This window comes from Lolium perenne, chromosome 7 (assembly GCF_019359855.2).
Source record: "Lolium perenne isolate Kyuss_39 chromosome 7, Kyuss_2.0, whole genome shotgun sequence".
NCBI classification, from domain to species: domain Eukaryota; kingdom Viridiplantae; phylum Streptophyta; class Magnoliopsida; order Poales; family Poaceae; genus Lolium; species Lolium perenne.
The window spans coordinates 133,060,456-133,132,544 of record NC_067250.2 but is presented as its reverse complement, the minus strand read 5'-3'; the positions used below and the strand labels follow the sequence as shown (position 1 = coordinate 133,132,544).

The following is a 72,089-nucleotide window of genomic DNA, read 5'->3' as shown; positions in this document are numbered from 1 at the left end:
GTTTATACCCATGCCATAACTTGTATGGTGTCATTTCAACGGATCATGACGATGCTCTATTTAGTGTAAAAGCGGTAGTCTCTAAAGCATAATCCACAAAAATATAATGGCATCAATATTTTATCTCATCATTGACCCAACAAGGTTTGGATACATCTCTCGGATACTATATCATCACTATGATACTCCAAGAAAAGTGAGTTGTAGAACAATTTCATAACTCTCTTAGATGTTCGCTAAAACTAGTAATTCAAATATTTCCACTATGATCCAATCATAGATATTTGACTTTTCTATGATGATTTCCACTTCATGCTGAAATTTATTTGAATCTATTCAAATGTTTCAAACTTCTTCCTTATTGAATATATTCACATATATATACTCAATTCATTGTTGAAAGTTTTCATGAAGTAGAAGAATCTCCCGCACACAACTATGCCCAGTGAACCACATACATCATCATGTATTTTTCACTAAGTTAGTTGCCCGTTCAACTTTTGGCCTATGAACGGTATTTTAATCATTCTCTTTAGAAAAGATTTGCAAGCGCCAAATGATTCAAAAATCAAATGACTCCAAAAATCCATTTGCATGGAGTTCCTTCATGCGTTCCTTTCTAACATGACCTAAATGGCGGTTCCACAAATAAGTGGAATTCAAATCATTTGCCTTATGGCATTTTAGCGTCAGTTTTATGTATGTGTGTTTCACCATTAAGATTTATAATAACTTATCCATCGTACATGGAGTAATGTCATAATTTGAACAACTCATTGTTTTCATTTGACCAGAGCAAAATAACAATTATTAAGTTCTTTATTATAAATTCTAAGGGCTAGATAGAATGCCAACGACGAACATAATAACACTTTATTTTGTTCCAGACGTGTATTCCTATCATATTCCTTGTCAGTCACTTAGGCCATTGTATTCTTGTATTGCGTTGTTTTGTATGACACTTCATACCAACCAATGTAGTACTAATACCCAAGAATTTCATAGTGTGACTTAACTAGGAATACAACCATAACATGTATATCATTTATATACACCTGAGCTAGACCTTCTAGTCTTTTCTTTTCTTTTTGCCAAAATATCTTTTGCAGTTTCTCTTTTAGCTTTCCACATTATTCAGAGAAACACTTTAACATTATTAACTTCTAGATTTGTTGGTCAAATACCAATAACCTTGAGGTTCTTACTTTAAGTTTGATCATCATATGACAAGTGTTTCAGATTTCACTATTAGTAACTTTGTAATATGATGAACAATTTCACTCATAATTTTATCCATTATATCATGACGACTTTCCGAGACCATGTCTGTACATGCTAGGCTCGTAAAGTTTTAACCTTGGTATTCGCATGTGCAAATCTGGCTTGCACCCGTTGTATGCACACGTAGAATCTATCACACCCGATCATCACGTGATGCTTCGAAACGACGAGTCTTAGCAACGGTGCATACTAAGGATGATAACTTCATGGATATGCGAATATTATTAGTGCCCCAATAGTTGGAGGATTGTGACGCCTGGCGTCTTCAACCTTCATACATTCCCATAAAACTTATGAGTTTATGTAGTCTCACCAAATTATATTCTATCATCTTGCAATAAGGTCTTAGATATCACATATATCTCATACCTTGATTATTTCTGAAAACTAAATTTTCAGCTCCTTACTTTTCAAACAGATTTGAACTTCAAGTTTCAAGGAGACAAGATAACTTTAGGTACTAATTGAAACCATAGCTCTTTGAATCAACAATGTGAGGTTTACTAAAAGTTTGCAATAGGACTTAATCAATTCTTGATTCATTAACAATACGGTACCAATCCGTAAAGTTTCTTATCAGATTTTAACAGTATTTCTATCTCAATTACAAGACTAACGCATGGTAGAAAAACGGATGCCAATACTACAAAATTAATTCAAAATACTACTCAGACTATGTTTAAGATAATTAGTTCATGTTTTAATCTAATTACTAATGAACTCCCACTTAATACAACATCCCTCATAGTTGTTAAGTGGTACACGATCCAAATCTACTACACCAAAACCGATCATCACGTGAGATGATGTAGCTTCAATGGTGAACATCAACATGTTGATCATATCATCCATATGACTCGTATTCAACCTTTCGGTTTCCGTTGTCCCGAGGCCATGTCTGTACATGCTAGGCTCGTCAAGCAAACCCAAGTATTCCGCGTGTGCAACATGGCTTACACCCGTTGTATGTGAACGTTGAGTCTATCACATCCGATCATCACGAGATGCTTCGAAACGACGAACTGTGCAACGGTGCATACGAGGGGAGAACACTTTATTATCTTGATATTAATGTGAGGGATCATCTTATAATGCTACCGTCGCGATCTAAGCAAAATAAGATGCATAAAGGATTAACATCACATGCAGTTCATATGTGATATGATATGGCCCTTTTGTCTTTGCGCCTTTGATCTTCATCTCCAAAGCACGGACATGATCTCCATCATCAACGAGCATGATTTCTATCATCGTCGGTGTAGCGTCAAGGTTCATGGCGCCGTCTTCATGGTGGTTCACCTCATGTAGCAACTATTACAACTACTTTGAAATACTACTCAACATGAAATTTAAAGACAACCATAAGGCTCCTGCCGGTTGCCACAATACAATAATGATCATCTCATACATATTCATCATCACATTATGACCATATCACATCACCAAACCCTGCAAAAACAAGTTAGACGTCTCTAATTTGGTTTGCATATTTTACGTGGTTTAGGGTTTTCGAGAGAGATCTAATCTACCTACGAACATGAACCACAACGTTGATACTAATGTTTTCAATAGAAGAGTAAATTGAATCTTTACTATAGTAGGAGAGACAGACACCCGCAAAGCCTCTTATGCAATACAAGTTGCATGTCGAACGAGGAACAAGTCTCATGAACGCGGTCATGTAAAGTTAGTCCGAGCCGCTTCATCCCACTATGCCACAAAGATGCAAAGTACTCAAACTAAAGATAACAAGAGCATCAACGCCCACAAACCATTGTGTTCTACTCGTGCAACCATCTATGCATAGACACGGCTCTGATACCACTGTAGGATAACGTTGCATAGAAAACAAAAATTTTCCTACGGCGAACACGCAATCCAAGCCAAGATGCAATCTAGAAGACGGTAGCAACGAGGGGGTATCGAGTCTCACCCTTGAAGAGATTCCAAAGCCTACAAGATGAGGCTCTTGTTGCTGCGGTAGATGATCACTTGCCGCTTGCAAAAGCGCGTAGAAGATCTTGATCACGATCGGTTCCGGCGCCACGAACGGGCAGCACCTCCGTACTCGGTCACACGTTCGGTTGTTGATGAAGACGACGTCCACCTCCCCGTTCCAGTGGGCAGCGGAAGTAGTAGCTCCTCTTGAATCCGACAGCACGACGGCGTGGTGTCGGTGGCGGTGAAGAAGTCCGGCGGAGCTTCGCTAAGCTACGCGGGCTATATGGAGGAGAGGGGGGCGGCTAGGGTTTGGGAGGGGGTGGCCGGCCACTCAAGGGGGGCGGCCAGCTTATGGTCTTGGGGTGGCCGGCCCCCTCCCTTGGCCCCTCATTATATAGGTGGATCCCCAAGTGTTGGTGTCCAAGTCTTCGAATAAGACCCGAACAAAAAACCTTCCATAAGAGGGGGAAACCTAGCCCAACTAGGACTCCCACCCAAAGGTGGGATTTCCACCTCCCATGTGGGGGGTGGCCGGCCCCCTATGGGGGAGTCCACTTGGGACTCCTCCCCACCTAGGGCTGGCCGGCCATGGAGGTGGAGTCCCATGTGGACTCCACCTTCCTTGGTGGTTTCTTCCGGACTTTTCTAGAACCTTCTAGAACCTTCCATAGAACCTTCCGCGACATTTTATTTCACATAAAATGACATCCTATATATGAATCTTATTCTCCGGACCATTCCGGAACTCCTCGTGATGTCCGGGATCTCATCCGGGACTCCGAACAAATATTCGAACTCCATTCCATATTCAAGTACTACCATTTCAACATCCAACTTTAAGTGTGTCACCCTACGGTTCGAGAACTATGCGGACATGGTTGAGTACTCACTCCGACCAATAACCAATAGCGGGATCTGGAGATCCATAATGGCTCCCACATATTCAACGATGACTTTAGTGATCGAATGAACCATTCACATATATTACCAATTCCCTTTGTCTCGCGATATTTTACTTGTCTGAGGTTTGATCTTTGGTATCACTCTATACCTTGTTCAACCTCGTCTCCTGACAAGTACTCTTTACTCGTACCGTGGTATGTGGTCTCTTATGAACTCATTCATATGCTTGCAAGACATTAGACGACATTCCACCGAGAGGGCCCAGAGTATATCTATCCGTCATCGGGATGGACAAATCCCACTATTGATCCATATGCCTCAACTCATACTTTCTGGATACTTAATCCCACCTTTATAGCCACCCATTTACGCAGTGGTGTTTGGTGTAATCAAAGTACCTTTCCGGTATAAGTGATTTACATGATCTCATGGTCATAAGGACTAGGTAACTATGTATCGAAAGCTTATAGCAAATAACTTAATGACGAGATCTTATGCTACGCTTAAATGGGTGTGTCCATTACATCATTCATATAATGATATAACCTTGTTATTAATAACATCCGATGTTCATGATTATGAAACTAATCATCTATTAATCAACAAGCTAGTTAAGAGGCATACTAGGGACTTCTTTGTTGTCTACATATCACACATGTACTAATGTTTCGGTTAATACAATTATAGCATGATATATAAACATTTATCATAAACATAAAGATATAAATAATAACCACTTTATTATTGCCTCTTGGGCATATCTCCTTCAAGAAGGAGGGAGGCGCCGGGGTCCTTATCCCCTCGCCAAGGGCGGCGAGCCGCTGGGCGCATCGCATCGGCCGATCGACGGCTCGGGCGGCGACAGGCAGCAGCCTGTGTGGCTGAAGGTAGAAGACAAGGGGGTTTTCTCAAATAACCCCCTGGACTATAGGGTTTTACTGGAAACTCGAAAACAAGGCTGGTTTTGCAACATTTGGTATTGAAACAAGTTTATAAGGTTACAAATAAATACCTAGGGATAACCCTAAGATATTTTGGACATCATTTGAAAATAGAGGAAGGTTTGCATAACATTAGGGTTTTCCAAAATTTCACTTCAATGCAATTTTCTTAGGAAAACATCATGATGCAAATGATGCACAAACAAACCTAATCTTGGTTTAGCAAAAAAGGGATGTTACACTGATCTACTGGTTAGGGTTAGGTGTAGGGTTAGGGATAGGGTCTAGGGTTTAGGGGAGCTACTTTTGCACCATTACACCTTGCACCACACTTTCATACATATCATAGGTCCACATGCAAGATTTGGTGGGGTTCCGGTGCTCCGGCGGTCGTTCTCCCCCTCCTCCCCCCTAAACAGCGGAACGTGTGCCCCGGCGGGTCTACCCCCCTAGATTTCTCCGCGCGAGGGTGCACCAATGTAACTTTTCATTCTTTTAGGTTTGTTTAGTACCTTTTAATGTTATTGATAATTTAAATGGAGAAAAAAAGCTTTTCCGTGCATAAGGACACGATCATCACTGACTACTGCATGCCTGGCATGATAGGATACGATCTGCTGAGGAGGGTCAAGGTAAAGAGATTTGCATAGCCTTTATTCTTGCTCTGCTAATTTGAGCATGCATTCATTCATTTCATAGCATGGTGCATTCATTCATTTCATAGCATGGTACATAAAAAATAAAATAAAAAATCGTTGCCGTGCGCAGGCGCACGGCAAAGAAGCCTGCCGCACGGCAAAGGCCGCCCTGCGCACGGCAAAGGCGCTTTGCCGCACGGCAAAGAACGCCGCACGGGAACGTGTGCGGATAAGGTACCTGGTCGGGGCGCGCCTGAGCCACAAACGCGCCCTCTATCCACCGAGCCGCCTCGCCCTTCTCTGCGTCCACCGCGCCGCCTCGCCCGCATCCACGCCGCCGCTGCCGCTAGCCACTGCCGCCCCTCCCCCGCCGCTGCCGCCAGCCACGCACACCGCCGCCCCTCCCCCGCCGCTGCCGCCAGCCACGCACACCGCCGCCCCTCCCCCGCCATAGTCGCTAGCTGCTGCTTCCCCGCCCCCACCCCCACCGCCGCTGCTGCTGCTCCCCTCACTAGCCCCTCACTCGGCAATGCTGGTCGCCATGGCTACCGCGGCCGAGCTAGGGAGCTAGGGCCCGTTGCCGCCCCTGCCGCCTCCTCCAATTCCGGCGGGATACGGGAGGTCCTCCACCCTGCTGCCTCGACCCGAAGGCCTGCTGACCCGAAACGACGGCCTGCTGCCCATTCCCAGTGCCAATCTGCCCATCTCTGCAGCAAGGTGTGCTTGTGTGATCCCGACTCGACGGGTTGTTTGTGTGTTACATTGAAATGAAAGCTGCTAGATCTAGATAAATTTGGAAATGTGTGGGCTATTTGTGTGATATTTTGACATGAGCCGGTATTTTATTCATATCATGCATGAAGTTAAAATACTTTGCCTTATGCCTTTAGATGGATCAAGATAAGACACGTAAAGCACATTGAGATGCATTTATTTTGTGAAATTTGCATACACGAGCGTACGGAAAAATTTAGGTCTCGGTAGGTTAAAATTAGGGCCATTTAGCAAATAGGAATTTGAGGCAGAATTTAGTCTTGACTTGAATGACTAATTTATTTTTCTCGCTATGCAGACGATGTTTTGAGGTGGACACAGGGGCCGGCGTTGTCGGGGTGCTTGAGGAGCGTTGCTCAAGGGGACCATTTTACCGGAGGGGATTTTGCCGGAGGGTTGTTGATCTTCTTCGCCGGCTGTCGATCACGCTTCGAGGCTGAGAATCCGTTCGCCTCTCTTGTACCTAGGTTTTTTTTTTGCGTCTAGATCACCAAGTCTGTCGCGATACCTAGGCGTCTCTTCCCGACCGTAAAGGTTACGCGGATAAATATGCATTAGTGGTCTCACATATTATGAACCGTAACTCTTACGACATTTATCGGGACAGCCGGCGGATGCGTAGTTGGGTAGTTCTCCTTGCTCTACCCCGGTCCGAGATAGGATTTCGGTAGCGCCTCCCCGTTGTTCTCCGGATGCACACCCCTCTCGGCTTTTTTTCGAGACGTGTATCGGGAGAGGAGCGGGGAGGTGCTGCCGGAATTCTGTCTCGGATCGGGGTAGAGCTGGGAGAACGTACTCAATCTACGGATCCGGCGGCTGCTAGGAGCCCACCTAGTAGAGTTTCAGGTTGATGCACGCGTAAAAAAAATAAAGATATGATGCATTTATTTCCTATTTGATATATAAATGCTATGTTCGTCTGTTTTGTTGCTGATTAGAGGATGGATAATCGTGGCTGGATGTACGATGGCAGAATCAGTCAGTGGGACTATACTGATGAATGGGGAGAAAAGACCGAGCAGTTTGTGGATAGGGCGTTTGCCATCCCTAGCAGACCTATAAGAGTTTGGTGCCCTTGTAGTAAGTGCGCTAACCAAAAGGCACAGGACAAGGAAACTATGAGTATGCACCTGATCAAGTTTGGGTTCACACCGTCCTACAGGATTTGGACTTACCATGGAGAAAAGGCAAAGAAACGTGCTAGGAAGGAGGTGCGGAAGATTCAACCAAGGGGGGAATGTGACACTGGTTTTGATAGGTTCTTAGAAAACTTGGCTAATGGTAATGTGCCTGAAAGCCATCATGTAGAGGTGGAGACACCTCAGGATGCGGAGACAAGTGAGGACCCGGAGGAAAACACAAAGGAGTATTATGAGGCTCTGTTTGCTTCGCAGAAACCCCTACATGAAAATACAGAGGTTACCCAACTAGATGCCATCGCTCGCCTTATGGCCTTGAAGTGCCATAGGAACTTGTGCAGAGATGGGTTCGATGAACTTCTGGTCATCGTAGGCAGCCTTCTGTCGAAAGGGCACCTCTTGCCGCAAAACTTCTACTATTCGACCAAATTGCTCAGTGACCTTAAGATGTCATCTCAGCAGATACACGCTTGTCCAAAGGGATGCATGCTATTCAAAGAGGAGCACGCTGACACAAATTATTGCATCAAATGCAATTCCTCTAGGTACTTTGAGGTAGACCGCAATGGTGATGGTCAGAAGAGGCAGACCATGATTGCCAAGAATATCCTCCGCTATCTTCCAGTTCTACCGAGGATCGAGCGGCTCTTCATGACCGAGGATACTGCCCAGCAGATGAGGTGGGCCGTGGAAGGAAATAGATACACCGACAAGATGATACATCCGTCGGATGGTACTGCATGGAAGAACTTTGTCAAGAAATTTCCACTGAAAGCAGGTGACCCGAGGAGCATAGCAGTTGCGATATCAACCGATGGGTTCAATCCATATGGTATGTCGGCTGCAGTATACAGTTGTTGGCCAGTGTTTGTTATTCCCATGAACCTCCCCCCTAGCGTCTGCATGAGATCAGAGAACATGTTTGTGTCGATGATAATCCCAGGGCCCAAATACCCGGGTAAGAACATGAATGTGTACCTGGAACCGCTGGTGGATGACTTGGTTCGTGGCTGGGAAGGTCGCGGGATCCGAACATATGACACATCAAAGAAGGAGTACTTCGATATGTATGTGTGGTACCACACGTCCCTGCATGACCTGCCAGCACGTGCTTTGTTCTGCGGGTGGTGTACACATGGGAAGTGTCCTTGCCCACAGTGCAGGCAGGCCGTGACTTTCTTCTGGCTAAACAAGGGAGGCAAGTATTCATGCTTTGATGAAGCTCGACAGTTCCTTGAGCGGAGGCATGCATACAGGAGTGATGTAAAGAGTTTCAAGAAAGGCCGTGTTGTCCGTGGCCCGAAGCCAATTCCGAAGACCGGAACGGAAATCAAGGCCGAGTTAGATGCTCTTCAGCCTAGCCCTGATGGGAATGGTTTCTTGGGATATGGGGGGACACACCAATGGACTCACAAGCCGTGCTTATGGAAGCTCCCTTACTTTGAGTTTCTCGAGCTCCCGCATAACATTGATGTAATGCACACCGAGAAGAATATCGGTGAAGCCATTTGGAGCACGATTGTGGACATTGAGAAGACGAAGGATAACATAAAGGCTCGAATTGATCAAGAAATGTGGTGCGATAGGCCGGAGTTGAACATGCAGCCACCTCATGGTGCCAAAAAAAACTTGGACTAAGCCAAACGTTCCGTTCTGACTCACAAAGGCCCAAAAAAGGGAGGTCTTCCAATGGATGAAGGACTCCTTGTTTTTCCCTGATGGGTTCTCAGCCAACTGGATGAGGGGTCTGAACATTGAAACGTTGCGAGTACAAGGACTGAAGAGTCATGACTACCACATATGGCTTGAGCGGATAATGCCGGTGATGATTCGAGGCTATATCCCTGAGAAGACTTGGCGAGTGCTAGCGAGGTTGAGTTTTTTCTTCCGCCAGATTTGTGCTAGGGAGTTAGACACTAAAGTGATTGAGAAGCTGGATAAAGAGGCACCCGTGTTGCTTTGCGATCTAGAGAAGATCTTTCCTCCAGGGTTCTTTAATCCGATGCAACACATGATCATGCACCTCGCGGAGGAGTGCTTAAAGGGGGGCCCGAATTGGGGCCGTTGGCAGTTTGGTCCCGAGAGAGAAACACAAAAGCTTCGTCAAATGACTGGCAATAAATGCAAGATCGAAGCATCCATAGCCGAGGCAGTCCTGAACGTGGAGGTGGCAAACTTCACCACTAAGCACTATGATCCCAACATTCCCACAAAGCACAACCCGGTCCTCCGTTACAATGCCGCCAACAATGAAGAAGTACCCAAGCTTAGCATCTTCGTGGGGCTTGGTGGCAAGTCAAGTGGCTCGAAGCCGTATAGAACGGACCTACATGAGCGGACCTTGATCCACTCGTATGTCTTAAACACCATGGTCGAAGTGAAGTCGTACATCGAGTAAGTGAGAACCATTTAATTATTCGCAAACATTCACGACCTTGATCCACTCGTATGTTCGTGGCTAACTCTTCCTCTTTTCATCGGTATAGGCAATTCAAGGCTATACATTGGAAGAATACCCACAAGGAGCCTACCCCGGAAGAATCCAAGCAAATTTTCGATAAGGGCGGCGGTTTCGGTTTCAGTAGCTGGTTTTGTAATTTGGTACTATTCTATCCAAATTAGCTAGCACTTCCGACATTTATCGGTCATTTCTCGTTCTAAACTTCTCGTGCTAAACTTGTAGGCAAGAACTGACAAAGAGATGAAGTCAGAGCTAAGAAAAATTGCTAGGGGCTTTGACCATTCCGTAGAAGCGTTCAACTCCTATGACGTGAACGGGTATCGCTTCCAGACACATCAATACACAACAAGACGGCCCAACACGAAGACAATAAATAGCGGGGTGGTATGTCAAGGTGATGATGGGCTCCATTACTATGGAAGAGTCGAGGGTATATACGAGCTGAATTATGGGTTTCACAAAGGGCTAAATCCCGTCGTCTTCAAATGCCATTGGTTTGACCCACGTCGGGTGAGACGGGATCCTGAAATTGGGTTGGTCGAAGTTGAAAGGAACTCCGTTTATAAGGGAGAGGATGTGTACATCTTGGCTACCTAGGCCTTTCAAGTATTCTATCTCCCGTACGCGTGCAAAAACCCGACAAAACGTCTACATGGATGGGATGTTGTGATGACGGTGCCTTCACGCAATAGGCCGCCCCCGCCAAACAAGGACAATTACCGCCGCGTAGACCCCTCAGCAAAGAGTGTCGAGTTTTATCAGGAAGAAGGGCTCCCCGGCCATTTCACAATCAGCTTGCCGACTATCGATGACATGGTCGTAGACGATGAACAAGAAGATGCGGGCATGGATGGAGACAGTGCAGAAGATGAAGCTGAGGATGTTCGTGCCCCGGAAGACCTGAGTTTGCTCGAGGCGTTCAGAGCAGGGATTGACCTCGTTGCAGATGGACCACCTCCAGGTTTCATTGATGATTATTGGTTCGCCGAGCCTGATGACGATGAGGAGACACGCGGTCCAATCACGGATGGCGACATAGGCTACTGATCTATGTAGTAGTAATTGTGAGGCTAGCCTATTTGTAATAACTCTGTGTAATAGTGATTGTCTAGCTAGGTTATTTGTAAGAGCTCCGTGCTATGTTTGAGAGAACTCTATGCTAGCTATTTGTTGCTTCCACTAATTAATGTTCATCCTTTTGCATTATTGTTGCTTTCATTAATGTTCATCTACTTATATTTCTGTTGCTTTCACTAATATTTATCTCTTTACAATATTGCGTACTAATAAACCACTCTCTTCATTTGTGTTTCCAGGTGATTGAAGCATGCCGCCAAAAAAAAGGGTGGCGGTCTTAAAAAGAAGCTCAAGGACTTGGTAGGTGTAGGGACTCCGAGGCGGGGCCGAGCTACTACCCCCCCTCCTAGCCCCCCTCCTGTCGCTCCCACAGGGCGGCCGCGTAGGAAGAATCCGACGCGGGTACTCACTCCTAGTCCTAGCCCCCCTCCCGTAGCCGATGATGATGATGAGGAGGAGGACCAGGAGCACCACGGGGGTGGGGAGGACCAGGAGGAGGAGGGGGTGGGGAGGACCAGGAGGAGGAGGGGGACGAGGAGGACCTCTCGGAGGATGAGGGGTTGGGGAACTTAGCGTTCGATGCTGATCCAAACCTAGTTTGGCAAGCGCCGGCGGATTACGAGTACGTTCCAGCTGTGGAGAGGCTGAGGCCACGTGATAGGAGGCCATATCGGCGTGGGATAACACAGCTCCCCGCGCTGAAGCACTAGCGCTACAGCCATGTTGTTCTAGAGCCCTATGGAAGGAGGTACATGTTAATTTTTGGCATTTCGTTATCGCAATTTTGTCATTATCAAAATTATTATCACATACAATTTGATGTTGTCGTTTCATGGTGCAGCTCGTTCAGGTTTGAAGACCCGTCGCAGAGGTCGCCACGTGGGTAATCCAACATCCTTGGGGGCCTACTTAGAAGGTATTTCCCTGGGATAGTCGATCTCCCTACTGGTGGCTGCGACGTAGCTTGGAGGTGGGCGCACTACAGCCTCGCGGAAGATCTTTTTGGCCGCGGCACCGCGGCGGACGTGGTTGTTGGGAAATTCTGGGTACGTGACTTTTGACTTCTTACCATTCATACACTCTCCTTGGTTGACAATAATTGCACTAATGCCCCTTGTTTTACCTATGTGCATGGTTGCAGAAATACTTCAAGAGGGCCGAGGGCAAGGAAAATGTGTGCGATGATGTCCTACACCAGATTGCAAGGAAGAGGGTGACTGGCATGCACTACGAGGCACGTGTTCAGTGCGTCCGCGACTGGCACGCCGACCGCTTCGTCCACATGACTAAGGAGGACGTTCGCGACACGCTCATGCAGCCGTGGCAGTACATGCAGGTATTTGCATTTATGTGTTATTGATTTCTTTATCGCCATGTAGTTTATTTTACCATAATGGGTTTATCTTGTGCATGTAGAACCCTCCTCAGTACGTCGGCAACGACGAGAGGTGCTTTCTTGCGATGGTCATGTGGTGGACATGCCCCCAGTACCTCAAGAAGCACGAGGAGGGCAAGAAGAAGCGGGCAGAGATGCGAGGTGGATCGCATATCCAAGGCAGCATCCCCATCTCTCTTCACCTGCAGAACGAGGTGAGCAAATTAATGGTTCCTTCATTCTTTGAATTCATGTTATATATTTGTTAACTCTGCAAGGGTGTGCCACTTCACTCAATTACATGTTCTCTTTTGCAGGAAGTCAGGACAGGAGCGAAGCCTAACGTCTTTGCCGTGCTAAAGAAGATGAAGCAAAGGAAGACGCCTGATCCTGAGACGGGGTCCGTGTGGGTTAACCCGCAATCCGAGACCCAGTGTACGTCGTATGTCTCCAAGTTCAAGCAGAAGTACGGCGAGGACGCCAACCCAGAGGCCGAGGACTTTGACCCTGAGGTCGCGGTGCTTGCGGGAGAAGGCTTGAAGCATGGCCGCCTATGGTTTGGTGACGGGTGCGTCGACCCAGCGAAGGTTCCCTCTCTCCGCCAGATCCGTCGTGGTCGTAAGAGCGGCCAGCCTGAGGTAGAGCCCCGGCCACGGGCTTCGGATCTAGCTGTCGAGCGGTTACGGGTATGTTCTTCCTCGGGCCTCTACATTTCCTTTACATGCTTTCCATTGAAATGTTAATGACATCGCGACAACACATCGTAGGCGGAGATGGCAGCAAAGGAGCAGGCGGCCCAGGAGCATGCACGGAACATGGAGCGGTAGATTCTGGAGTATCAGCAGCAGCAGACACAGATAATGCAGCAGATGCAACAACAGTAGCAGATGATGCAGCAGCAGCAGGCACAGATGAGCTGGCTGATGAGCCAGACGGCTCTGTCTTCTCCACCGGGGAGTATTCCTGCTCCTCCACCTTACTCCATGCCGTGGATGCCGCCACCGCCCACTCAGAGCCCGGGGACACCTCTCACCGTGAACAACATGAACATCATCCGGAGCATGAACCACGGTGAGTCCTCTTGTGCCCAACCCGCTACTTGTACTTGTTCAAGTGTTCAATATGCAAATGCAAATGTTCATTCCATCAACCTGCTTATAGATTATATGTCACAAGGCAATGCGATGAGGCCGGCGGAAGCAATGAAGGAGGACAATGTTGATGGCATGGTCTTTATGCACTTTGTCGGATTGTATGCTTGTAATGGATTGTAATAATGGACATTGCACTATGGACTCTATGTAACTTGTGTGGATGGACTATGGACTCTATGTAATGCATTGTATGCATGAATATGTGCAGTAGATGTATTTGTGGTGTTCCCGTAGTGTTTGGTGATGTTATGTTGAAGATTATATGTTGTATATGTTATATTGTCAATTGCTATATTTGAAATGCAGGGAACATGCAAAAAACAGCAAAAAATGAAAAAAAAAACAGGGCCCTTTGCCGTGCGTGTGCACACGGCAAAGGACTTTTGGTCACTTTGCCGTGCGCACACGCACGGCAAAGGAGCCACGTGGCCGCAGCCTGTAGACCTGGGAAGCTGGTGGGCGTGCCTGGAGGGGCCTTTGCCGTGCGTGCTAGTGTGCAGGCGCACGGCAAAGCCGCCCGCACGGCACAGAGCTGCCGCACGGGAACGATGTGCCGCACGGCAACGATCTGGCCGCACGGCAATGTCTAGCCGCACGGCAAAGGAATGGACGCACGGCAAACGCAGAGCGCACGGCAAAGCGCCTGACGCACGGCAGCCCATGGCGCGCACGGCAAAGGCCATTGCCGTGCAAACTTTGGACGCGCACGGCAAAGGCGGCGTTGCCGTCGGTTTCTTTGCCGTCCACGATTTGCCGTGCGTGCACGCACGGCAAAGGCTTTGCCGTGCATTTAGGCGCCTTTGCCGTGCAATGTGCCGCACGGCAAAGCCTGGCTTTCCCGTAGTGACGTACCTTGCCGTGCTCGATATTGGACAACGTCTGCGCCATCGTCTGTCAGCGACCAGCAAGGTAAAACTTGCGAACCAAGACGGTGTAGGCTTCTCGGACGGGGAAAAGGGTGTGTCGGCGCCGACCACTTGATCTCCTCCATACAAGAAGGGAAGCGGCACCACCTGACCAACGCATATACGTGGAAAACTGTGCTTCTCGCCCATGTCCCTTCCGTCGGGTGCAACCATCACCGTGGTCATCCCCACCATCCCGGTGAACGAGCACCAGCATGGTGGCTGGCCAGCATGCACATATGGTCCTGCCTGTCCCGTTGGAGGACTCACCGGCGCTGGGGGGAGACTGGGGTGGACAACGAGGTGGGTGGAGCGGCGGCGGCCCGATTGGATCGAAAGGGACATGAGCAGCAGCCTTTGGAATGCTGAGATTTGTTTTTTTAGCGACATATGCAGTAAGGAAGGATTTCCTAAATAATTTCTATTGATTCCAATATGATACATAATTAGCGCAACAAAGGAAAGTGGAGGGGCGACTTATAACTTGAAAAAGATCGGATAAAGCAGAGACATGAGATTAGATTGAACTGCTCTGAATCTTCTTCACCAAACGCGCTGTACGACCTACGACCAACTCCAGTATAATACAGTAAAGATCTATACTACTTGTGTAAACTTGCAAACACTAGAAGCCTGACAAGACTATTTTGATAACCAATAGATAAAAATAAGAAATAAACAAACAGAGGCAACCAAGGAAAGAATATGGGCATTCATCGATTTCTTTCTTTTGATTGATGAAAGAATGTGATTTATCTGTGAGAGTAAGAATTATGGAACCAACTGCCAACGTAGGGAACCAACTGTTGAATTTATCGGTAACGACTAAGAGGAATATATGGCATATACCGTAGGATACAGTGCTTCCCATGCCCACATCTGATGTTCTAATAAAAATTGACATCCATATATTTCTCCATTCCCTGATGGATTTTCCATTATGCACTGCTACACAATGTTGTACGTTACTGCCTCTCCTCCATTCTGGTCCATCTCAACAACTGCTGACTGCCAACAGGGCCAGCACCACCGAAATAGAGCATGGAGAGAGCATTGCAGATGTTTATGTAATGTTAGTGTTACTAGAGATAATTGCTGACAATGTTTAGGCGCAACTACGCATAGCTTATGTGATGTTTCCTTACAATGGTCAATTACAGCTGCTGAAGTTTAAGTCTAACAAAATGAGCTCAAATGCAAGCAATGTTTCAGCTTCTAGGATATGACACACACGATCGAGATATCTTCTAACCTCGAGGTCAATATTCTCATGTGATGATGGCACAGTAAGTTCACGCAAGAATATGAATCAGCTGATAAAAATGGTAGCATAGAAAAAACCAAGTTAAGAAAGACTTATTCATTGTTTCATGCAAGGCGCCTTCTATGAACGCTCATAAGCTGCCGTAATACAAGTAGAACAGATTACTGAACCCACAATAACTTCTTAGACATATTTGACTTGAGAAAATATTATCATGCCAATGGTTCAACTATTTTGCTTGGAAAATCATACACTAGAAACATCTACTAAGATAGTTGTTATGCCATATGCTCTAGATTATCTACTATATATATCTAATAATAATCTAACACAGAAGAATACTTGCGCAAAAATTTATGTATACACTATATAGTTAATAAATTGCAACTATAACAAACACTACAAGAAATGTGTTAACTAGTGACCTTCTCACAGTGACCACAGATAAACTAGTCATAACTCTATGACCATTTCACAGCAATTGGTCGTTAGCCACCCGAGAGGGTCCAAACCCTAAATAACACAATAATTAAAATTTATTAGTATTCTAGTGTGGTTAACAATGCTAATAAGTTATATACAACATATATTTGCCAACACCAGCTTATGGTAAAAAAAATAAGTATACAAGTTTAGTATAATTATATTTATTTTGACATGTGAGGTCATTCTTATGTTTCTTCCTAAGAACTATAATAATCAAGTCGACTTCTTGTTTAAAAGCTTGCAGACTATTTTCTGACCATAATTGTAACTTCAGGTATTATTTTCATCACAACTTTAATTTCTACCAACTTATTGCCTATTATTAACTTGAATAAAAAACTTTTTGATTAGTATGTTGTAACAAATAGCGACCAAAATAATACTATTGCAACAATTTAAAAAATATGAGAGAGGGAAAAAAGGTGAAGACAATCATGCATGTTCTATACTCCTGCTAACCGCTGCTTGTTCTTTGAGCATAGCTTTATCGGAAGAGTCTCCTCAACATCAAAATCTTCTTATACCATGATATCTCAAGTTAAGAAGAGAACCATATTGTTGTGTTAGTCTTAGGCTTGATTGAAGGCGATAAAATAATTGCATGTGTCAAAACATTATTAGGACAACATATGAAAGTATTGGCATCCCATCTTTGTTGACCATAGGTGATACATTATTGTTGTTTTACTAGAGGTTTGGTAGGTGAAAAAAATGCTTGACAAAGAAGCTAATTTAATTGGTGTTTGCCTCAAGTCACAAAGAAATCTGGTCATGATTTAAAATATCAATACTCGTAAGTGTGAGGGGAAATTGTAACATGTGTAAGGTTTTGCAAAATCTTCAGATGACAAGTCAAGTATGAAAAAAGACTTATGAGCCTCATGGGGATAACCGAGTCTGCATTTGAGAATTTACTTGCTAAAGTTGCTTCAATGATCTTCAAAATAGTGAGCTTACATCATCCTTGCCTTCAAGGAAACAAAGATAATTCAAACTTCGTGACAGTTGAGGATGACAAGTATATCAATAAAATTTAGTTGCTCTATTAATATATGAAATCTAATTCTGCTTGAATTTACAAACTAAGTAACAATAAACACCACGATGCATTGAACAGAAACTCTCCCTATATCGAGAGGATGAGTACTTGTGATTTGAGGCATCCAATCACACAAAGGGAAATTATTGTATCCACCAATCTTGGAAAAAAACTAGTGTTGCAAGCATCCCAAGGAATCTAGTAACACATTGTATACACAAATGCAATCCATTATTTTCCAAGAAGATATTAATGATTGCAAGTATGAATCTCTCCCGATTTAAATGTGTCTCGTGCCAGATACGACCCGGTAGTTGAACAAAAAGGTCATGACAAATACTTTTTTTCTTAGGCAACAAAAGAATTGTGTTGGTTAATTGTCATTTTGCGCAGAAACATCCAATCGGAAGTCTGGGCACAAAAGTGCGGTCATCCTATTACCTGAACCATTGTAAATAGTTATCGGATGAGTTTCAAGGAACCAAAATACAACGCAAACACTAAAATGCATACCACATTTACACTAAACATATTACTTCTAGAAACTAGGTCAATGTTAATGCAGTGTTCCACTACGATCACATGGATTTCATATAGACCAGCAAAAAAAGCACACTGTGTGCATGTGGTAGTATGGCATCAATGTCATCTATTGTCATGTTTAAGATCACATGATGGAAGGGTAATCAACATTAGCGACTATGGAACAAAAAATAGAAAAGGCATCGAGATTTTTCTATTGAGACCTTGTATTGGTCCTAGGAAAATTCCTATTGTTAAAAGATGCTTGAATTAGTTACAAGAGGATTATCGCTAACAAGAAGGCTTTACTCTAGATAGCTCAACACTTGGTTGCCTATGATCTAAACCTTATCTTCTTTGAGTGTTTTCTTTCTCTCTGTTAGCCAATTTACAAAATATCGATACCTGCCTCTCATAGTCAATGGCGACGCGTGTCCAACTATGAAGTTTTGACCAATTTCATTGCATCATGCTTCTAAATCGCAACTGATAGGGGATAACCTAGGTCAACTTGAACAATCTACCCCCTTCTTGCCAAAAATATGTTGCATATACTTTTCGGTCAGTGTCAATCTATGTAAAGTTTGGACAAGCACACAAAATTATTAACATTTGCAAAATCAGACGCAAACATTATAAACATATATTTCATGATTACTCTTTAACAAATCCACACAACAGAAAGAAAGTGAATTGAGAGGGATTTCATTTTTTTGGGGGTGGGTCGGGGAGAAAGTTTTGCGCTTGTCTCCATACATCTATAGATCTTAGTGATCTTAGAGCATCTCCAGCCGCGTCACCCAAAGCGTCCCCCAAAACGCGCCAGGGGATTGAGCGTTTGGGGGACGTGTTTTGTTCGTGCCGCCTTTGGGGGACGTCGCTCCCCAGCCGCGTCCCCCAAACGCCGCCCCCAATCAGGAATTCAAATTGTTGCATTCAAAAGAGACCATTCCCACCGAATCGTCGCTATCAGAGTAGCGGTGATCAAAGTACTAGGCGCGCGATCATATTACAGACCATAGTGCATGCTAAATTAGAAGAAGGGGTTGGTCGACGGCGACGTATCCTGAGTCGACGCAGGCCCGTCGATCACGATGACCTCGTCGCGATCTGCCTGGTGCTGTGCATGCTCCGTCTGCTCCGCCGCCGTCGCATAGGCCGACGATGGTGTAGCAGTCGAAGACGCGTCAGCCGGCTCTTGCGCCGCGGTTGCTGCCGCTGCCGCTTCCTGGGCTGCCGCGTCGGCCGCAGCGTCGGCCGCAGCCATTTTGGCTTTGATGTCGCCGAGGATCTAGCCTTTGAAGAAGTTGTGCGCCGCCCACGTCCGGGGAGACATTCCCTCTGTCGACGCTCTCAGCAGGGACATGTCGTCCCTGCGTTTCTTGAGCTCCAACTTCTCCTCTTGCCTCTTGAGCAGCTCCGCCCACCTTTCGTCGGTCTTTTTGTCGCGGGAGAGAAAGGTCGAGGAGAAGTCCGCGAGGCATTTCGTGATCGACGCTTGCGTCTTCTCACACGACGCGGCGTCGGCCAAGGCGGCCTTGGCAGCCTTGTTGCCAGTAGGACGCCCTGCCGACGTTGCCAGCGGCGCGTCCAGATCAATGGCGTCCTTCCCCTTGGACAGCGACAGGCACGTCAACCGCCATTTCTCATTCCCTTTGAGCTTGGTATAGCAATGCATCAGCACGAACGACTTATGCCCATCCGAGTTCCTCGCGTAAACCTCCATGGCCCTATCAAACTAACCAAAGGAAGCGGAATCATTTCATCGAACACAATGTAGGCGCTACAGATTATGGAAGAAAGAGTCGTACCATTTGGGAGAGGTCGGCGCCGCTCTCGGCTCTGGTAACTAAGTCGTGATGGTATCCATGGAAGGAGTTCACCGACGCCTGGATGATGGCCCATCGCGTCGACATTGCCTTTTGGCTCCTCTTCATTGTCACTTTCTTGTAGTCGCTGTTGATGAGCTTGCGCTCATCGAACTCGGCCTTGATCCTCGCCCAATACTTCCCGTATTTTTGGTTGGCGCCGATGATGGAGTCATGGCTCACCGTCGCCCACGACTCGCACAGACAAAGATCCTCCAAAACCGTCCACTTGGGGCCTCGTGTGCCCGACGCCTTCTTCTTCTTTTTCTTCTTCACGCCGTCCGCGTCTACCTCCACGAGATCATCGTCACCGGCACCCTCCTCGTCCTCTTCCGCGCCGCCCTCGCCGCCCTCTTCGTCCTCGTCGTCCTCGTCCTCCACCTCCTCCTCTTCATCGTCCTCCTCGTCCTCACTCCCGCCCTCTTCCTCAGCACCCTCCGCACCGGCGCCTTCCGCGGCTTCGCGAACGGCGCTTTCGCCCCTTTCGTCGCATTGCCCGGCGGCTTCTTGGCCACTTTCTTGGCCATCTTTTTGGGGGCTATCGGCGGCCGCCATGGAATGGGGAGAGGGTAGCGGCGGCGGGTGGACGGCGGGAGGGAGAAACAAATCGGCGGGATAGGAGAAATGAATCGGCGGCGGGATATGTGTTGGGAGGCCAGAAATGCGAGGCGGGATAGGCGCGATATGGCGGGAGGGGCGGGATTTGGCGGGAATGTGAGACGATTTTTCACTGAGCCGCTGACGCGTCGGTTCGCCTTGCTTTTCGTTGTGTCCGGCATGCCCGGAGCGTCCCCTGTGGGACGGGGACGGGCTCGGGGCGCCGGACACCGTATCGGGGCGCGCCGGACAAAAATGGGCTTTGGGGGACGCGGCTGGAACGGTTTTTTGGTCCGGCGCGCCCCAAATCCCTTTGGGGGACGCGGCTGGAGATGCTCTTATAGGCTCAGCTATCAAAGTTTAAGTTTTTTATCGTGTTTGAATCAAACAACCAAGGTCATGTGCAATACTTTTGTCTTAACAATGACAAGTAGGATAATTACTGAGCTGAGAGAGAAATGAAAAAAAGGTTTATCTTCTCTTAACTACAAGATTAACTCTTAAGATGAAAGATAATGTGTTTTTTCTCCATTGTATGAAATAATAGAGACATGTTTTTTAGTCAGGCCATAATTTTAAAAAGCATTGAGATAACCCATTTGTGTGTAACAATTTTTTATCTTATAAATTTTCTGCCAAGAAGACTGAATAAGAAAGTTCTATTAAGCATTGTAGTACATTGCCCTAAGATCAAGCCGGCTCGCGGCTGTACCAGACGCGGAGGACCCCGAGCACGACGACACGCCTCCGAACCACGCCGCTTTTTCCCGTCGTGCCACCGAACGGCAGGTTCCGAACGTATCGCCCACAGTCCTCCACGTCTCCCGCACCAGCCTTTATTGCCCATTTGCCCCCATCGCTATCCCCTTCTCCCTGCAACCTGCATCCATCCCCTATCGCCTCCCTTCCCCTAAACCCACGCCACCTTCCACGACGACGGCGCGAGCGGCCATGAAGGTGGTGCGGGACCTCGACCTGGAGCGCTACATGGGCCGCTGGTACGAGATCGCGTGCTTCCCCTCCAGGTTCCAGCCCAAGAACGGCGCCAACACGCGCGCCACCTACACGCTCGACCCGGCCGCCGCCGGCACCGTCAAGGTCCTCAACGAGACGTGGACCGACGGCCGCCACGGATACATCGAGGGCACCGCCTACCGCGCCGACCCCGCCAGCGACGAGGCCAAGCTCAAGGTCAAGTTCTACGTGCCCCCTTTTCTCCCCGTCTTCCCCGTCGTCGGCGACTACTGGGTGCTCCACGTCGACGACGCCTACCAGTACGCGCTCGTCGGGCAGCCCTCCAGGAACTACCTCTGGGTACGCCGGATTCTGATAACTCCGTCCAATTGCAACCCATCGACGGAAAACCAATCTAATCTCCGTGCTTGATGCTCGCGTATGTGCAGATCTTGTGCAGGCAGCCGCAGATGGACGAGGGCGTGTACAACGACCTGGTGGAGAGGGCCAAGGAGGAAGGCTATGACGTCAGCAAGCTCCGCAAGACGGCGCACCCGGACCCGCCGCCGGAGAGCCAGGATGCCCCCAAGGACGGCGGGATGTGGTGGATCAAGTCCCTCTTTGGCAAGTAGTAGGTGTGATGCCAACCAGGCACGAAAAACGCCGCCCGTGGAGAAAAACAGCACCTTGGTGTCACCATTTGCCATGTACAGTTGGATGTAGTAGCATGTTCGTCGAATGTGAAAATGTTTAAGCGCTGTGTTTGCTCGGCCGTTTTTTGTTGCTTTTGTTAACTGTAGAACTCTTTGCATAAGAGTTTGTAGGCGTGTACTACACAATAAGACTGTTGATAAGTGGTTCACTTGTTTTTCCAACGGAATTGCTGATGCAGTATCGAAATTATCAATGTTCAGTTAACTATATTAGACTTGATGTTACTTCTTTTTTTTTGAACAAAGGCAGGCGCCGGAGACGCCAAATTTAGATCAAGATTCTGAATAGAAAGAGCTATGGGGCAATTGCCTACTAATTTATGAGCTGAATTTAGACAACTAAAAATCGGCAAAGACAGAGATTGTCTAATTGCCTGTTGAGCACAGTTATGGGGTGTAAAGGTTCTGAATTTCTTTTATACTCTGCTATTTGCTGCCTGAGCTTCCAGGGGACTTGATCATCTGTAATAGAAGCAGCCGCAATAGCTTTTGAGAGAGTGATGTTGTATGTCAAGAATGTGACATCTTGGACGCCTAGGTAAGCGACTTGCGTAGCAAAGAGAAGTGCTACTGTCTCCGCATGAAGAGGCGAAGAAACCTGAGAGGTTGAGGCTTGAATCTGAATTTTCTCTTCACCATTTTGCCTGTTTAGTTGACAATATAGCCCGAGTCCTGTTCTTCTTCTCCCTTGTGCATCTGGAGCTTTTCTTGTCTATCATGCCTCATCCGAAGTTTTTTTGATGCCCTGTATTGCTAGGTCTTGATTGTATTTCCCTGCTTGTATCTCCTTGTTGCAAATCTGTCCTGGTTTGAGACTTCCTTGTAGGAACCTGAGTAACATCCAAGAGCTCAAGATTTTGTTTCAAAGCATTAGTCATATGGTGAATCTGGGAAGGAGTGGAATCCTTTTTATTAAAAAGACAATCATTTCTAGACTTCCAAATACACTAAAGAAAAGTCAGAATGTTTTCAATGGAGTCATTAGGATGATTCATATTAAGAAGCTTTTGTATAATTTGAGAAATGGAATCATCAGGTAGAGCAATTTGATCAATTTTTAAATACCAAGGATGCATAAACCAGGCTGCTCTAGCAAAAGCACATAAAAAAAAGAAGGTGATGATTAGTTTCTTCTAGATTGCATCTGCAACACAGTTTGCTAATATGCTTGCTAAATTTACCGGCTCTAGATCCGGACGGAATCGCCTTTCTTAAGATTCTCCACCCAAGAGTTTATACCCTAGGAATGATATTATTGCTTTTCCAAATGGTTTGCAGAATTTGTTTTGTAGTGGGACTCACCTGTCTTGGCCTCGGCTCACCCCGCTGATGCAAATTTTCCAAGCAAGCTTTGTAAGCACTTTTGGAATTGCATTTACCTGTAGGAGTGAGTTTCCAACAGAGTAAGTCTTTATCTTGCGACCTTATTATCAGAATATTTTTTTATCGCATCCGCCATATGTTCCTGAAAAAGATTGTCAATAAGATGCACATTCCAACAGTTTTGTCCAGGGATCCATAAATCTCTAACTTGGCTTGGGTAAGTGTAGTTGCTAGGTTGAATAATGAGGAAATCATAAATCTGGGCCCAATTATTACACCAAGGTGTACTCCAGACAGAGATTTGGCCCAAAGTGATTTGGTAGAAAGAGTGGGCTTTGAGAATTGGTAGCATCCTAAGGATGGAGGCCCAAAAATTCGATTTTGGAACATCTGAATTTGGGCGCCAGATGGAGGAATCGGGAAAGTATTTCGATTTTAAAACAAGGTGGAGAAAGCTGTCTGTCTGATCCGCAAGTCTCCAGGCTGCCATTACTATGAGGGCTTGATTCATAGCTTGGAGATTCCTGATACCTAATCCTCCTTCCTTTTTCGAAGTGCAAATATCTTTCCAAGCCCTTAGACACAAGCTCCTCGATGTAGATTCTTCTCTTACACCTGTCCACCAGAAGTTCCTAATAATAGCAGCAAGCTTTGCAATAAAAAAATTCGTGAACAAAATATTGGACATGTAATAGACATGGATAGAGGAAAAGACATATTTGATTAATTCTAGTCTAGCAGCATGAGAGAGTTGATCCGCCTTATAAGTAGAAAGCTTGGATTTAAATTTATCCAGAACAAAGTTGTAAGCCTCATATCTATTTTTTCCAGGAATGATAAGAGGGTGACCCAAGTGCACAAAATTTGTATCTATGTTTGGTACAGGAAAAAGATTTTGAATTATTTGAGTGGTGGTGTTGTCAACATGCTTACTGAAAAGAATTCCAGATTTTGTCCAGTTCGGAGTTTGTCTTGTGCAAAAGTCCTGGAGAATCTGCTTCATTCTTGTCGCTTCTTGTTTTGTGGCATGTCCACACACCAGCAAGTCATCGGCAAATAATAGCGAGTGGATTGATGGACAACCTGGTCCCAACTTTATTCCTGTAAAATGGTTAGTAGACATTGCTTCCTGTAGGGATATGGATAGCTCATTAATAGCAAGGACAAACATGTACGGAGATAAAGGGTATCCTTGTCGTATTCCCCTGTCACTTTTAAATTTAGCAAACGGTTTGGCCATTAATGACAACCGAGAAAATGGGCGACGAAACACAAGCATGAATGAGATTTATAAAATGACCATGCAACCCTTTACGTGTGAGGGCTGCAACAATGAAGTTCCATTCAACCCTATCAAAAGCTTTAGCAAGATCGATTTTAAGCATAAAAGCTTTATTCTTCGAGGAGCTTAAAGCAAAAGAATGAGTTATTTCTTGAGCAATTATAATATTGTTGCTTATGCGTCTACCCTCAATGAACGCTTGCTGCGAGGGATGAATATAATCAGGTAAATGCGGCTTAAGTCTATTAGCAATGCATTTAGCTATAACTTTGTAGATCACATTGCAAAGACTAATAGGTCTGTAATCAGCTGGGACAAGGGGAACAGGTTTTTTCGGAATAAGCGCAATATGAGTGTTATTTATGTGAATAGGAATAATACCTGTTTGAATGAAGGATCTTACTAGTTGCACACCATCTCTTCCAATCCAGCCCCAAGTAGCAATGTAGAATTCAACATTGAAACCATCTGGTCCAGGCGAGGCATTTCTTTTCATCTCCTTGAGAGTATCTATGATCTCTTTTTCATCAGGTATAGAATAAGTATAGTCATCTAAATCATGAGGCATTTGAGTGTGCAAGAAAGGCCTGCCAATGTTAGTTTGTGTAGAAGAAAAAATAGATCTGAAGTAGTTGACAAAGGTATTGCTAATTTTATCAGGCATGTAATGTAACACATTATGCTCATCCTGAACAGAGACAATAGTATTCCTTCTTCTTCTCTTAATTATAGCTCGATGGAAAAAAGGAAGTATTTCTATCACCATCTCTAACCCACTGTTTTTTTAGCTCTCTGCACATAAGAGTCAGTTAATTTAGTCAATGTCTGTTCATACCTTGTGCATAAAGCCATCTCCTCTGTATGGTTTTGCTGCTGAATTGGTTTCCCTTGTATTGCCTTGATTTGCTCCTCAAGATTGTTTGATTCCTGCTGCAAAGGTTTATTTTTCTTACACCAAATTTTTAGGTGCCCTTCAAGATGGTTAGTTTCTATTCGAGAAAGATTTATTTCTAGAGATATTCCAGGCTTTTTTGGCATAATCATTGAAGTCATTTTCTTTAAGCCACCAATTTTCAAATTTGAACGACTTCTTAAATTTCCTAACCGGGCCTTATGTAGAGAGTAAGATTGCAGCATGATCACTAATAGAATGAATAATAGGCAAGTTATAAACATTCGAGATCGGAAAAACATCACACCAATCAGCGTTAACAAGACATCTATCCAATCTTTTAAAGGTTGGTTTGGAAGCAAAACGCTTGTTAGTCCAAGTATAGGCCGGCCCATTGAAGCCTAGATCAAATAAACCACATTTTTTAACAAAGGATCGGAAACCATACATACGACTTCGATTTATATTAAGGGAATTCTTATCCATGTCATACAAAAGCTCATTCATGTCTCCCATACATAACATAGGAAGAGTGGAGTTATCATGCACAAAAGCAGCAACATCTTCCCAGATAGCACTAGTCTGGCGATGATACGGATCACCATATATACAAACTAAGTAGAAGCTAGAACTATGCACAGTCACATCAAGCTCATCATTCCACATCAACGAGAGCCCGCCCGAGCGTCTTCGAGAGGGCACTACAAAGCTATTAGACATGTTAAACCTAACATTCAAGTCTTTTGCAGTGAATTTGGAAGATTTGATTTCGGATATGAAGGTTACCTGAGGTTTTGCTGAGCTGACCATGCGGGCAAGATGCAACATTTTGCTACTGACTTGATGTTACTTTGAGAATTTTTTTTGACAGTCATGTTACTTTGAGATTTGGGCTCTAAAGTTGTAGGGTATTGGTGCTCGCTTTTGAAGGACTCTTTTGAAAATGGGCGTGCTTTGTTTGCAAAATCGTTCGTAGCATTGATCATTTTGTAATACTTAGCTCAATACTTAGCTCTTCTAGTGTGAAAACTATGTAATGTTCTCAGTTTTACATATTTGAATGTACTACCTCCATCCAAAAATAAGTGTCTTCACTTTGTCTAGATTCAAATTTATCTAGGACATATTTTACTTATAGATACTACACGTGTAACAGAAAATGTTGAGATACTTATCTTTTAATAGGAGGGCAATGTTTGCATTTAAACCATGTATGGTGCACTAGCAACTTAAGGAGTAGTAATGTGCTAACCCTACTCAAAAGTTTGAATCCCTTAGTATTTATACATATTTTGGAAGAAAATACTTCATATAAGGAGGACCCTAGAGATAAGATATGCCTCTGGCAGCAATTTATCTGGGTCTGCCCATTGGGTGGCATTTTCGTCGGCTTGATAGGAGGGCCACCTATGAATCAACATGTGTTATACAAATGTATCGATTTTTCGATCCATTTTTCTTATTGACCGATCCATTACCTTCCTTTCCCGAGGAAGCCGATCAATTATCTACTTAACAAAGAGGAGGAATTGCTGCTAAGAAAATAGAGTCACAGGGTCAAGGAAACCGAGGGTCAATGTGTACGGAGTTTAGAGATTTCATGGGGTATTTCAGAGGATCGGTACCTCGATTGTTCAGTCTCATTGCCTTAAAAGGACACGGCCCGCTTGGGGCATCGTCTTGGAGGTCTGGTCTTGCTTGGTAGTCTCATCATTGGCTAGGTAGGGCGCAACGTTGTGGCCGGTGTGAAAGTCGGAGGGGCAAAGTGTTTGAGTGGAGGTTTTGGTTACTTGGGTGTCAACCATTGGCTCACCTGGTATGCGCCCTTAGGGCCGGTGTGTAAGGTGGAGTGACAAGTTCAAACTCGATGCCCTCGGGGCCGATGTGTAAGGTGAAGGGACATGTCTAGAATCGTCGTCTTTCTTTTAGGTGACGACTCTTTGCTCGCTTGACAGTTAGTTTTGTTGGCTTGATAGAAGCGTGGCCTCGGAACCAACTTGTGTGTTGCAGATGTATCGAATTTTGTTTCTTTTATGGGATGATTCTTGTCGCTTGAGTGACAGTTAGTTTTGTTTGCTTGATAGAAGCGCCGCCTCGAAACCAGATCGTGTGTTGCAGATGTATCAATTTTCATTATTATTTGTTAATGAAAAGCCAGAGATGCTGCCGGTTGCTCAAAGAAAAAAATATAGAGGCACGGTTAGGGCCCCTAAGAGCATCTCCATCGGTACTCCCCAAAAAAGCACCGACATGCATGCCGGCAGCAGACTATGGGGAGCGCCGGCTGCATGCAATTAGTCTTTGGGGACCGCGTTTCACACCAATTATCCCAATAGAGACATCGGCACCATGCATGCACATGCAAGTGGGCATAGAAAAAGTAGGAGAGATGAGAATCTTTAGAGGGTTGTGTCACATGCAAGTGGAGCACATGCAGCAGAAATTGGGCGTGGCGCTCCCAATCGGCTACCTTCGCAAAGGGATTGCTACGGGCGTACCAACACTTTTATTATGATCTCAAAGTGGCCGGCGCTTTATTGGAACCACCGGTGTGGACACTTTCTCTCTCTAGAACCCCTGAAGTACTATTGGAAGAGCTATGGGAGGACCGGTGTAGATTTTCTAAACGGAGAACAATGTGCACATAAGTACAGACTGCAGACAACTCGGACTAGTCACAATGGGAAGTACTCCCTCCGGTCTCTTTTAATTGACTCCGATTTAGTATAATTTTGTACTAAATTTGAATCAATTAAAAAAGAACGGAGGGAGTATCATACACTAGTATCATGCGTATGATACTAGTTTATGATACTAACCCCACAATGCATAGTACCATAAGATAGTATCATAGTATTATCATATTTAATGTTTTTTAGAATCTCAATGCAAATGTATGTACATGATGTATTTACCATTAAGTTTTCTAGTTTTACGTGCTATGATACGGTATCATATTATGATACCACTCTCATCTCTCACCTCATTGCCACATCAGAGTTTTGACAAGATGGCATGTACTAGTACTACTTATGACTCTCGCAACTCACAACTCATAAGGATCGATCGATGCCTTAAAAGGACACGGCCCACTTAGGGGACACAGCCCATGGGCTTGATCATGCTCGCATCGTCGGTACCCTTCTGCACGACACCGCCTTCAGCCCTGGTCGTGGTCGTGCTCAGTTGCTGATTCCGCCACCAATGGCCGCCACGCGCGCCGCCGCCGCCGCCGCGTCAGCGAAGCAGGTGACCAGGAAGAACTTCCCAGAGGCTCTGCGAGAGCTGGCGGCTCACATGAAGGAGTGCGACTATGTGGCCGTCGCGGCGCTCAAGACGGGCGCCCCCACCGGGTGGCGGCGCGCGCTGCCCGTGGACACCGCAGAGACGGCGTACCTCAAGGCCAAATTCGCCGCGGAGTCCTTCCAGCCCCTCCACATCGCGGTCTGCCCATTCCGCGTGGACGCCACCTCCCGCTCCACCGTCGTCGCCTACCCGTAAGCAGCTTCCTTCACCACTATCCCCCCGCAATAAGCATTACCAAGTAGGATCTGCGGCGTGCTACTCTGTCAAACATCTTGTACACACTGAATGAATACGGAGTAGTGAGATACTTTAGCTGGTATGTTGGCCAACCCGAGCGCGGTGGCCCATCAGCCTATGTTTGGTGTGCTCATTGAGGCATTTCGTTGAACAGCTGTTTTGCATAAACGAAACGAAACATTGCTACTCCTTTGAACAGAATGAAATGCAGCTGAGCCAGGCGTTCTGTCACCATGAGTAGCAGGTCAGTTCGGATAGATTGTTAATCTTATAATAGCTGGGAAACTCAACCGCATTGAGGCATTAAGGAAATAGGTAGCATAAAGTTTTAGCATGATAGTTTCTATGTGCAGAACTGAATCTGGGAGAATATGTGCAGAAGGATGTGGTTGACACTTTGTAGTGTTATTGCACAGTGTATGCCAAGTAAATAACTTGTTACCAGGATGACTAAGGTGGGGAAATTCATAAACAAATCTAAATCATAGCTTAAAGTGTTCCAGGTTTGTGGAATGACAAGATGGGATCAAGTTGGTGTATAAATTGACCTTTTCCCAGCTAATGTTTAGCAAATACAACTCCAGACATATGTCCTGGGAGTTGCTACGAGCTCCAGCTAAACGGTAAGTCAGCATTAATAGTTTAGTAAGAAAGGCCAGGTATCAACTACGAGCTCTGGGAGTTGCAACATTGCCCTATAAATCAAGGAACTGGACCATTGGCAATCAAATGAAGTATACTTTTCCTCACATAAAATAAGAAGAACCATACTTTTGCAAACTAGCAAGCAGCCAACAGGGACATTAACCATAGCACATAAGTTACATATGAAACAAGAATAAAGTTGCTTGGAAAATCTTGAGCTTGCCAATTGAACATGTTTTCAGTTTTTTCATACTAGCTGAAGTATGTTGCTTGCGCTACTGCTACCAGAGAATTATCTTTGGTTCATGTTTTTTATGAGTATTTTACTATGTTTTCTGTAAGACTTAACATTTGAATTTCCATTTGTATGGGCACATCTGAGTTTATTGCTCTTAAATGTTTATTGAGTTCTACATTTTCGGTTCACAATTTCTTTTCATAGGATTAATCCAGGTTTGTTTTGAGGAATAACTTGCTACGTTTCTGTTCCAGTCTACTGGATTTTTTAAATCAGTATGGATGCTCCTGTGTGTCTTGTACAGGTACAACTTCCATTTGTTTCCCAGAGACGAGCTACATGTTGGAATGCCTTCTTATAGTTTCTCCTGCCAATCATCATACTTATCATCTATGGCCCGTGATGGTTTTGATTTCAATATGTGCATTTATGATGGTGACTCCCTATGCCTTGCTCCTAAACAAATATCAGTTTGGGTTATTTGATAGAGGGGTTAATTCTAGTAATTATATTGGCAGGCATCTCTTACCTATCAAGGGTGCAAGAATCCTTGGCCAGGCAAAAGATCGTTATCCCCCATCTTCGTCAGCCATCTCCATCACCAAGTACATCGGTTGCAGATTCAGTTTTTACAACTAGAATCAAGTCGAGAATTCAGCATTGGCGTAAAGGATACGCAGAACCAAGCAAAACAGCTGATGGTAGGTCACTTCAGATAGATAATACTAAGGCTTTACTTTGACTATCAGTTAGGTCAGATGTCTCCTAACGTGAATTCTTACTGTGCAGATTCTTTAGTTAATTCCCTTAGGAAACTAATTTTGGGTGGTGAATCATATGGTTCAAGGCCCAGTATGAGCGTCGATGTCTGCAGTGATCGCCAAGTTCAACTGGTTTTGGAGGTGTGGTCTTCACTTTGACATTTGTTAGTTTGTCCAAAGAATATAATTTCATTTTCTTAAAACATTGTTAGAATCCTTTAAAACATATTATATATTTGCTTTATCTTGCTGTTTAGTATTTTTAGCTTCTTACTCTTGTCTTGGCTACAACTGCCATGTTCTTATAAGAATTGATAAACTCGAAATATATGGCTAGGGGGTCATCTGTTGAAAATGTATAAAATTGTAACTGGTCAAAATTGTTTACTCCATTTGTTGTCCAATCTGCCAAATCACATATTGCTTAAATTCTTGACAGATTTGAGCTATACTGCAGATAATAGGTCACACCTTTGATGACCTTGTACCTCTTGTCGTTCCGGATAAATCTGGGGTTGCTAGGGCAGTGCGTGTCATCTTTACTAGTTCTGCAGAGGATAAAAATCTTCTCCTGGTTTGTATCGCTATAACTTGGCAAAACCTTTTACATTTTAACTAAACGACGCCATCTTAACCAGGATCCTTTTTTCCTTCTGAAACTCATTTTTAGATGGACATCAGAAAATTGGAGGATGAACATAGTTTCAAGTTTCGTGGATTTCGAGAAGTTGTTGATCTACTATCGTCATCACAGAAACCAATTATATCATACAATTGCTTGAGTGGTAGGTTGATACATCACTAACAGATTTTTATCAATCTTTCATCTCTAACATAGTACAACTTCTTTTTTCTTTCCCAGACCTTACAATGATACACACCAAATTTATTGGGCCTCTTCCGCCAAACATGCATGAATTTATGTGTTCCTTGAGGATGGTTTTCTCTAGTGTTGTTGATATAGGCCATTTGTGGCGAGAAATCGGCCCTTTGAGAAAAGCGAAGAATATACAAGCAGCTCTGAGTTACTTACAAAGACAGTACTTTGTGCCAATGGAAATAGAAATACCACAGCAAGGTACAGTTCCAGCTTAACACAGTTTACACATCGTTTTGCTATTAAACTATGGAGTTTCTCCTTGTTCAGCATATTTTAGAAGATGTAGTATATTATTGGTGACTAGTATTGCTGTGAGCCTTAAATTGCTGCATGCATCATTATAATGCTTTCTTACGAGCACTTCGTATTGAACCCTCTTTCTGTTTTTGCACAGATGGTACCAATTGTGTCACAAAAGGTGGAGAAAATGTTCTGAGAATAACAAAATTATTTGCTAAGTTAAGTAAATTACTTAATATCAGACCCAAGTGTCAATCTCAATCTGGTGAGCAGTGTTACTCAGTTGAAGATTACTGTAACATCTTTTATCCCGCCTGCATGGCCGAAGAATCTGATGATGTTGACTGCACTAATGAGTCAGATACCACAAGGACAGTGAGCACTGATTGCGTTCTTTTCTTGTGGGGGTTTAGTGGGATATCTGCCAAAGAATTGAGGTCCCGCCTTACAAGATTGCACCATGTCTTCTCGGAAGATTTTGAACTTAGATTGCTGGATAAGACATGCTCAGCTTTGATATTTCGTAGCTCTGATGCTGCAGCGGGATTACTGAGAGACATAAGCTCAGAAAGCCCATCGCTAAATGATTTCTTCTCAGAGGGTCTGAAAGCCGCAGGTTTCGATGTCTACAGGAAGGCTTGCAGGTCAGGGCTTTGGGATTCAGATTTAGCCGAGGCCCTGGAGAGTGCTTCATCGGAGTCAGCTACTTCGACGCTTTCTGGTCATGGTAGCTCTGAGATATACTGGAATAGCTCATTGAAGCTAGATCTAAAGGAGTATCTGGAGTGCTAGAACATCGTATAGCCCTCTAGGTTTGGTTCTAGTCATTTCAAGCTACCGTTCAAGTAAATCAAGAACGGTGCCGCTTGCTTCTTTGGACAGTCTTTTCCCAGGATATAAGATGTTCGGTCTAGGCTAAACTTTATTTTGTTTCGCCTCAGAAATCGCCACGTGCATATTTGAGCGGAGCTTTTACACCTGATCTGCCAGGCAAAATTTGCTGGAATTTCAGTTAGCTACAGGCGTTTCATCTCTCTGATGAGAACTTGACAAATCAGCAGGCGGAAGAGGGTTAGATTGACTTGCGATGTAACGCTTGTGGAACTGCAGGTACTTTCATTTCAAAGATGATCCCTACCCATGTACCGATCTATCATGACAGCAGGAGTTGAACCAATGCAAGCATTGCCACTCACATAATAGGCTTCCCCTGTTTTCTCTGCAGGTTGCGTATCAAGTGGATGATATTCTGAAGAGCATACTCGTGCAAAGCAGTTGATCTGCTATTATAAAGATGGATGGCATGCCAACCTTGACGGTACATCGAAGGCCTATACTTGCTCAAAATGGATAGTGCGTAACAGATTTTCAGATCGTTAGCTGTCTTGCGTGTCCCCTTGGGATTGCGGCACGTAAGGAACCGGCAGAATTCAGGTCGAAATAGGACGAGCGTAGCCCCAAAGTCGGCCAAACAAACATTGTGAACGCGAGCTATATTTCCCGTGCCTAACCACATGAACATTCCTGAATGTGTACTGGAGCAATATTAAAGCCTCCTTTCGACCTACGTCGAGAATTCTTGCATCGCAACGCTGTGATTCCGACAATTCGGCGTGGGGAAAGCATATTGTACGCTTTAATCATGCCCTAGGAGATTACCCCTCTCGCTCGCTCTTGTCATTTGCCGCGATTTTTTTTAAATAATACGGTTTAATTATTTAACTGCAGGACTATCACACGTTTTCAAAAAATTCCAAAAGTGTGACTCTGTCGGCATGCAGCAGACCGATCGGACAGGAGCAGGCCGATCGGACGGCAGCAGACCGATTGCAGGCCCTGTGGTGGTATCAGGGCACAAGACACCCGTCGGACAGCTGCAGTCCGATCGGACGGGAGCAACCAAACTGTTGCATGCATGCGTCGCTCGACCCGGGCACGCGAAGGTGACCTCGCCCGGCCACGCGCAGACCGGCGCGGATTCTCTAACCTGCAACTAGCAAGTCAGAGGCTGCCTTGGGCACGCCCGATGCCGTCCGTTCAATATCGCCTGGGTGCTGCTTTCTTCTGCTCTATCAACGCACACTAGCCAGGCCAGCCCACATAAACTCATTCGGGAGTAAGCTATGGTTAAGCTAGACACTTCTTTTCAGCTTCAGCTGTTGGCCACCTCGAAGCCGGCTGAGAAGCCTAAAAGAAGTGGCCCTAAAGCTAGGTCAGCTTGGAAGGGACACGAGAATAGATAAAAATGCAATTTTGAATCCATGTGCATATGCTCCTGCCACAGTAAAAAAACAATTTAAATTATAAAAAAAATCTGGTCAAAAATTTCGCGCATACATATTGGCATTCTATGTGCACACGTCAAGTTTTGCGGACAATCGACTTTTTTGTGTCTCGTGCAAAATAGACAAAGAAAATGTCTCATGAAGAGTATTTTTAGGGCATCTTCAAGAGGTCGACACATATCGGACGTCTAAGTGGTCGCGTGCGTTCCTTTATGTCGGCCTAAGGGCATCTCCAGCGGCGCGACGCAAACGGACGCTCAGCGACCGTTTTCGTCCGCCGTGACCGAAAATGCGTCTGGCATCACTTCCAGCGGGGCGACGCAAAGTGACTGGACCGTCCGCGGAGACGCAAACCTGGCCCAAATATGCGCCTCGGATGCGTCTCTGCGGACGTCCGGAAACGTCCGCTCGCGTCTGGCGGACGTTTCGTCGGGCCCGCCTGGCAGCGACCATGCGTCGATGCATCTTCTCAAACGCGCGCCGATCGCGGCTGCGCCGCTCGCCGGCACTCTGCGCCACGTTAATGGCGACGATGCCTCGGCTGCCGAGCGGCCACCCACCTCCGCCAACCACGTTAATGGCGACGCCACGCGTCCCACGGCCACCGCATGCCGCCGGCCTATATAAAGGGGCGCGCGTTCTTCTTCCTCACCCACTCCTCCAAAGAAACCCTAGCGGCCACAAAGCTCGACCGTAGCGCCGCCTAGGTGTTCCTGCGACGCAGCCAAGCCCGCGAAGAAGTCCATGGCCGGTCCTGGTGGCCGGCGAGGCGGTCGAGGCTGCGGCCCTGGGGATGCCCTAAATGGTCGAAATCGACCCCGCGTCCGTTTACGCCGGGGTGTCCTCAGGTGTGCCATTGATTGGAGTCCACGGCGAAGGCGGGATCGTCGCGGAGTACCGCCGCCTGCGCTAGATCTCAACGCTCCTCTGCAGGCCCGTGGGAAAAGAGAGTGGTCACGCGGTGTGATCGCGCAGCATCCGCAGAGACGCATCCGAGGCGCAAATATGCGTTACGATTGCGTTTCCACGAACGGTCCGGTTACTATGCGTCGGGCCGCTGGGCCTAGGTAGAGGCACATTTTTTACCACGTGGTCGCAAACGGACTCCGCATCTGTTTGGGTCGCCCCGTTGTAGATGCCCTTAGAGAAGTTGATGGACTCGTTTTTATATGTTACCATGATTTTTCAGGGTCATCTGACTGCAGACTTACATGATGAAGTCGCTCGGTACACACGTCAAGTGTCCAGTGCGCCCCTTCTGTAGCGTGACCAACATGTGTCCTTGTTGAGGCGTCTCGAGGACAAGCTACGCGGGATATACTCGGCTATCACGTGCAGCCGTAGTTGCGACGTCGTTCAGCGCCACCTCCTTCCACCGCGACCCTCCACACAACAGCAGCCACGACCACATCTCACACCGACCGCGACACCCAGACCACCACCTCCTGACCGGGCAGGAGGTTCGTCGTGGCAGCAGCACACTCCTTCCGTCGACGACTTTCAGTACCAGCACCACGGATCACGACCACGTCTCACACCGACGCCGACACCCAAACCACCACCTCCTAACCAGGCAGGAGGTTCGTCGTGGCAGCAGCAGCACACTCCTTCCGTCGACAACTTTCAGTACCAGCAACATGGATTGTTCGACGACTATCAGCAGCAAGCTGCTTTCGACCAGTGGCAGCAGCAGCAGGCCCCTTTCATGGGAGGAGCAGGATACACGCAGGGCATGTATTGTTCTAGCTATTGTGTTCCATATAGACTATACTCCACTTAGTTTGACATCACTTATGTTTCGTGGCACAGGATACACACACTGCATCCAATCCTTCATGGGGAGCTAGTGATCAGGATCCTGAGCACATGGAGTATTACAACACGCAGCGGAACTATGTCGGTATGCAGACTCCTCCACCAGAGCCCACACAGGATACGCAGTACGACCCCAAGTCCGGGTCCTGAATCCCTGCTCGCATCACCAGGCCCCCGGACATGTTCGGTTGGACACCCCGTGCTACGCCGCCCCCACGAAACCCCAGACGCCGTCCATAGTCTCAGATATTCTGACATTTATGTATGAATCATCTATGTATCAGACATTATGTACGAACTATGTATGAGTACCTTTAGCTACATCCCTGCTAACTCTAAGCGTACTTCAAACAAACCATCCATGCAAATAATCGGATGGTAGCAAGCCGATCGGTTTGTAGGAGGCCAATTGGTCTGTAGTTGTCCAGTTGGTCAGCTACTGACCAACGAGTCAGGTGATTTGATGTGCCGCACCGGCCGACACCCAGTCGGTGTGCTCCTGTCCGATCGGCCTGCGGCAGTCCGACCCAGTCACAGTTTTGTAATTTTTTGAAAACGTGTGATAGTCATGCAATTAAATAATTAAATCGTATTATTTAAAAAAAATCGGCGTCATTTGCCTGCACTCAGACAATGATTGTCCTGGCCATTAGATTATTCCGCGTGCCTCAAAAAGCCGAGGGCTATTGGCCGCCCGGTAGACTAGAGTAGTACCACCTTCATAGCAGTTAGTTACTGTTCTATGATAGTGGTTACTACCTCCATACCGGATTAATGGGCAATTACAAGAATAAGTTTGACTACTAATTTGATTAATAAAATATAAGATATATATCACAAAAAGTATATTATTGAATTTTTTTTTGAATACGAATCCAGCGGTATAATTTTTGTGGCATATATCTCATATTTTATTGAACAAATTAGTAGTCAAACTTGTTTCTCGAAATGTGTAATTACCCATTAATCCGGTATGGAGGTAGTAGTAGCATTAAAGTAGTATTATAAATGTATTCATTAATTAGCTTGTAAACTTATTATATCTTGGGAATTGTGATGTTACAATAACTACATATGTTAGTCAATCCTCTTATCTAGTACTCGTTAACTCACTGCTGCATAAACAAATTTTCTGAGTTTGACACTTAGTTACTAGTAAAGTTACTTGCACTATGAGTAGTCGTATAGAAATCAGGCGTATCCACGTGCCACAAATCAAATTCATGTTCGGTGTGGCCTAGTACCATGTTCAGTGTCGCTAGACCGTCCATAACTTGTAGGTCTCTTTGCGGGAACACGTTGAATTGAACCGCCCCCGGTTAGCTTTTATTAATGGCAGCAATGATTTTCTAGGTGGAGGCACGTGAAATGTCTCGCCGCCACTTTGCCTTCCACACACCACAACGTCAATGCACATCACTGCTTCTTACTGCCCCCCTCTTCCCGCCTCTGTTTCTCGCGTCATCTTCGGCTTATAAAGCTTGGCCACTGCGTGCTCTCTCGCCTCCCTCGCCTGCAAAAATGCCCCACCTAGCAACCATCTACGCTATGTTGGGCCACAATGTCCTGCTATTGGATCCGAACCTAAGTCCCCTGCCATCGGAAGACAACTTCGAAGGGCGCATGCTCTATAGTTGGCGGCAGAGGAGGAGGCGCGGTGGGAGGATAAGCTGACGGACCCGAAGTAGGGGGGCTCCTCGCCTCCTACAAGATGGTGTGCCAGGAGAGGAACATCGCCCGAGCAAGGAGAGGAACGCGCTTCTCCCCTCTTACGAGGAGGTTGACGCGACCCTCGTGGACCACATTATGGACATCTCCCGCTAGAGGGCGCCAACCGAGGAGTCTTCTTGGCTCCTCATGGCCGCTGAGCGGCAGAGGATAATCGGGATCAATGCCCAGCGGATCACCCATGACGTGAAGTCCCGCTAGGCAAGGCTCCACCCACTCCATCGGCTATAGTGCACCGACAGGGGGTTGAAGAGAGGGTGGAACAGTGTGCCATGGCCAATGTTGTTCAATTGGAGCCGGAGAGGACTTTAAAAAAAAGAGTTGTTCACTATATTTTAAATTTTGTTTCTCTTAACATACAACAATTTTCATAGGTGAGTCACAAAATGAATTTTTAAAAAGAGCTGTTCACTATATTTTTAAATTTTGTTTCTCTTAACATTCAACAATTTTCAAAGGTGAGTCACGAAATGAATTTTTTTAAAAAGAGTTGTTCACTATATTTTAAAATTTTGTTTCTATTTCGTGCGAAACATCTCAAATCTCAAATGACTTCTTTCTTTCTTTGCCTGACCTTGTTTCACTCAATATTTGAGACAATTGTTTCAACAAATATTCATAGTCCTTGCATCCGAAAATGAATAAGCTGCTTCAAAAAACGACTATATGTAGACATGTTTTCGGTGGGCCGTACCTAGAAAAAATTTAAGCAGCTTACTTTGAAACGGATGGAATACAAGTTTTGTACTCATAGCTGTAAATAATAATAATAATTCATATAAAACTTATTTTGAGAGCTAAAACAAAAATGTGTGTCAGGGCAGGCTTTGATCGGATGATTTTTGCAGACACGAAATGCGCGAGATAGATACTTTTTTTTTTTTTGACAGGGCGCGAGATAGATACTTGGGACGAAGCCATGTGGGCAATCCGCGTCCGCGAGGTTATCCATTTCCGGCCTGCCGTGGTGGGTTTGCGTGAAACGGTTTCCCTTTTTTCTTTCAGTTACGGCCACAATTCACGGGGGGACGGGTTTAGTTCCGGCGACGACTTGTCAAGAAAGGAAAAGATACTCGGCAGGGAAATGGCGCACATGCCTATCGCGTTTCCGCCGTGAACGTCCTTCAGCTCGGACGCGCTCACACGCAGTCTCACCAACCGGCATCTCGGAGGAAAGTGGTGGGCGCAGAGCCCTGACGCCGTGGGCCCCGCCGCGTGGAGGTCCAGCTGTCAGTAACGTGGACCCGCCCGCCACGTGGCGGTGGGCCCGACAGGGTCCCGGCGGCTCGGCTCGGCTCGGCTCGGCTCGCTGCACCGCCTCTCTCCACTTTCCCCTCGCCTTCTTCCCCACCCGGCCTCCCCTCCCTGGATCTGCTCCCCTTCTTATCGCCCTCCTCCCATGGCCTCCCCTCTCCGCCTGCTTTGACCCGCCGCCCCGCCGCCGTCAGCCCGCACCCCACCGCGCCTTCGTCCTCCTCTCCCCCACCACCGCGCTCCATCCGCCGCTCCCCGCTCGCAAACCCTAACCCTCGCCCCGCTCCGCCCCGACGAGATCTCCCTCCGCGCCCTTGGATGCACCAACACCGATGTCAACCTCACCGCCCCCCACCACCACCCCCACTCCCTCCAACCCCTCCAAGCCCGCCGACGTAGAGATCCGCGAGGTCTACGCGCACAACCTCGAATCCGAGTTCGCCGTGATCCGCGACGCCGTCGACACGCACCGCTACGTGGCCATGGACACCGAGTTCCCGGGCATCGTGTGCCGCCCCGTGGGCGCCTTCCGCACCAACGACGCGCTCAACTACGCCACGCTCAAGGCCAACGTCGACATGCTCAAGCTCATCCAGCTCGGCCTCACCCTCGCCGACTCCACCGGCGCGCTCCCGCTCCTCGGCACCGACAACCGCCCCTGCGCGTGGCAGTTCAACTTCCGGGGCTTCGACCCGCGCTCCGACCCGGCCAACGCCGACTCCATCGACCTCCTCCGCGCCAGCGGCATCGACTTCGACCGCTTCGCCGCCGACGGCGCCGACGCGGGCCGGTTCGCGGAGCTGCTCATGTCGTCGGGGGTCCTGCTCAACGAGGACCTCCACTGGGTCACCTTCCACAGCGGCTACGACTTCGGGTACCTCGTCAAGCTGCTCACGGGGCGGAACCTGCCCGACACCATCCCGGGGTTTTTCGACCTCGTCAGGGTCTACTTCCCCGTGCTCTACGACATCAAGCACCTCATGCGCTACTGCAACAGCCTCCATGGTGGGCTAAGCAAGCTCGGGGAGCTGCTCGGGGTCGACCGCGTGGGCACCTGCCACCAGGCCGGGTCCGACTCGCTGCTCACCCTGCGCTGCTTCACCAAGCTCAGGGAGGTATATTTCAGAGGCTCCACTGAGACCTATGCTGGTGTCTTGTATGGTCTGCTGGATGATGGTGCTGGCGGGGAACAGGCCTCCTCCTCCACCTCCTCCTCCGCCAACTGAATGTGTTATCGATAGACAAATAAGACTATGTTATCATGATTCAGAAAAAAAATGAGAAAATCTTTCTGCTGAATATACATATTGCTCTCTCATCATCTCTGGTTATTGCATTGTGCTTGCCATAGTATAGCTATTATACTCAGCTACTATTAACCTCTCTCTCTCTCTCATTGCTAGCTAATTTGAATGTTTGGGTGTCTCCCTTACTGCTTCTATTGTCAGACCTTTTTTCCCCCAAAAAATGTTGACACCAGCAGCACTGTTTAGATCATCAGGTACCAAATGTATCCCAGTTGAACAGAAAAAAGCTTTACAACTCATTATCTTCCTTCAGTATCGACCAGCGCAGGTAGCTTATAAGTTATGTTCACCTGAAATTGGTACATCAAACCGACAGCCCTTTTCATCTTCAGTATTGACCAGTAGCATAGCTTCCAGGTTATGTTCAGCCAACATTGCTACATCAAACCGTCTTCAGTATGCACTTCGTAGCGAACAGAAAAGCTTACAACTCTTCAGCTTTTGTATTGACCAGTAGGACAGCTTCTAAGTTGTATCTCATGAGGTACTGCAACAGCCTCCACGGAGGGCTCAGCTTCTAAGTTGTATCTCGTGAAAAAGAATGTTTGGGTGTCTTCCTTCGCGCCCTGGATCTGCTCCCCTTCTTATCGCCCTCCTCCCATGGCCTCCCCTCTCCGCCTGCTTTGACCCGCCGCCCCCCCTCGCCGCCACCCCGCCTTCGTCCTTCCTCTCCCCACCACCGCGCTCGATCCGCCGCTCCCCGCTCGCAAACCCTAACCCTCGCCCCGCATCCGCCCCGCCCCGACAAGATCTCCCTCCGAGCCCTTGGATGCACCAACTCCCATGTCTGCCTCGCCGCCGCCCCCCGCCGAGAAGCCCGCCGACGTAGAGATCCGCGAGGTCTACGCGCACAACCTCGAATCCGAGTTCGCCGTGATCCGCGACGCCGTCGACACGCACCGCTACGTGGCCATGGACACCGAGTTCCCGGGCATCGTGTGCCGCCCCGTGGGCGCCTTCCGCACCAACGACGCGCTCAACTACGCCACGCTCAAGGCCAACGTCGACATGCTCAAGCTCATCCAGCTCGGCCTCACGCTCGCCGACTCCACGGGCGCGCTCCCGCGCCTCGGCACCGGCAACCGCCCCTGCGCGTGGCAGTTCAACTTCCGGGGCTTCGACCCGCGCTCCGACCCGGCCAACGCCGACTCCATCGACCTCCTCCGCGCCAGCGGCATCGACTTCGACCGCTTCGCCGCCGACGGCGCCGACGCGGGCCGGTTCGCGGAGCTGCTCATGTCGTCGGGGGTCCTGCTCAACGAGGACCTCCACTGGGTCACCTTCCACAGCGGCTACGACTTCGGGTACCTCGTCAAGCTGCTCACGGGGCGGAACCTGCCCGACACCATCCCGGGGTTTTTCGACCTCGTCAGGGTCTACTTCCCCGTGCTCTACGACATCAAGCACCTCATGCGCTACTGCAACAGCCTCCATGGTGGGCTAAGCAAGCTCGGGGAGCTGCTCGGGGTCGACCGCGTGGGCACCTGCCACCAGGCCGGGTCCGACTCGCTGCTCACCCTGCGCTGCTTCACCAAGCTCAGGGAGGTATATTTCAGAGGCTCCACTGAGACCTATGCTGGTGTCTTGTATGGTCTGCTGGATGATGGTGCTGGCGGGGAACAGGCCTCCTCCTCCACCTCCTCCTCCGCCAACTGAATGTGTTATCGATAGACAAATAAGACTATGTTATCATGATTCAGAAAAAAAATGAGAAAATCTTTCTGCTGAATATACATATTGCTCTCTCATCATCTCTGGTTATTGCATTGTGCTTGCCATAGTATAGCTATTATACTCAGCTACTATTAACCTCTCTCTCTCTCTCATTGCTAGCTAATTTGAATGTTTGGGTGTCTCCCTTACTGCTTCTATTGTCAGACCTTTTTTCCCCCAAAAAATGTTGACACCAGCAGCACTGTTTAGATCATCAGGTACCAAATGTATCCCAGTTGAACAGAAAAAAGCTTTACAACTCATTATCTTCCTTCAGTATCGACCAGCGCAGGTAGCTTATAAGTTATGTTCACCTGAAATTGGTACATCAAACCGACAGCCCTTTTCATCTTCAGTATTGACCAGTAGCATAGCTTCCAGGTTATGTTCAGCCAACATTGCTACATCAAACCGTCTTCAGTATGCACTTCGTAGCGAACAGAAAAGCTTACAACTCTTCAGCTTTTGTATTGACCAGTAGGACAGCTTCTAAGTTGTATCTCATGAGGTACTGCAACAGCCTCCACGGCGGGCTCAGCTTCTAAGTTGTATCTCGTGAAAAAGAATGTTTGGGTGTCTTCCTTCGTGCTTCTGTTGTTAGAGCTTTTTTACCCCCATTGTTAACACCAGCAACACTGTTTAGATCATCAGGTAGCAAACGTATTTCAGTTGAACAGAAAAAAGCTTTACAACTCATCATCTTCCTTCAGTATTGACCAGCGCAGGTAGCTTATAAGTTATGGTCACCTGACATTGGTACACCAAACCGACAGTTCTTTTCATCTTCGGTATGCCCTCTTCATTTTCAGTATTGACCGGTAGCATAGCTTCAAGGTTATGAGACTTGTACACATATTCAGTATGCACTTTGTAGCGAACAGAAAAGCTTAGAACTCTTCAACTTTTGTATTGACCAGTAGGACAGCTTCTAAGTTGTCCTACCACTGTTGGAATTACGTTTAGGAACCCCTGTTTGTACTATAGCGTATTAGGGTGCACCATCAGTTCTTTCATATAGAAATGTCAACTGGGTGGTCTTGATTTTGCTGCTGTATTGCCTTTCTGTGCAATTCAACATTTTGGTGATCAGAAGGGTTACAGTAGTATATCATGATGACTGTTGTGTGTTGACATGTCTTCACTGTTTGTTTTGATTTCCATTCTTTCAGCAACGAGTGATTTTCATATAGCAATGAGTGTTGACCTATTTGGTCACAATCTAGATTATAAGTATGTTTACCATATTTTGTATTGAATCATTGTTTGCATACCAGTAGTTTATGTAATGTGTGTGGAGATAAACATTCTTCATATATCTTAGCAGCCTTCTATGTGCCAAACATGTCTTTTACGGTACAGGTTTTTCTTTGTTCCACTGATCTATCAAAGATGACGCCATTCTCCAAATGCCGAGCTTTATTCAGTGCTCCACTTTGTTTTAGTGCCATATATATATAACAACTCCATTGAAAATGTTCACCTCATGTTTGTACACCAAACCTACAGTTTTCTCTTCACTGGTGATAAGATTTTATTGTTCCTTATAGTAGCTGTATAAATTGTGAAGGTATTATCTAGCATTCATCTGTTTATCATTTTCTATAGCCGTGTCTTGAGCAGAACGATTTCTGTCCTACTCATGTTGGATGCTTGTTATATTGGCTTGTGCTTCAGTGGAACTTGAGCATTGATGCTAATTAGTTCAGTCCCTGTTTTACGTGCTCAAGCAACAAGAGTGTTTTGATTATACTGCTTAAAGTTATGATAATGGTTATTCACTGCATATCGTCAACAGTTTTATTCAACTGGCACGCCATTGCACACGCTCATATTGGAAAAACAAATGGTAGTATGATGCTATTCAATTTCCTGATTCACTTGGAGCTGCAGCCTGTGCAATCAAGTATGCTTGATACTTGGTTGTTTGATATTTTTAAAGATCATTTGATTCTCTGTTCTGTCTAGCATACTTCTTTGCTTATTGTGATGTTGGTTATGGTTCACTGCATATCGCTGCCTATGTTGACATTTTTTTTCAACTGGCATGCCATAACTCGTGCTCCAATTGGGAACTTCTCAATGAACAAATTGTAGTAGTATGATAATTATTCAGTTCCCATTGCAATCGAGCATGCTTACTCAATTCTCACTCTGGCATATGCTTTTCCTACTTCATGCTCCACTTTATTGTTAGGCAGGACCCAGCAAGTGGTAAAATACAAATTACGATGGCTGCTATTTACAGGATAGGTATACATGCCATTTAGTGATTGCATATTTGCATAGCATAGCTCTGATTTGCTGCAGATGCATTTTTTCAACTCTTTGCTCTTAATACTTGTGGTCAGCCGGTAGCTTCCAGAAGACCACTCTGTTTGCGATGTAATACCAGTCTGTTAATATTAGAGCATCTACACTAGAACTCCTATATTTTCAGGCCCTAAAATCGTTTTAGGGACCAGAGAGAGATGGCTTAGGGATTCTGAAACTACTGGTCTCAGTTTCCCTGAAACAGCCCGGAAATCTAATTGGGCTCTCCTGCATGTGAAAAATAATTTGATGAATGTCTATTTTTTTTTTATAAAAAAAGTATGGACATGTACATGTTCATGTCCCTTTGCAATTTTTTATGGACAAAAACACAAATATTTTGACCTGTGTTAAAAATACAAGTTAAGTGCTAAATTTGTTGCTTATTTGAAGCACTGAACTTCGTCTTCTTTGTTGAAAAATATACATGTTGATATTTGCATACAAATTTGCATGAACAGAAACCATAGTACCAAAAACAAGTAGAGAGAATTTCAGTTCTAAATTTATTTTCTATTTATTTCAAATGTACTGGTCATCCTGGGAGTCAATACTCCCATCACTGAAACAGCCTCTCTAAATTTTATGTTTTACAGTCTACAATCGATCATAACTGGTCAGTCGAACATTTGAAAAACACAATCATAAATACATATAAATATGAAATCCAAATTTTAATCTGAATACCAACAAATAACATAGCTCATCAACAAAGCCACCCTGGATCTCCTGCGGCAGCTGCAGATGCCCAGCCCACTGATCCCTTCTTCAGTCCTCAATCGGACTCTTTGGAATTTTTATGGAATATCCCCTCGAATCTTCTGAACCCAGATAGCTGGTCCTCGCACAAGGGCAAAAGAGGATTGCAACCCCACAAATGCAGGATCCATATCTTTCTTAACAGCAGTTTGCATAGTGTCCATGTGCCAAAACACAACTGTCGGTTTCATATTGCTTCACAAATCCTGCGCACTCAGATAATATCTCATTCTGTATGTGCTGTCATTGAGCTCATACTAAACACGAGGCACCTTAGGGCATGCGCAATGAAGGCAGCTGTCCAACTAGGATTGGATAAAACTTTTGACATATGCATACCATGTATGATCCCATTAATGTATCTTTCTCTCAAAAGCTGATTTGCTTTTCCTTTTTCCCTCTCGTATTTTCACTCAGTTTTCACTTTATGGCTAAAGAGGCTGCCTCCTGATGAAGAGGTTACCTCCTCATCCGAACCTACTTTGAACCACCCGAACCTAACTAAAGTTATGAGGCAGTACCTCTAGGGCAGTGCATTGGGCATGCCCTTACCATGGGGCACGGGCTATTGCAAGACCTGGAAATACGAAAGTTGGCATGCCAAATCCATAGACCATAGTTATTATTGAGGAACAACATAAAAAATGATGGTAGGATTATAGACATGTCCGGTGAATTGCCCATGTCAGCACGGCAGTTCTTCCACCTCTAATGCCTATGATCTGTTAGGAAATAAAATATGTGATCAATTGTGTATGGGAGGGATGCCTCCCAGGAGGTGTCTGTTGGGGAAGAGGTGTCTCCCCAAACACACCCCTTCACCCTGTATATAAGTAGGTCTCCCACATTGCAATGAAATAAGAGAATCATTATTCCATTCCTTTGTGTCTCTTCTCTCTATACTTTAACACGTTATCAGCACGCTCAAACGCCAACATGAAAACGGAGAGAATCCGGAACTCGTCGATACCATGGAAACTCTCTTTATCGATGATCGATAGAATGGAGACATGAACTTCTATCGAATAAATATCGGAAGAATCGATCTTAATTGATCAACACATCCACTGTTTGGAATAAAACCAATCAGGACATCGGAGACTTCGTTTTTCTCTTCTCATTCCTCAATCAATGATCTTATGAATTGATTATTTTATTACACGGCCATGCACAGGGGGAACCAAACAGGAAGAGGATGAACTACACTACTACAGAAGTCGAAATCAATATCGTTCTTGGCAAAGTACGGTGAGGTTTCGTCCTCGATTCCGCGGCGACCAGATTTAGCGTGCCCCCTACCCGGCGTGGATGCTTGTGCCCATCGGCGGCCATGTGCTACGCAGCGCTGATCGGCCCTAAGGCTGCGGCGGTTCGAGGCGATGCCTCGCGGGCCGCGACGCCGTATCTGGTGGTCGTCCGTGGAACCGCCAAGCACAGCGGTGAAAAGGACGGCTGCACCCTCCGGCGCAGCCTCCCGAAGAGCGCAGACGTCCTCTGACGCGCAGTGGCGGGCATTTGCCTGGTGATTCGCCCAACGGCGTCGGCGACCACGGTCCCCGGCGTGGACACGTCTCCCAGCGAGGCGGCAACCGGCGGAGGCACCAAAAGGCACTGCTGCTAGTTGCGCGGCCTTGGCGCAGAAGCGTCGCGCTCGCCTGCGACCATGACTCCAGGCGTAGCGTGATCGCAGCAGCCGACGGCGCCCTTCGCAGCAGACGTTCGCCAAAGCACATCGGCATTTTCCTGGCGCACGGGGTCTCAAGTTCGGTGTCGCACTGACCTGCGACCACGACTCCCGGCGCGGAAGCGACCATGGCCCCAACGCTTCATTGCGGCGGAGGCGATGCCTAGTGCGCACGCAGCCCTCGACTGTGGGGACGACTCGCCCCGGCGCGGTTTTGATTCCTCGGTCGTCGGCTCCAGGTGAGTAAGGACTAGCGCGGCCTACCGGCGTTTCGAGGTGTAGCCTAGCGGGCGATGATACCTCACCATGGCGGCGCACCGAAAACCGGCGACGGTGGTTATTCCCTTTGGGGAAACGGTAACCGCACGGCAAGAGAAGGAAAATTTCTATCTCGTTGACGATTTTGCAAATCGGCCCCTGTGTTAAAATTCCATTGAAGTCTGTGGAATTTCTGGTTCAGCCCAGATTTTTCAAGTTTTGAGATCTACCCCTTGGACTTGTGGAAATTACAATCGAATCTTGTTGGACTCTTGCTATTTTCAGTAGTTTGACCATTAAGTTATTGATATTTGCGAGACTTGAGAGTAAATTCACAAATAAACCATTGGTCCTGCTGAATTGCATAATAATTAATTATGCATCATTTTACATGGGTAATAATATTGCAAAGCAATATGATAGCTCCATTATTCTTATAGAATATGGAATTTGCTTGCAAATTTGGGAAATATCAGGTAGCAAAGTGTATGACACCTGCATAACTATCTCAAGTTTATACTTGTGAATTAGAAGGTAATTGATAAGTGGCATCTACTACTTAACTGTAGATTATGCACCGTTACCTTGAGGTCTATATTGTGTCATTCAGATATAATGACCCCTTCAATTTTGCACACAACTTATGGATTGCATTATAAAGAGGACTAACTTCCTTCCCAACTGTGAGGTCTACGCCACCTTGTGTGGTGATTACCTTCAATGTGTTTTAATGAACACAAGGTTGGAAAATCTCCATAAGAGTGAGATCTACACTACTTAGTAGTGATTATCTCCATGTGTTTTAAGCAAAAGTGAAGGCACAATAGTTATGGCATGGGATCATAGCAACGGAATAATATTCGTTCAAAACTATGATGTCTACACATGTGGTGACTACCTTGTTGAAGTTTTCCAAATGCTTCGCAACTTCATAGCATTTGTCATTGGTTGTGACTTTAGTGTCATGTACTCTATCAAATGTGGAACCAAGACATTGGTGACGATAACATCGCCATGTTATGCTATGAAGATAATTATGCAAACATACTTGCATAATTTGGTGATTGCCTTCCATGCAAACTTAACTTATGAGACGCTATCATAGCTACGAATTAATTTTCAGGCACAACTGAGAGGTTTAACACCATCTTATGGTGATTACCTTCATGTGTTATAAATAACATAAGGTTGTGGAGGCTATGATCGATGAGAATGTCCATAAGAGTGAGGCACCACTAGGTGGTTGACTACCACCATGTGTTTTAAGGAAATAATTAAAGGTTTGTCCCTTTTGAGGTGACTAACTTTAATTTTGTGGTGTTCTTGTGGAAGGCTTGACTTATGGGTCACTACGAATCACCATGACCATGATTATGCTTAGCCATAGCATTTTCATCCTACTTAATTTACTGATGGTAAATTAATGCATGAATATTTCATGCATCATATGGCTGACCTTTCTCGAAAGGTAGTGCGATGAGATGACATTATGTGGGAGTATTCATTTAACATGGGTCCTGGACATTGATGATTTTGTCGACCCGTGGCCATGTCACCACAGAAACTCCACATGGAGATAATATCATGGCTATCTATAAGATAGCATAATCGTAATGACTCAATTCTCAAATTGAGTATTTAAATGGATGGTGAATATCCATTTTTCCTTTGGGACCCCCTTAAGGAGATATATTGGTATAAGCATCACACGAATGACTATTGATTCGTGTTTGGGACTTCAAGTCCGTTGAGGCTTATATGTCTTTTGTCTACAAATCAACATCGAGTTGACATTATATGATAAGGCAATTTCGGATACATATCTGGTTGTAAGTCCTTACTGCACTTTACATTCTCCTATGATGGTAAATATAAATACCATTTTTATTTCAAGGTGAAAATATGATGAACTTCTTATGAAGGAACGTCACGTTCAATGAGTGTTATACCATTGCCTGAAATTCATGCTAGTGCTCTTAGCGCTCAACAATTTAGTGGTTACACAACCACGGGGAGTTGAATGTAAAGTGAAGACAAAATTACAAATAAAAATGGAGTATATCTCTCAAAAGGGCATGACTCATTTAAGAGAAATGATCTCTATGACAACTCTCAAGTTTGTCAAAGGGGTGGTAGTACGAAATATCGTACCAATGGTTACCAATCTGTCAAGCATTGGATTGAACCATACCACCAACTCCTTATCGGAGAAGGCAAATGAGTTCAATGGGATAAGATTGAAGTTCAACTTCAAAGGAACAACCAGAAATATTCTGGTACTGTAGAAGGAAACTTAAACTCCGCTACAGTGATGATATACTTGTGGATGGTTATTCCCAAGATGTCCTGGAGATCTCGTGTAGTCTCCTGGTTATCCCAAATATCATTAACCTCTGATTGTACTACTATATGTAGTATAATTCGCAACATTATGTCCCGAGTACATGATAGTTGAGAAAATTCAGTGTATGAATCATTTCATACTCAATTTTGTTGCGTACACAATAATTTTTCCTCCTTTATCACCATGGTATGGGAAGTTAGAGAAATTATTGGAAATTCTGTTTACCAACACTTGACTGTTGCAATATTTCCAACAACCATAAGATTTTATGTGCACTGGATGTGCCATAAGGGAATTAATTTTAAGGCACTCTCACCTTAAAATTCAGAATGAGCCACACATTACTCTTGAAAGCATTCAAGAATGTATGTGGATTACTCAACCATTGTGTGGGTTATGTTGGTGCTTCGTGGTTGCACAGATGCATCTTGAAGATGGTCTTTTGTGTGTATCATTCACACAAAACCATGCGAATACTGAATTAAGTGCTCAAATTGACGAATTTAGAGCAAAGTATCCTAACGTGGGATAATGTCATTGGAATAGAATTTTCGTTGAATTTGATTCACGAACGTTCAATGGTTATATTCAGTATATTTTATACATACCCATAATGGTTTGGCTGGATCTCTTCTGAAAGAGAGTCAAAGTTGCACGGTCAATGTTACAGAATTGTGATTTGCCAACATTTAGTTGGTGGTAACATGCGGAATCACACGCCACATGTTTAATACTGCGTCCCCTTGCAGTTTGTACGTGGAAATAGGATTTCCCATCTGCGGTAATCGGTTGCATCCGATATCACCACCCTAGCGTATGTTATGGGCCCTCACATATATTTGGGATCTATGTGAGGAATAACTGTGGTATGATTGTTAATCCGTCACATACCTTAACCCTGAAAAGGGAGTTAGGGGCTTATACGCTGATTGCTTTTGCAATAAGGACATTTTCTGGCATTAGGGGGAGATGTGTACCACACGGAATGTCAGGAAATGGCTAAGAAATGGCGTTGACATTTGACCACGTACTTAAGAAACTGAACTAGAGGTTCAGGTTATGAGAAATTTGTATTTTATTGCAAATAATCTGCCAATATATTTACTAGTGACAAAGGTATCAGATTGAGTGGAGGTACCTAGTAAACCACTCGTCTCCCCATATGAGAGCAAGTGGGGGAGAATTCTGATCATATGAGACTAAGTTCTCTTTGTTTTTGTTGGAACAAAAGAGATTGTCTCCCAATCACTAAATGTGGTTCAACCTGAGGTTGGATGACACCTGTAGGATGTGTATCATCCAGGACCCAGCACAGTGTGCACACATTTTTGTGTGCTGGGACATCGAAACACCTTGACTCTGTTGTTATGGGAAGTCACAACGAGTTGAGAGGCACAATGAAAATTCCACTGATGATATTGATTCATGAGAATCGTATATGAGAAAGTCTACATATGTCGACATATAAATCTTCCTGGCAATTGCTAAAATCCTTTTGGGGCCCTGAACCAAAATCCATGGAGAGTGTTGTTTCACTTATATTGGTTCAAATGAAAGGAAGCAATTGAGGAAGAATAGCGCTCGCTCATCAGAGAGAGGTATTTACGATAGTAAAACCTTCTCCTCATAAGTATCTCCCATAAGGGAAGAGAGAATGAGGTGGTGATAAAGCGAGGCTTTTTGTAGCACAAGGGTTTTTCGCAGAAACTCGACATCAGTCATGATGTGGCATACCATCTTGGTATGAGTGGAATTATGTTTCGATACTAAATGTCATTGGCAGTACTGATCCATGTGGTTGATGTATGTAGTTGTGCCTACATACTCCTACTGGTCACTCATTTTGGACTTATATATTGAAGTCATTGAAGGACTTAAGATTCTGAATCCAAAGGAAAATCGCAACATGTGTGTGGGAAACTTCTGGAGTCATTCTAAGACTTGAAGTAGTCGGAGATAATTTTGTGATACAACCGACTGTGTGAGTTCTTCCATGATGAGGATAACTCTAATATAAATGATTGTTGATGTGTACTCATGGATAAATCCTTAATTGGATTTACGTCACCTAAGTGGTGTTGATGATCTTATCATCAATGTCTTTATGCGAGACATTTGAGATACACACAATCATTTTAAGACGGAGATTTGGGTCAAACCAAATCGTGCTTAAGTTTTAACTTGAGCTTGTTCCCCCAGGAATAAATATATATCAGTCTTCATATATCCCAAAATATTGAATAAGTTCAATACGGATATATAATATCAGAGACACATATGGTCATATTATACCTAATATGGGATACAAATCCTTTGAAAGGTGGGAAGATGGTGAAGTGATAGATGGAGCTGAAGTTCCATATCTACCATCGAAGCATTGAGATATCTTGCAAAATACGTCAGGCCTGACATTATGTTTGTTGGTAATTTATTGAGAGTGCAATCCCCCGAAAGGTATAAGGTTTGTGTATGGATTATTCTAAGATATATCCAAGGCACAAAACTCTTGATTAATTCTAGTATGAAAATCAAGATGGGACCAATGTGTGATATATGATAGTGGCTAATTATCTGATCCCAACAATGCCATATCAAAGACTGGATTTACTGGAAGAGTATTCAGAAGTTAGTCTTCAGAATAGACTCTAAATGAGTCCTTCCGGTGATCATTCTGCAGAAATTATATGAAACATCACAAGATGTGTATGAATTCGCAGAATGATTGGCCACATGTGAGTTCATGTGGAGATTCATTCGAATCACCTATCATTATCTACCAAGATAATGTCACTTGTATTGCTTATGAGTTATATTTATCCTCATAAATTACAGAAATGTAAGAGGGTAATTTGCAAACAAAATATTGTGATATTCACAGTATATCTCTACCAGCAGTTGTATTCCATAATTAAGTTTCTGGAATTGGTACGAGACAACCTTTAGGTTTGCAATGTTGAGGGGGAGTAAATCCCTAGTTATAACTCATTGATGATCTTCCGATCACTGATATTGTACTCTTTTTCCCTTTATGAGTTTTCCCTAAGGTTTCTCATATAAGGTTTTTAACGAGACAATATAAATACAAGTGCGGACGTATGGCACATGGTTTCTCCTTAATTTTTCCCACTGGGTTTTAAAGGAGTTTTCAGTGGCATATCGTTATAATATTTCTTCTCAATTTTTCACACAGGGTTTTTTAGGAGGAGTCTTTGGATTGCAATATACAGACAACAAATTGATCAAGGGGGAGTGTTAGGAAATAAAATATGTGATCAATTGTGTATGGGAGGGATGCCTCCCAGGAGGTGTCTGTTGGGGAAGAGGTGTCTCCCCAAACACACCCCTTCACCCTGTATATATGTGGGTCTCCCACATTGCAATGAAATAAGAGAATCATTGTTCCATTCCTTTGTGTCTCTTCTCTCTATACTTTAACATGATCTACGGACCCGAGCATATGTGGGAACCCTCTAGTTTTATTTATTGCTAGTGTTAGAGCATCTCCAATTGCGTCCCCCAAACCGCGCCGGATTGAGCGTTTAGGGGGACGTGTTTCGTTCGTGCTGCGTTTGAGGGACGTCGCTCCCCAGTCGTGTCCCCCAAACGCCCTCCAAAATGAATATTGGTGCACGAAAATAAAGGTTTTCATTCAAATTTGATTATATATTACAAAGTTTGAATGAAAACGACTAGATTTCATCTAAACCTAGCCTACTGACCGCCCGGCGGTGCGTTCGATGGCCCTGCCCCGTCGTCGCCTCCCCTCCGCTGCAGCTCTTGCTGCCTCGCGCCGCCTCTCCGTGCGTAGGGCGGTGGCAAGACGCCGCTGCTCCAGCAGCGCGTCGACGTCCGCCCTCCCTTGCTGCGCCGCCTCGAGGGAGAGCTCGACGACGCGACGAATCTGCGACTCTTCGCGGGCACGGCCGTCGTCCTGGAGCTTCTTCTCCGATTCGAAGGACTCGATGAGCGTGCGTTGCTGATCGGCTGTCTCTTCCGGATGCGGCCCATCGTCGTCGGACCACTCGAACTCGTCGTCGTCCTCCACATCGGTCTCCTCCTCCTCCGCCTCGGCCTCCTCCTCCACCATTGGCGCCTCATCCTCATCCGGTGGCACCTCCATCATTGCCGCTGCCAACGCGTCGGCCTCCGCCGCCAACTCGTCCGCCCGCCTCCTCCAGGCCGCCTCCGTTGCCGCCAGCGTTGCCTCCCGCTGTTGTCGCTCCTCCGCCGCCAGCTGCTGCTGGCGCTCGAGCGACTCCCACCACCGGCGCTCGATTGCCACCCGCCGTTCATGGTACTGCGCCTCCCGCTCCTCGTGCTCGCGTCGACGCTCATCATCCCACCGCCTGCTCATCTCCTCCGTCCGGCGCCGTGATACGTCTCCGACGTATCGATAATTTCTTATGTTCCATGCCACATTATTGATGATATCTACATGTTTTATGCACACTTTATGTCATATTCGTGCATTTTCTGGAACTAACCTATTAACAAGATGCCGAAGTGCCGATTCTTTGTTTCTGCTGTTTTTGGTTTCAGAAATCCTAGTAAGGAAATATTCTCGGAATTGGACGAAATCAACGCCCAGGGTCATATTTTGCCACGAAGCTTCCAGAAGACCGAAGAGGAGACGAAGTGGGGCCACGAGGTGGCCACACCCTAGGGCGGCGCGGCCCAAGTCTTGGCCGCGCCGACCTGTAGTGTGGGCCCCTCGTGTGGCCCCCTGACCTGCCCTTCCGCCTACAAATAGCCTCCATCGCGAAACCCCCAGTACCGAGAGCCACGATACGGAAAACCTTCCAGAGACGCCGCCGCCGCCAATCCCATCTCGGGGGATTCAGGAGATCCCCTCCGGCACCCTGCCAGAGAGGGGAATCATCTCCCGGAGGACTCTACGCCGCCATGGTCGCCTCCAGAGTGATGTGTGAGTAGTCTACCCCTGGACTATGGGTCCATAGCAGTAGCTAGATGGTTGTCTTCTCCCCATTGTGCTTAATTGTCGGGTCTTGTGAGCTGCCGAACATGATTAAGATCATCTATCTGTAATTCTATATGTTGCGTTTGTTGGGATCCGATGAATAGAGAATACCATGTTATGTTGATTATCAATTTATGTCTATGTGTTGTTTATGATCTTGCATGCTCTCCGTTACTAGTAGATGCTCTGGCCAAGTAGATGCTTGTAACTCCAAGAGGGAGTATTTATGCTCGATAGTGGGTTCATGTCTCCGTGAATCTGGGAGTGTGAGAAACCTCTAAGATTATGGATGTCTTGTTGCCACTAGGGATAAAACATTGGTGCTATGTTCGAGGATGTAGTTACCGATTACATTACGCGCAATACTTAATGCAATTGTCTGTTGTTAGCAACTTAATACCGGAGGGGTTCGGATGATAACACGAAGGTGGACTTTTTAGGCATAGATGCATGCTGGATAGCGGTCTATGTACTTTGTCGTAATGCCCAATTAAATCTCACTATACTCATCATAATATGTATGTGCATGGTCATGCCCTCTTTATTTGTCAATTGCCCAACTGTAATTTGTTCACCCAACATGCTGCTTATCTTATGGGAGAGACACCTCTAGTGAACTGTGGACCCCAGTCCAATTCTCTATACTGAAATACAATCTACTGCAATACTGTTCTACTGTTTTCTGCAAACAATCATCATGCACACTATACATCTAATCCTTTGTTACAGCAAGCCGGTGAGATTGACAACCTCGCTGTTTCGTTGGGGCAAAGTACTTGGTTTGTGTTGTGCAGGTTCCACGTTGGCGCCGGAATCCCTGGTGTTGCGCCGCACTACATCTCGCCGCCATCAACCTTCAACGTGCTTCTTGACTCCCATCTTGGTTCGAGAAACCTTGGTTTCTAGCGAGGGAAACTTTCTTGCTGTACGCATCACACCTTCCACTTGGGGTTCCCAACGGTCGCGTGCTGTACGCGTGTCAAGCTAAATTTCTGGCGCCGTTGCCGGGGAGATCAAGACACGCTGCAAGGGGAGTCTCCACATCCCAATCTCTTTACTTTGTTTTTTTCTTGCTTAGTTTTATTTACAACTTTGTTTGCTGCACTAAATCAAAATACAAAAAAATTAGTTGCTAGTTTTACTTTATTTGCTATCTTGTTTGCTATATCAAAAACACAAAAAAATTAGTTACTTGCATTTACTTTATCTAGTTTGCTTTATTTACTACTGCTAAAATGGGTACTCCTGAAAATACTAAGTTGTGTGACTTCACAACCACAAATAATAATGATTTCTTATGCACACCTATTGCTCCACCTGCTACTACAGCAGAATTCTTTGAAATTAAACCTGCTTTACTAAATCTTGTTATGCGAGAGCAATTTTCTGGTGTTAGTTCTGATGATGCTGCTGCCCATCTCAATAATTTTGTTGAACTATGTGAAATGCAAAAATATAAAGATGTAGATGGTGACATTATAAAATTAAAATTGTTCCCTTTCTCATTAAGAGGAAGAGCTAAAGATTGGTTGCTATCTCTGCCTAAGAATAGTATTGATTCATGGACTAAATGCAAGGATGCTTTTATTGGTAGATATTATCCCCCTGCTAAAATTATATCTTTGAGGAGTAGCATAATGAATTTTAAACAATTAGATACTGAGCATGTTGCACAAGCATGGGAAAGAATGAAATCTTTGGTTAAAAATTGCCCAACCCATGGACTGACTACTTGGATGATCATCCAAACCTTTTATGCAGGACTGAATTTTTCTTCGCGGAACCTATTGGATTCAGCTGCTGGAGGTACCTTTATGTCCATCACTCTTGGTGAAGCGACAAAGCTTCTTGATAATGTGATGATCAATTACTCTGAATGGCACACGGAAAGAGCTCCACAAGGTAAGAAGGTAAATTCTGTCGAAGAAACCTCTTCCTTGAGTGATAAGATTGATGCTATTATGTCTATGCTTGTGAATGATAGGACTAATGTTGATCCTAATAATGTTCCGTTAGCTTCATTGGTTGCACAAGAAGAACATGTTGATGTAAACTTCATTAAAAATAATAATTTCAACAACAATGCTTACCGGAACAATTCTAGGCCATATCCTTATAATAATGGCAACGGCTATGGTAATTCTTATGGGAATTCTTACAACAATAATAGGAACACACCCCCTGGACTTGAAGCCATGCTTAAAGAATTTATTAGTACACAAACTGCTTTTAACAAATCTGTTGAAGAAAAGCTTGGGAAAATTGATATACTTGCTTCTAAAGTCGATAGTCTTGCTGCTGATGTTGATCTTTTGAAATCGAAAGTTATGCCTAATGAAAATCATCATAATAAAATTGTTACTACAGCAAATGCCATCCAAGTTAGAATTAATGAGAATATAAGATTGATGGCCGAATTGCGTGCTAGGTGGGAAAGAGAAGAAAATGAAAAAGAAGAGAATATAGCTAAAGTTTGGACTATCACCACCACTAGTAATGCTAATGCTACACATGTTGCTGCACCTCCTACTATTAATAATAAAAGAATTGGTGTTAGCAATGTTTCCACTTCAAATGCAAAGCGCGAGAAACTGCCTGAAACTGCTAAAACTGCTGAAGCGCTGTGATAAAAGCGCTGAAATTTTTTCCAATATTGGGGATGATGATCCCATTGCTTTAGATTATAATGGTTTGAATTTTGATGATTGCCACATCTCTGAAGTTATAAAGTTCTTGCAAAAACTTGCTAAGAGTCCTAATGCTAGTGCTATAAATTTGGCTTTCACGCAACATATTACAAATGCTCTCATAAAAGCTAGAGAAGAGAAACTAGAGCGCGAAGCCTCTATTCCTAGAAAGCTAGAGGATGGTTGGGAGCCCATCATTAAGATGAAGGTTAAAGATTTTGATTGTAATGCTTTATGTGATCTTGGTGCAAGTATTTCTGTTATGCCTAAGAAAATCTACAATATGCTTGACTTGCCACCGCTGAAAAATTGTTATTTGGATGTTAATCTTGCTGATCATTCTACAAAGAAACCTTTGGGGAAAGTTGATAATGTTCGCATTACCGTTAACAATAACCTTGTCCCCATTGATTTTGTTGTCTTGGATATTGAATGCAATGCATCTTGTCCCATCATATTGGGAAGACCTTTTCTTCGAACTGTTGGTGCTATCATTGATATGAAGGAAGGTAATATTAAATATCAATTTCCTCTCAAGAAAGGTATGGAACACTTCCCTAGAAAGAGAATGAAGTTACCTTTTGATTCTATTATTAGAACAAATTATGATGTTGACACTTCGTCTCTTGATAATACTTGATACACACTTTCTGCGCCTAGCTGAAAGGCGTTAAAGAAAAGCGCTTATGGGAGACAACCCATGGTTTTTACTACAGTACCTTGTTTTTATTTTGTGTCTTTGAAGTTGTTTACTACTGTAGCAACCTCTCCTTATCTTAGTTTAGTGTTTTGTTGTGCCAAGTAAAGTCGTTGATAGAAAAGTTCATACTAGATTTGGATTACTGCGCAGAAACAGATTTCTTTGCTGTCACGAATCTGGGCAAAATTCTCTGTAGGTAACTCAGAAAATTATACCAATTTACGTGAGTGATCCTCAGATATGTATGCAACTTTCATTCAATTTGAGCATTTTCATTTGAGCAAGTCTGGTGCCTCGATAAAATTCTTCAATACGAACTGTTCTGTTTTGACAGATTCTGCCTTTTATTTCGCGTTGCCAGTTTTGTTATGTTCGATGGATATTTCGATTCCATTGACTTTCAGTAGCTTTGTGCAATGTCCAGAAGTGTTAAGAATGATTATGTCACCTCTGAACATGTATATTTTGATTGTGCACTAACCCTCTAATGAGTTGTTCTAAGTTTGGTGTGGAGGAAGTTTTCAAGGATCAAGAGAGGGAGATGATACAACATGATCAAGGAGAGTGAAAGCTCTAAGCTTGGGGATGCCCCGGTGGTTCACCCCTGCATATATCAAGAAGACTCAAGCGTCTAAGCTTGGGGATGCCCAAGGCATCCCCTTCTTCATCGACAATATTATCAGGTTCCTCCCCTGAAACTATATTTTTATTCCATCACAGCTTATGTGCTTTTCTTGGAGCGTCGGTTTGTTTTTGTTTTTGTTTTGTTTGAATAAAATGGATCCTAGCATTCTTTGTGTGGGAGAGAGACACGCTCCGCTGTAGCATATGGACAAGTATGTCCTTAGGCTTTACTCATAATATTCATGGCGAAGTTTCTTCTTCGTTAAATTGTTATATGGTTGGAATTGGAAAATGATACATGTAGTAATTTGATAAAATGTCTTGGATAATGTGATACTTGGCAATTGTTGTGCTCATGTTTAAGCTCTTGCATCATATACTTTGCACCCATTAATGAAGAAATACATAGAGCATGCTAAAATTTGGTTTGCATATTTGGTCTCTCTAAAGTCTAGATAATTTCTAGTATTGAGTTTGAACAACAAGGAAGACGGTGTAGAGTCTTATAATATTTACAATATGTCTTTTATGTGAGTTTTGCTGCACCGCTTCATCCTTGTGTTTGTTTCAAATAGCCTTGCTAGCCTAAACCTTGTATCGAGAGGGATTACTTCTCATGCATCCAAATACTTGAGCCAACCACTATGCCATTTGTGTCCACCATACCTACCTACTACATGGTATTTCTCCGCCATTCCAAAGTAAATTGCTTGAGTGCTACCTTTAAAATTTCCATTCTCCACCTTTACAATATATAGCTCATGGGACAAATAGCTTAAAAACTATTGTGGTATTGAATATGTACTTATGCACTTTATCTCTTATTAAGTTGCTCGTTGTGCGATAACCATGTTCACTGGGGACGCCATCAACTACTCTTTGTTGAATATCATGTGAGTTGCTATGCATGTTCGTCTTGTCTGAAGTAAGGGCGATCTACCACCTTATGGTTAGAGCATGCATATTGTTAGAGAAGAACATTGGGCCGCTAACTAAAGCCATGATCCATGGTGGAAGTTTCAGTTTTGGACAATATCCTCAATCTCATATGAGAAAATTAATTGTTGTTACATGCTTATGCATAAAAGAGGAGTCCATTATCTGTTGTCTATGTTGTCCCGGTATGGATGTCTAAATTGAGAATAATCAATAGCGAGAAATCCGATGCGAGCTTTCTACTTAGCCCTTTGTACAGGCGGCATAGAGGTACCCCTTTGTGACACTTGGTTAAAACATGTGCATTGCGATAATCCCGGTAGTCCAAGCTAATTAGGACAAGGTGCGGGCACTATTAGTACACTATGCATGAGGCTTGCAACTTATAAGATATAATTTACATGATACATATGCTTTATTACTACCGTTGACAAAATTGTTTCTTGTTTTCAAAATCAAAGCTCTAGCACAAATATAGCAATCGATGCTTTCCTCTTTGAAGGACCATTCTTTTACTTTTATTGTTGAGTCAGTTCACCTATTTCTCTCCACCTCAAGAAGCAAACACTTGTGTGAACTGTGCATTGATTCCTACATACTTGCATATTACACTTGTTATATTACTCTATGTTGACAATATCCATGAGATATACATGTTACAAGTTGAAAGCAACCGCTGAAACTTAATTTTCCTTTGTGTTGTTTCAATGCTTTTACTTTGAATTATTGCTTTATGAGTTAACTCTTATGCAAGACTTATTGATGCTTGTCTTGAAGTACTATTCATGAAAAGTCTTTGCTATATGATTCACTTGTTTACTCATGTCATATACATTGTTTCGATCGCTGCATTCACTACATATGCTTTACAAATAGTATGATCAAGATTATGATGGCATGTCACTCCAGAAATTATCTTTGTTTATCGTTTACCTGCTCGGGACGAGCAGGAACTAAGCTTGGGGATGCTGATACGTCTCCGACGTATCGATAATTTCTTATGTTCCATGCCACATTATTGATGATATCTACATGTTTTATGCACACTTTATGTCATATTCGTGCATTTTCTGGAACTAACCTATTAACAAGATGCCGAAGTGCCGATTCTTGTTTCTGCTGTTTTTGGTTTCAGAAATCCTAGTAAGGAAATATTCTCGGAATTGGACGAAATCAACGCCCAGGGTCCTATTTTGCCACGAAGCTTCCAGAAGACCGAAGAGGAGACGAAGTGGGGCCACGAGGTGGCCACACCCTAGGGCGGCGCGGCCCAGGTCTTGGCCGCGCCGACCTGTAGTGTGGGCCCCTCGTGTGGCCCCGACCTGCCCTTCCGCCAACAAATAGCCTCCGTCGCGAAACCCCGATGCGAGAGCCACGATACGGAAAACCTTCCGAGAGACGCCGCCGCCGCCAATCCCATCTCGGGGGATTCAGGAGATCGCCTCCGGCACCCTGCCGGAGAGGGGAATCATCTCCCGGAGGACTCTACGCTGCCATGGTCGCCTCCGGAGTGATGTGTGAGTAGTCTACCCCTGGACTATGGGTCCATAGCAGTAGCTAGATGGTTGTCTTCTCAGCATTGTGCTTAATTGTCGGGTCTTGTGAGCTGCCGAACATGATCAAGATCATCTATCTGTAATTCTATATGTTGCGTTTGTTGGGATCCGATGAATAGAGAATACCATGTTATGTTGATTATCAATTTATGTCTATGTGTTGTTTATGATCTTGCATGCTCTCCGTTACTAGTAGATGCTCTGGCCAAGTAGATGCTTGTAACTCCAAGAGGGAGTATTTATGCTCGATAGTGGGTTCATGTCTCCGTGAATGCGGGAGTGTGAGAAACCTCTAAGATTATGGATGTCTTGTTGCCACTAGGGATAAAACATTGGTGCTATGTTCGAGGATGTAGTTACTGATTACATTACGCGCAATACTTAATGCAATTGTCTGTTGTTAGCAACTTAATGCGGAGGGGTTCGGATGATAACACGAAGGTGGACTTTTTAGGCATAGATGCATGCTGGATAGCGGTCTATGTACTTTGTCGTAATGCCCAATTAAATCTCACTATACTCATCATAATATGTATGTGCATGGTCATGCCCTCTTTATTTGTCAATTGCCCAACTGTAATTTGTTCACCCAACATGCTGTTTATCTTATGGGAGAGACACCTCTAGTGAACTGTGGACCCCAGTCCAATTCTCTATACTGAAATACAATCTACTGCAATACTATTCTACTGTTTTCTGCAAACAATCATCATCCACACTATACATCTAATCCTTTGTTACAGCAAGCCGGTGAGATTGACAACCTCGCTGTTTCGTTGGGGCAAAGTACTTGGTTTGTGTTGTGCAGGTTCCACGTTGGCGCCGGAATCCCTGGTGTTGCGCCGCACTACATCTCGCCGCCATCAACCTTCAACGTGCTTCTTGACTCCTACTGGTTCGATAAACCTTGGTTTCTAACTGAGGGAAACTTACTGCTGTACGCATCACACCTTCCACTTGGGGTTCCCAACGGTCGCGTGCTGTACGCGTGTCACGCCGCCGCGCCTCTTCTTCCGTGGAGGTGTCGAACGCCGCAATGGTATCCGTCAGCGCCTCCTCCTGCCACGTTGCTGCCGCCGCGCTCTCGGTAGCTGCGGGGCCAGGGGCGTCGAACGCCGCTACATCCGCCATTGATAACGCGTGAAGCACACGTCCGTTGGGAAGCCCAAGAGGAAGGTGTGATGCGTACATCAGCAAGTTTTCCCTCAATAAGAAACCAACGTTATCGAACCAGTAGGAGTCAAAGGCCACGTGAAGGTTGTTGGTGACGGAGTGTAGTGCGGCGCAACACCTGGGATTCCGGCGCCAACGTGGAACCTGCACAACACAATCAAAATACTTTGCCCCAACTTAACAGTGAGGTTGTCAATCTCACCGGCTTGCTGTAAACAAAGGATTAAACGTATGGTGTGGAGAATGATGTTTGTTTGCAAAGAACAGTAGAGAACAATGACTGCAGTAGATTGTATTCAGATGTAAAAGAATGGACCGGGGTCCACAGTTCACTAGTGGTGTCTCTCCAATAAGAAATAGCATGTTGGATGAACAAATTACAGTTGGGCAATTGACAAATAGAGAGGGCATAACAATGCACATACATATTATGATGACTAATATGAGATTTACTTAGGGCATTACGACAAAGTACATAGACCGCTATCCAGCATGCATCTATGCCTAAAAAGTCCACCTTCGGGTTAGCATCCGCACCCCTTCCAGTATTAAGTTGCAAACAACAGACAATTGCATTAAGTATGGTGCGTAATGTAATCAACACAAATATCCTTAGACAAAGCATTGATGTTTTATCCCTAGTGGCAATAGCACATCCACAACCTTAGAACTTTCTGTCACTGTCCCAGATTCAATGGAGGCATGAACCCACTATCGAGCATAAATACTCCCTCTTGGAGTCACAAGTATCAACTTGGCCAGAGCCTCTACTAGCAACGGAGAGCATGCAAGATCATAAACAACACATATATGATAGATTGATAATCAAGTTGACATAGTATTCCATATTCATCGGATCCCAACAAACACAACATGTAGCATTACAAATAGACGATCTTGATCATGATAGGCAGCTCACAAGATCTAACATGATAGCACATGAGGAGAAGACAACCATCTAGCTACTGCTATGGACCCATAGTCCAAGGATGAACTACTCACACATCAGTCCGGAGGCGATCATGGTGATGTAGAGTCCTCCGGGAGATGACTCCCCTCTCCGGCAGGGTGTCGGAGGCGATCTTCTGAATCCCCCGAGATGGGATTGGCGGCGGCGGCGTCTCTGGAACTTTTTCCGTATCGTGGCTCTCGGTAATAGGGTTTTCACGACGAAGAGTATAAGTAGGCGGAAGGGCAGAGTCGGAGGAGGCACGGGGGCCCCACACCATAGGGCGGCGCGGCCCCCCCTTGGCCGCGCGGCCCTGTGGTTTGGGCGCCTCGTGGCCCCACTTCGTATCCTCTTCGGTCTTCTGGAATCTCCATGGAAAAATAAGACCCTGGGCGTTTGTTTCATCCAATTCCGAGAATATTTCCTGTGTAGGATTTCTGAAACCAAAAACAACACAAAACAGGAACTGGCGCTTCGGCATCTTGTCAATAGGTTAGTGCCGGAAAATGCTTATAAATGATGTAAAGTGTATATAAAATATGTGAGTATTGTCATAAAACTAGCATGGAACATAAGAAATTATAGATACGTTTGAGACGTATCAAGCATCCCCAAGCTTAGTTCCTACTCGCCCTCGAGTAGGTAAACGATAACAAGGATAATTTCTGAAGTGACATGCTATCATAATCTTGATCAATACTATTGTAAAGCATATGAGGTGAATGAAGTGATTCGAAGCAATGGTAAAGACAATGATTAAACAATTGAATCATATAGCAAAGACTTTTCATGAATAGTACTTTCAAGACAAGCATCAATAAGACTTGCATAGGAGTTAACTCATAAAGCAATAAATTCTTAGTAGAAAGTTTGAAGCAACACAAAGTAAGATATAAGTTTCAGCAGTTGCTTTCAACTTCAACATGTATATCTTATGGATAATTGTCAACACAAAGTAATATGATGAATGCAAATAAGCAAGTATGTAGGAATCAATGCACACAGTTGATACAAGTGTTTGCTTCTAAGATAGAAAGAAATAGGTAAACTGACTCAACATAAAATAAAAGAAAGGCCCTTCGCAGAGGGAAGCATGGATTGCTATTTTTGTGTTAGAGCTTTTATTTTGGAAACATAGAAACAATTTTTTCAACGGTAGTAATAATTCATATGTGTTATGCATAAGACATCCTATAAGTTGCAAGCCTCATGCATAGAATACCAATAGTGCTCACACCTTGTCCTAATTAGCTTGGATTTACATGGATTATCATTGCATAACATTTGTTTCAACCAAATGTCACAAATGGGTACCTCTATGCCGCCTGTACAAAGGTCCAAGGAGAAAGATCGCATTTGATTTCTCGTTTTTGATAGATCTCAACTTAGGACATCCATACCGGGACAACATAGAAAACAGATAATGGACTCCTCTTTAATGCATAAGCATTCAACAACAGGTAATATTCTCATAAGAGATTGAGGATTAATGTTCAAACTGAAACTTCCACCATGATACATGGCTTTGGTTAGCGGCCCAATGTTCTTCTCTAACAATATGCATACTCAAACCATTTGATCATGGTAAATCACCCTTACTTCAGACAAGACGAACATGCATAGCAACTCACATGATATTCAACAAATGTGTAATAGTTGATGGCGTCCCCAGAAACATGGTTACCGCTCAACAAGCAACTTATAAGAAATAAGATACATAAGCTACATATTCTTGACCACAATAGTTTTTAAGCTATTTTCCCATGAGCTACGTATTGCAAAGACAAGGAATGAAATTTTAAAGGTAGCACTCAAGCAATTTACTTTGGAATGGCAGAGAAATACCACATAGTAGGTAGGTATGGTGGACACAAATGGCATAGGTTTTGGCTCAAGGATTTGGATGCACGAGAAGTATTCCCTCTCAGTACAAGGCTTTGAGCTAGCAAGGTTGTTTGAAGCAAACACACGTATGAACCGGTACAGTAAAACTTACATAAGAACATATTGCAAGCATTATAAGACTCTACACTGTCTTCCTTGTTGTTCAAGCACCTCACCAGAAAATATCTAGACTTTAGAGAGACCAATCATGCAAACCAAATTTTAACAAGCTCTATGGTAGTTCTTCATTAATAGGTGCAAAGTACATGATGCAAGAGCTTAAACATGATCTATTTGAGCAAAACAATTGCCAAGTATCAAATTATTCAAGACAATATACGAATTACCACATGAAGCATTTTCTGTTTCCAACCAAATAGCTATGAACGAAGCAGTTTCAACCTTCGCCATGAACATTAAAAGTAAAGCTAAGAACACCAGTGTTCATATGAACGAGCGGAGCGTGTCTCTCTCCCAAACAAAGAATGCTAGGATCCGATTTTATTCAAACACAAACAAAACAAAAACATACAGACGCTCCAAGTAAAGCACATAAGATGTGACGGAATAAAAATATAGTTTCACTAGAGGTGACATGATAAGTTGTCGATGAAGAAGGGGATGCCTTGGGCATCCCCAAGCTTAGATGCTTGAGTCTTCTTGAAATATGCAGGGATGAACCACAGGGGAATCCCCAAGCTTAGACTTTTCACTCTTCTTGATCATATTGTATCATCCTCCTCTCTTGATCCTTGAAAACTTCCTCCACACCAAACTCAAAACAAACTCATTAGAGGGTTAGTGCATAATCAAAAATTCACATATTCAGAGGTGACATAATCATTCTTAACACTTCTGGACATTGCACAAAGCTACTGAAAGTTAATGTAACAAAGAAATCCATTCAACATAGCAAAAGAGGCAATGCGAAATAAAAAGGCAGAATCTGTCAAAACAGAACAGTCCGTAAAGACGAATTTTTTAGAGGCACTTAACTTGCTCAGATGAAAATGCTCAAATTGAATGGAAGTTGCGTACATATCTGAGGATCACACACGTAAATTGGCAGATTTTTCTGAGTTACCTACAGAGAGGGCTACTCAAATTCGTGACAGCAAGAAATCTGTTTCTGCGCAGTAATCCAAATCTAGTATCAACCTTACTATCAAAGACTTTACTTGGCACAACAATGCAATAAAATAAAGATAAGGAGAGGTTGCTACAGTAGTAACAACTTCCAAGACTCAAATATAAAACAAAATTGCTGTAGTAAAATAATGGGTTGTCTCCCATAAGCGCTTTTCTTTAATGCCTTTCAGCTAGGCGCAGAAAGTGTAAATCAAGTAACATCAAGAGATGAAGCATCAACATCATAATTTGTTCTAATAATAGAATCAAAAGGTAACTTCATTCTCTTTCTAGGGAAGTGTTCCATACCTTTCTTAATAGGAAATTGATACTTAATATTCCCTTCCTTCATATCAATAATAGCACCAACAGTTCGAAGAAAAGGTCTTCCCAAAATAATGGGACAAGATGCATTGCATTCAATATCCAAGACAACAAAATCAACGGGGACAAGGTTATTGTAAACCGTAATGCGAACATTATCAATCCTCCCCAAAGGTTTCTTCATAGAATTATCAGCAAGATTAACATCCAAATAACAATTTTTCAATGGTGGCAAGTCAAGCATATCATAGAGTTTCTTAGGCGTAACAGAAATACTTGCACCAAGATCACATAAAGCATTACAATCAAAGTCATTGACCTTCATCTTAATGATGGGCTCCCAACCATCTTCCAACTTCCTAGGAATAGAAGTTTCAAGTTTTAATTTCTCTTCTCTAGCTTTAATGAGAGCATTTGTAATATGTTTTGTAAAGGCCAAATTTATAGCACTAGCATTAGGACTTCTAGCAAGTTTTTGTAAGAACTTAATAACTTCAGAGATATGACAATCATCAAAATCTAAACCATTATGATCTAAAGCAATGGGATCATTGTCCCCAATATTTTGAAAAATTTCAGCAGTTTTATCACAAGTAGTTTCAGCAGTTTTAGCAGTTTCAGGCAGTTTTGCATGCTTTGCATTAGGAGTAGAAACATTGCCAACACCAATTATTTTACCATTTATAGTAGGAGGTTTAGCAACATGTGAAGCATCAACATTACTAGTGGTGGTAATAGTCCAAACTTTAGCTACATTATTCTCTTTAGCAAATGTTTCTTCTCTTTCCCATCTAGCATGCAATTCAGCCATCAATCTAATATTTTCATTAATTCGAACTTGGATAGCGTTTGCTGTAGCAAATGACTTAATATCTTTTGTTTCATTAGGCATACCTTTCAATTTTAAAAGATCAACATCGGCGGCAAGACTATCAACCTTAGAAGCAAGAACATCAATTTTACCAAGCTTTTCTTCAACAGATTTGTTAAAAGCAGTTTGTGTACTAATAAATTCTTTAAGCATGGCTCCAAGACAAGGGGGTACACTCATATTATTGTTGTAAGAATTACTATAAGAATTACCATAACCATTACTATTATTAGAAGGATATGGCCTATAGTTGTTGTCAAAATTATTCCTATAAGCATTGTTGTTAAAATTATTATTTTTAATGAAGTTCACATCAACATGCTCTTCTTGAGCAACCAATGAAGCTAAAGGAACATTATTAGGATCAACATTAGATCTACCATTAACAAGCATAGACATAATAACATCAATCTTATCACTCAAGGAGGAGGTTTCTTCAACAAAATTTACCTTCTTACCTTGTGGAGCCCTTTCAGTGTGCCATTCAGAGTAATTTATCATCATATCATCAAGAAACTTTGTCGCGGCGCCTAAGGTGATGGACATAAAAGTACCTCCAGCAGCTTAGTCCAATAGGTTCCGCGAAGAAAAATTCAGTCCTGCATAAAAGGTCTGGATGATCATCCAAGTAGTTAGTCCTTGGGTAGGGAAATTCTTTACCAAAGATTTCATTCTTTCCCATGCTTGGGCAACATGTTCATTATCCAATTGCTTAAAATTCATTATACTACTTCTCAAAGATATAATCTTAGCGGGAGGATAATATCTACAAATGAAAGCATCCTTACATTTAGTCCATGAATCAATACTATTTTTAGGCAAAGATAGCAACCAATCTTTAGCTCTTCCTCTTAAGGAGAAAGGAATCAATTTCAATTTTATAATGTCACCATCTACATCCTCATACTTTTGCATTTCACAAAGTTCAACAAAATTATTAAGATGGGCAGCAGCATCATCAGAACTAACACCAGAAAATTGCTCTCTCATAACAAGATTCATGTAATATCCCAGGTAATGGGGTTACAAAAATAGAGGAAACAGTTGTGTGCATTGCATTCATGCATAGAAAATCTGGGGAATTTTCGCGCTTTAAAGTAAAACAGTCACAGTAACTGAAGTTTCACTTGATCTTGGTGGAATTGAAGTAGCTCATCAAGTCAAGCGCTATAAACCTCAATGTGACTTTGATAAAACCTTGTTTAGGGTAAAGATGATTTGATCTAAGGGGTTAGATCAGATGGAACTAATAATCAACACAACAACACTTTACTCAATGATCAATTGCTTGATCTTATAAAAGATCATAATATGGAATTCTTTGCCATAACATATGAACATCCATTTAATTGGAAATCAAGTAACAATAACTGGAGAAACTATTCTTCACTTATCTTCTCCATGTCTTAAACTAATCCTTAATCCTACCATGAACCTCATGGTATTCATTCCACTTTAGCATTGGAACTATAACAAGGAGATCCACTCAAGAAGTATATATTCTTCTAATTCCAAGTGATTACACATCAAACCTAGAGAGGTGAGAGTTCTGTTATAATTATTAGAGAAGCAATAACAAACCTTGAGTTAAACCTTGGATATACATCCAAGTATTCAAATCATCATCTCTAAGAGAAACCCTAGGATATTATCCAAGACAAATTCCTAGAGAGATAAATCATTTATATTTAACATAGACATTGATGATCACATCAACCTCTAGGAAGCCTAACCTTAGGTTAGTATTAAAGTCCTTCCCAAATAAGAGAGAGACCACTCATACCAATCTTAGCTTTACCTATTTAAGAATAAAGGACAACCTTTGAACTAAAGTATTAAGAGATTAACCATTTCATCTAGAAGTGGTGAGATAACCAAATATCCAATTGGATAAGATAATATCCATGAGTTGATGAAATAGGGAGGAGACTAATCCAACTAAGATATCCAAGTGGAGTTTTAGACTAGATACATATTGAGATATTGTGAACCCATCATAAACCCTAGAATAACTATCCATTTATGAGGGAGCTCAAGACATGATGATATATTCAAGTTAGTGAGGCAACACTTGGATTTGAGGAAAAGAACTATCCATATACCTAGATGATTTTATCATCATTCCCTGGAAAGAACCTTAAGTATTATCTCAGGCATTCTCCTGGGATATAATTTACTGAGACAACTATAGCCATGTCCACTCAAGAAACCATAAGAGGGATATTATACCCTAGATAATCAAGACAATGCTTGATTATGGAAGTGAGAAACCTAGTTAATAAGAGATACCTTAGGAAGCCAAACCTTGATCATTACAAATTGGGTAATGATCATAAACCCTAAGAACTTGAGGTAAAAATATTAAGAACAAGTTGATCATGCTTAACCCATGATCATACTCTTGAAGTATGTGAGGATAAGTTAAACCCTAATAGGATAAGCAGATATCATTAGCCACATGAAATTATAAGGAGATCAATAATAAGCAACCCTAGGCTTATATCCCAGCCTTAGTTTGTGCATCACTTGGTGATCATAAGTAGAATCCTACCACGTCTATATTTCATAAATTAAAGAACCTAAGAAAACCTTAGAAATAAATTCTATACTTTATATGATGAGAAACTATTCATCATTAGAACCAAAGTTAACTATAAAAAGAACCATATCTACTTTAGTTACTTTAACAATGGATTAAGGATAACCATAGTGGAATCAAATAAAACTACTTATCAATATCTTAGTAACTAAAGGAGAACATAAAATTGTTAATAAAGCCACCACCTTATCATAGTTAGGGGAGATTAACCTTAGCACATACAATATGGTACAATTTCATCTCAATAACCTAGAATTATATCTCAACCCTAGTTTATGTATCACTATGGTGATCATAATATAAACCCATGCCATAAGTGAGATTCAAACCAACATCCATTAGGTAAATATAATTAGAACCCTAATGGTTCATTAAATTAAATCCAATGTTTCAATTATAAAACATAAGAGCCACCTAATGCTAAGTCCTATAATTAAACCATGTGTGGTGATCAACCACTTATCATTGTAATTAAGATCAAATCATGATGAGAGTAGAATTACTCTAGGCAAATCAAAGTATTAATAGACCATAACACTAATGCTAACCTTGAAATTGGGTTATCCTCAACCCTATAAAACCTTAATCAATATGTACTCACATGAAATAATATGCAAGTGATTGATTCTTCAAATAGAAAACAAATCTTAATAGCAACCTCAGAGATAATATGAGTTGATATTATTAACTCTAATAATTCAAATATATTGAGTCACAAGAAAGACATGCAATAAAAAATAAGAACATAAATTCATGTCTATTTGCTATTTTGCAATAAAGCCCACCTATAAAAAATGAATGTTTAAGAATAATTTAATGATACAATGCTCCCTTAGTTAGTCATAATAAAATTCAAATTAAAAAGATCTGCCAATAGAAACTAATTAAAAATGTGAATTAAAACCAGAAAACAAAATAGGAAAGAAAAACAGAAAAATTAAAGGGAGGAAGAAAAACCTTACCTGGCTCACCTGGCCGTGTAGCCCACCAGCAGCCCATGGTGCAGTCCAGCACCACGGCCTAGCACTGGCCCAAGCTCGGCCCATCATACCCCTTCGTGGGATAAGAACGAAGAAGACGAGCTTCGTCTTCCTCTCACCCACGCTCGATAGCACGACGCCGTGAGCCCCTTCTCCTCGATGCTGTCAACTTCTCCTCGACCGACGGCGTGACGAGGCGTGCCCTGGCGCCGTATAAAGGCCCACGACGAACCCTAGTTCCAGAGTTTCTTCCCCTCTCCATTTTTTCCCCATACCGAAACCCTAACCCGCTCCGGCACCGACCATCGCCGTCGATTGGGAATGTCCCAAACCTTGCCGTGACCACCGTTAGAACCGCCGTCCTCGACATGGCCACCGTGTGCCAGGAATCGAGCTGATACGCCTCCAATCGATCACGACTGGCCGTCTTCTCCGACGCCGGCCATGGCTCAATCCGGCGATACAAGCCCCCATCCACCTCGCCGTCATGCTCATCGTGCTCAGGGTGAGTCACCGGTGCTCAAGCACCTCTTATCCTTCTCTATTACGCCCTCTAGCATGCCCGCGTCGTTAGCCTGCGCGCGCCGCCGCTCGGCCTCGCCGTCGAACTTGCTCCGGTGACCATCTGGAGGCGGCGCTAGTACCGTTAGGACCGTCGTTGCGTGCTGGTTCGAGGGGTGCTACTCATCCGTCCGCGCGAGCCCGGGAACGGCAGCGCCGCCGTGGATTTCCTGCCGGCAGTGAGCTCCTGGCCATGTCATCGATTTTTGACTTCGGTCAAACACCACGTGGCAGCCAACGTGGCATAGGCCCACGGGTCAGTGACTCTGTGGGTAAGACAGCCGGGTAGATTTAGTCATTTCTCTATTTTAAATTTAAATCCCATTATTCCAGAAACTTTACATGAATTTATAAAATTCATAAAAGCTCAGAAAAATGCAAATAAGACATCAAAATTCTTATAAAAGTAAATCCTATTTAATAAAAATATAATATGAAATTTTTATTTTTAATAAAAAATTAATTGTTTAATACTGTTAATTAAGCCTTTAAGTTAATTCTAAATTCAATTAAAATTCAATAATTAGGAAAACTATCTAAAATAAATAAAAACCAGTAAGAAGTTGAATAAAACATTATAACTTATTTTCTTTAATTATTATTTGGTTAAATCCTTATTAGGAGGATTTGAAACCTGATTAATAATTACTCTAATTATTAATTGTTAAAAATAATAAAATGCCAAATGCAATATTATTTTTACTTCCAAGTTACTAATAACTTCACCTTTACCATGAAGTTATTAATCATAGAACTATATGGTAAATAGCAAACCCTAATTCCTTATTGATGGTATTACAACATTATCATTGCATGTGAAAACCCTAAAACCCTAATACCATTAAG

The 72,089-nt window shown here is 44.1% G+C and overlaps 4 protein-coding genes across 5 annotated transcripts; all 4 read left to right on the top strand.

Moving 5' to 3' along the window:
- The first annotated feature begins 21,210 nt into the window (after nt 1-21,210).
- LOC127301654 (temperature-induced lipocalin-1) lies at nt 21,211-22,194 on the top strand. Its single transcript, XM_051331929.2, has 2 exons — nt 21,211-21,679; nt 21,769-22,194. The coding sequence occupies exons 1-2, from the start codon at nt 21,317-21,319 to the stop codon at nt 21,949-21,951; spliced, it is 546 nt and encodes a 181-aa protein (XP_051187889.1). The 5' UTR covers nt 21,211-21,316; the 3' UTR covers nt 21,952-22,194.
- A 6,489-nt stretch (nt 22,195-28,683) lies between these two features.
- Nucleotides 28,684-33,412, top strand: LOC127301653 (poly(A)-specific ribonuclease PARN-like). Of its 2 annotated transcripts, XM_071823406.1 has the most exons (10): nt 28,684-29,026; nt 30,260-30,390; nt 30,474-30,656; nt 30,745-30,857; nt 31,174-31,290; nt 31,387-31,501; nt 31,579-31,794; nt 31,991-32,648; nt 32,778-32,946; nt 33,062-33,412. In XM_071823406.1, the coding sequence occupies exons 1-8, from the start codon at nt 28,734-28,736 to the stop codon at nt 32,626-32,628; spliced, it is 1,806 nt and encodes a 601-aa protein (XP_071679507.1). In that variant the 5' UTR covers nt 28,684-28,733; the 3' UTR covers nt 32,629-32,648; nt 32,778-32,946; nt 33,062-33,412. The 2 variants fall into 2 exon arrangements, with proteins under 2 accessions (XP_071679507.1, XP_051187888.1); XM_051331928.2 differs by having other exon boundaries at nt 31,991-32,946.
- A 5,592-nt stretch (nt 33,413-39,004) lies between these two features.
- LOC127301650 (probable CCR4-associated factor 1 homolog 7) lies at nt 39,005-40,219 on the top strand. The gene has a single exon (XM_051331926.2). The coding sequence runs from the start codon at nt 39,251-39,253 to the stop codon at nt 40,142-40,144; it is 894 nt and encodes a 297-aa protein (XP_051187886.1). The 5' UTR covers nt 39,005-39,250; the 3' UTR covers nt 40,145-40,219.
- A 635-nt stretch (nt 40,220-40,854) lies between these two features.
- LOC127301651 (probable CCR4-associated factor 1 homolog 7) lies at nt 40,855-41,956 on the top strand. The gene has a single exon (XM_051331927.2). It carries the CDS (start codon nt 41,009-41,011, stop codon nt 41,879-41,881), a length of 873 nt encoding a protein of 290 aa, XP_051187887.2. The 5' UTR covers nt 40,855-41,008; the 3' UTR covers nt 41,882-41,956.
- Nucleotides 41,957-72,089: the final 30,133 nt, after the last annotated feature.

Excerpts from the sequence above, each read along its gene's own strand:
- LOC127301654 (XM_051331929.2), top strand. The coding sequence starts at position 21,317 with ATGAAGGTGGTGCGGGACCTCGACCTGGAGCGCTACATGGGCCGCTGG. Across the intron at positions 21,680-21,768 it reads CCTCCAGGAACTACCTCTGG|ATCTTGTGCAGGCAGCCGCA; the intron begins GTACGCCGGATT and ends GCGTATGTGCAG.
- LOC127301653 (XM_071823406.1), top strand. The coding sequence starts at position 28,734 with ATGGCCGCCACGCGCGCCGCCGCCGCCGCCGCGTCAGCGAAGCAGGTG. Across the intron at positions 29,027-30,259 it reads TCCACCGTCGTCGCCTACCC|GTACAACTTCCATTTGTTTC; the intron begins GTAAGCAGCTTC and ends TGTCTTGTACAG. Across the intron at positions 31,502-31,578 it reads ATCATACAATTGCTTGAGTG|ACCTTACAATGATACACACC; the intron begins GTAGGTTGATAC and ends TTTCTTTCCCAG.
- LOC127301650 (XM_051331926.2), top strand. The coding sequence starts at position 39,251 with ATGTCAACCTCACCGCCCCCCACCACCACCCCCACTCCCTCCAACCCC.
- LOC127301651 (XM_051331927.2), top strand. The coding sequence starts at position 41,009 with ATGTCTGCCTCGCCGCCGCCCCCCGCCGAGAAGCCCGCCGACGTAGAG.